Source organism: Helianthus annuus, chromosome 17, assembly GCF_002127325.2.
Source record: "Helianthus annuus cultivar XRQ/B chromosome 17, HanXRQr2.0-SUNRISE, whole genome shotgun sequence".
Classification (NCBI taxonomy): domain Eukaryota; kingdom Viridiplantae; phylum Streptophyta; class Magnoliopsida; order Asterales; family Asteraceae; genus Helianthus; species Helianthus annuus.
This window is the reverse complement of record NC_035449.2, coordinates 36,853,489-36,925,577: the sequence shown is the minus strand read 5'-3', so window position 1 is coordinate 36,925,577 and position 72,089 is coordinate 36,853,489. Positions and strand designations below refer to the sequence as shown.

General features: G+C 37.9%; 3 protein-coding genes and 2 long non-coding RNA genes across 6 annotated transcripts in view; all 5 read right to left on the bottom strand.

The window, feature by feature from the left end:
* LOC110923498 (probable flavin-containing monooxygenase 1) overlaps positions 1 to 764 on the bottom strand; it is a 4,635-nt gene extending 3,871 nt beyond the window's left edge. The window contains exon 1 of the mRNA XM_022167580.2: positions 237 to 764. Within this exon, the coding sequence (XP_022023272.1) occupies positions 237 to 668 (432 nt within the window). The 5' untranslated portion in view covers positions 669 to 764. The remainder of the gene's footprint in view (positions 1 to 236) is intronic.
* Positions 765 to 4,890: 4,126 nt separating this feature from the next.
* Positions 4,891 to 6,585, bottom strand: LOC110921718. 2 transcript variants are annotated; one of them, XR_004886883.1, is made up of 5 exons: positions 6,412 to 6,585; positions 5,996 to 6,014; positions 5,436 to 5,558; positions 5,260 to 5,358; positions 4,891 to 5,127 (listed from the first exon to the last, which is right to left on the bottom strand). It is a non-coding gene; the product is annotated as an uncharacterized LOC110921718 (long non-coding RNA). The 2 variants fall into 2 exon arrangements; XR_002582565.2 differs by lacking the exon at positions 5,996 to 6,014.
* A 25,818-nt stretch (positions 6,586 to 32,403) lies between these two features.
* LOC110922621 lies at positions 32,404 to 33,008 on the bottom strand. The gene is made up of 3 exons (XR_004886882.1): positions 32,865 to 33,008; positions 32,696 to 32,791; positions 32,404 to 32,502 (listed from the first exon to the last, which is right to left on the bottom strand). It is a non-coding gene; the product is annotated as an uncharacterized LOC110922621 (long non-coding RNA).
* A 13,094-nt stretch (positions 33,009 to 46,102) lies between these two features.
* LOC110921857 (vinorine synthase-like) lies at positions 46,103 to 47,572 on the bottom strand. Its single transcript, XM_022166177.2, has one exon. The coding sequence runs from the start codon at positions 47,532 to 47,534 to the stop codon at positions 46,257 to 46,259; it is 1,278 nt and encodes a 425-aa protein (XP_022021869.1). The 5' UTR covers positions 47,535 to 47,572; the 3' UTR covers positions 46,103 to 46,256.
* A 3,803-nt stretch (positions 47,573 to 51,375) lies between these two features.
* On the bottom strand, positions 51,376 to 52,650 carry LOC110922005 (vinorine synthase-like). The gene has a single exon (XM_022166337.2). The coding sequence runs from the start codon at positions 52,648 to 52,650 to the stop codon at positions 51,376 to 51,378; it is 1,275 nt and encodes a 424-aa protein (XP_022022029.1).
* Between the last annotated feature and the right edge of the window lie 19,439 nt (positions 52,651 to 72,089).

Sequence of the window (72,089 nt, the reverse complement as noted above, 5' to 3'; positions counted from 1 at the left end):
AAACATTACCGGTTACCAAGACAATTTATGTTACATTAGATTGTCCATCAAACTGTTCATATATTTTCTGTGCTTATATCGATCGAATATATACATAAGATTCCGCTGCAAATATTTATGATATGCAAGAGTCTAATGGTACCAAGGCGTATGAAAAAAAGTATCCCTCTTATTGAGGCTGAAAGTGTGTGAGAGTTAGCCGGTAAAAAAGTAACATAAAATCCATGCATGCATACCTGGGTAGTGGCAGTTTGAGCGTTTTCAACCGTCACGTTCCACTTGCCTTCCGGTGGAAATGCTTCTCCGGTTCCATTCCAAAGAGACCATGTATTCGATGATGGTCCATCGTAGTCTATTCCCTTAACTCGGGACTGGAGCTTAATGTGGGGTATGAGATTGAAATGGGTAGCGTATGAGCGGATATAATCTATCATCTCTTGTTGGGTGGGGAAGTCGTCGGTAACAGAAGCCGGCCACGGGTAATCAGAAAACTGATACATGGTTTTGGGTATCTGGAGCCTAGTGGTTTTGATGGTTTTAGCCCATACGCCACCAATGTCGGATTCAAACTCGAAGACAATGGGGTTGAATCCTTTGGAGAGACAGTATTTACATGCAAGGAGACCGGCAATTCCGGCTCCCACGATGGCTATCTGCTTCTTATCCATTATATCCTTTGATAGATGTATGGAATATCAGATTTCTGCTTGTGGGGCTGTAGGTGCACTCTCTTCATGGTTCTTAGGGTTTATATAATATTTTTACACGAAGCTTACTTTCTATTCTGTTTGGAAAAATCTTTGATATTATTCTAGAATTGAGAAAAGTCTCAATTTTGTAGTCTTTTATATTTTCCAAAGTATACATTACAGTTCTACGACCATGTGTAGTGGAAGACACAAATAATGCCTCCATCTTTGGGCGTTTTGCGTAATTGGTAGTCCAGTCAGCAATGGAAAATTATGAGGCGTTTTTCTAAAATGAGTGTAGTGGGGATGTGAGCATCGTGGGACATTATGTTAAAAGGGCTGTAATAGAATTAAATAAAAAAACCATAAAAAATGATATTGACCAAAGAATTAGAATAAAGGCGTGGAAAAAAGAACGGCAAAAGCATTTTTTTTTTTGAAAAAAACACCCAGAGAACGGTCTAGAGACTTTTTAAAAAAACCCATTACGGGTGGCTGGCGTAATATGTCTTCCATTTTGGATTTAAAAGCAATAAATTTGGAAAGACATTTTAGTAAATAGACCCCGGCCCTTTCAAGTTTCAATGATCATTTATTATGATCTCATTTTTTCTCATTACACTTATACTATTTCTGATAAAATCAAAACATTTTAGCTACACCATATATTATTTTCTAGAAGTTTTATCATTTTTGTCAAATTGTTTTTTTCTAATTTTCTGAAACAGTTTGGTTTTAATAATATTACATTTTTAGTTTGTCTCTCTTATCTTTTCTTTTTGTGTTTTCTCTTAATTAGCTAACTCTTTTTTTATGTTCTTTTTTAATTAAGTACAACTGGCGAGTCCTCAAGTCCCGAGTGACGGTCAATGGGCCTTGTCAACGTTGTAAAGATCTTGCTTTGCTGTTCTACAAGAAAGAAAACCGTTAGCCTCGCCACGGAGGACCCCGTGGGGGGGGGGGAATCCGTGATCAAGCTCTGGCGTGAGAATAAGTAAACTTGCCGGAGATAATGAAAAGCTTATTCCGACGAGGATAATAGCCGGAATATTCTCCTTGGTGTGAATTCGGGATAATGTGGGGAGTAAATGAGGTCCGAGGTTGTCGGAATTAATGTGGTGCTTGTGTATTGAATGAGAGAGATTCTTCTGTGTGTTTAATGAGAAAGGGCTTTAATGCTTACCTTCGCCGGACATATCACCTTTCTTATATAACAGGGGTTGCTTATCCTCCTAGGGCATGCCACCATGATCATCTAACGGTTTCTTGGAAGCTTTGGGAGACTCAAACACGTGTCTGAGTCTCAACGGATAGATCCTGGACTTCATTAATGAAGCCAACTGCGAGTACCAGTTTCCGGCGAGGCCCTTTCTCTCTCTCTGTCATGCATTAATTGCATTGCAGAGCTTTGGATCCTCTTTTGTTTCCCGTCTTTTCTATAGTTGCATTTTTAAAAGAAAGAGTCTAATGTGGGCTTGTGCAATGGCCTAAATGATGGAAGCCCAAGATGGGTTCATCGGGCTACCGGTGGGCCCCATCGTCAACAACTCTTTGTAGTTTCATAAATATCAAACTCATTTAACTTGATGATTATTATGGTATTTAACTTTTATCAAACTCACTTAACTTGATGTTTATTATGGTATTTAACTTTTATAAGAATAAATAAAAACAATTAAAAGTAGATTGATTTCATTCTCATCGTAAAGTTGTGCTACTTCACGTTTTCTTCAGTTAAAATGTTAAATTGAGAACCATATTTATAAGATACTGTTGGTCTGTAGATGATTAGTGAAACTCGGCACCCACGGAAGAACAAAACCCTTTTAAGTGATTTTTAAGAACTTCCCACGTTGAAAGATGATTGAATCCGTTCTTTGAATGTTGGTTCCTAAATTTAATTCTTTAGTTGTAGCCTTCAATCCATCTATGTCTGAGTGACCACTTCGCCGATTCATGAACTTGTCGATCTTCGTGTTCATATCCTTCCATTTTAAGTTATGTCTAAGAGATAATTCGGATTTGAAGGATTATCCAGAAAGTTAATATGGTTAAAGATAATTCAAGTTAGTTAGAGATAAAATTAGTTTGAATTATGTTTGTTAGATAAGTTTATATTAAATAGAGTTTGAGTAGGTTTAGGATAAGTTCATGTTTAGTATAAACTAGAATTACGACCCGCCACATTTGCGGCGATGATTCTTTAGTTATAACTAAGTTGATTTAAGACGCGCACATTATGTTGAACATGTCAAACGGGAAAAAAATAGACGATGTAAAATTTAGAACGAAACGTAAAAACGTTAAACCAAAGACGCACCTTCCATTGTGTTAAGTCACAAAATTTAGAACGAAGTATAAATCGAAAAATTTACGGAAAACAAAAACTATAAAGGACCAAAGCTGAAAATAAAAAAAAAAGTTGTGAGGATAGATTGCAAAAGATAAAAAGTTTTGTGTTAAAAGTAAAAAAACAAATAGTTTTGGTTTAAAAGTAATTTATGAAATACTTTTGGGTGAAAAGTAAAAAAATTAATTTTTAAAAAAAAAACCCCAAAAGCCAAGGTTTTAACAACCATATGCATAACCATTTTTTGTTTTAAAAACCCCAAAAGCCAAGATTACCACACATAAGTAAAAAAAATCAAAGTGGTTAAAAAAACCCCCAAAAGCCAAGGTTTTAACAACCATATGCATAACCATTTTTTGTTTTAAAAACCCCCAAAAGCCAAGATTACCACACATAAGTATAAAAAATCAAAGTGGTTAAATTACAAAAGATGGAAACTTTTGAATTAGAAGTGAAAAATCAGATTAATCAAAGTGATTAAATCGTATAAGATACAAACTTTTGAATTAGAAGTGAAAAATCAAATTAATCAAAAGGGTTAAATTACTAAAGATTAAAACTTTAAACTTAAATTGTCAAATATTAAAACTTTAGTGTTAAGGAAACAAAGATTAAACTTTAAACTTAAATTGTTAAAGATAAAAACTTTAGGGTTAAAAAGAAAAATTATAGTTTTTTTTGAAAAACTCACTAAGCACATGTTACAACACATGTATGCATATTAAAGTTGCTTATTTATATGTTAATAATACATGGTTTTGTAGTCAGGATTTCTTTGTCGACTTAAGTTTAATAATAAAAGAGTATGAGACGTGTTAGTCTCCAAATCGTTTGTGTTTGGTTTTGTATGTTCATGATTGGAAGCCTGGGCCTACAATGTTTATGGACATTATGGTTGGTGGTGGGAATCGTTGATTCAACCTTCTTATCACTTATGAACCTTTCTCTCAGATGAAGCAGATCATTTCTAAATCCCATATATGAGGCCTTCAGAACTGTAGACTCAAGCCTTGGCCAATTCCTCTTCTTCTTTTCCAGTCCGGTTTGTTTTCATCTTTGGAGAAGTCTCGCCACGTTGTGTTGCGGAGGGCCACTAGTACAAAATAACCTTTTTAGTGTTGTATTCAGGGCCGACCCGTACAGGGTGCGGGGTGGGCGATGGCACAAGGCTCAAACCCTCTGAAGGCCCAAATCTTTTTAATTTTCTATAGAATTTATGTTGTAAAAGATAGAATATATATGTATTGAATCGAGAAATAACATAAATGGGTTCTTGTACTAGTGGTTATTATATTGCTTTAACAATAAGGAGACCCGGGTTCTAATCTTGACGTCTCCAAATTCTTTATTGTTTTTCTTTTTTTTGTTAGTGACATTTAATGTTTAATTTTGTTCACTGTATCTTTCTCTTTAATTAATAAATTACTTCCTAAACTTAGCTAAAAATAACTATTTAAATTACATCCAAATAAATTTTAGTGATTGATGAGTTTATATTAAATGGAGATTTTCGAATAGGGCCCACATTTTTTATCTTGCACATGGCCAAAATTCTTTTTGTGATTTTCAGAGACAGCCCTAGCTCTATTTTATGCTTAATAATAGAGCACCAACAAATATGGCACCAAATAATGGGATTTGTTGGTGCTGTTCAATAACAGCACCATTAAATCTCCAAACACACCACAAAAAAATCAATGATGAAAATCTCCATTAAATATTTAAATACACCATCAAAAAATCAGTGTCAAATAATAACAAATTTACATAGCACGAAAAAAAAAAACAAATCTCCATAGCACCAGAAAGTAAGACAAGAAAAAAATTATAAATTTTTAATTTTTTACAAAATTCCAGAATTTTCATTAATATTTCCCAATAAAATTCCAATTATACATAAATACCTATGCTCACGACAAAATTTGACTAGTATTAAACAACCCGCTCAAGTATATCGAGTTACAAAAGTATGAAACACAAACTAATGCTTACAACATCAAAACATCTTTTTAATAAATCCCGACACTAAATCTATACCACTAAATTCTCAATTTGAGATTCTTCAAAATGCTCTTCTTCGTTCCAAAGCTAAAAACAAATAAATACAAAAGTTAGATTGCAAATATACAAAGCTAAAAACAAATAAATACAAAAGTTAGATTGCAAATATATATAATTGAATGTAATAGACAAAGTTTATGAATATTTACAAAAACTCACTCGGTTAACCAAATCATGTTGTATAGAGTCGATAAACTCTTTCATATGTTTAATTACCATATACCCGCTTGATTTGCTTGGTGCATCTCCGTTCAAAAGCTACAATTTAACCATAAATATTAAAAGTAAATATTTATATGCTAAAATACAATGTAAAATATGAAACGAAAGTATACCTTTACATATTGTCTAGGCCACTTAACATAACTATGAAGCATATCTCCCATAATTAAAAAAACTTCAGTTTGTGTTTCATCCGGGACACACAATCCCGAATGTTCATCAACAACAGAATGAACCTGAACATATAAGGATACATCCTCCAACGTTAGCATCACTTTTGAAATATAGGTAACTTGTAATGGCATCATGACATGGTTGTTACAAAATCTATTCTATAGATGTTGTGACATGGGCTTTGTGTCATAAATTCTTTTACAAAATTACCCGTTAACTTAAACCATATAACTTGTACATTATCTTCAGATTTATAACTTAACATGCCATTTTCATTTACAATATAATTATCTACCTTCTCAATCTCATTAATGCTCACTAAAACTAACCCGACTGTAGCAGCCTAAAGATTGGCTGATGCAAAAAAATTAGTAGTTGCAAACCAAAATAATGTCATATCAACAACCAAACCTGAATTAAGAACAAATTAAGGTTTTGGACAAAAAGAACCAGTAAAATGGTAAAATGATGAAGAAGTACAAGGAATTTGATGTTTTACCAATCTTTGGATTGATCATCTGCAGCAACAAAAAAACTAAATATGAATTTTACTTAAAAAACATCATTAATAACGGAAAAAAGGAACAACTAATATCGTATCAACGTCGCTAATTTAAACACACCTGTTCTTGATCCTACTCGTTAATCTGAGGGCTATTTCGTCTCAAAATCAATGATTTCCAGCAAAATTGGTACTGTGATTGTATTTTTATATGATATGACTCAAAATCAATGATTATATTTATACAAAGCTTTTCTTTTAACATTCCAATCCTTTCGTCAAACCGAATTCCCTTGTGCAACTATGATAAATCAAAATTTTTATATAGAAAAAGAGAGAGAGACTTTTGTACGTGTGGTTCTATCAATTAAATGTATGGTTATCAACAAGAAACTATAAAAAAGAGAGGTCACCTCTACGGATGTCTAGAAGTTGTTCGTGGATTTGGCAGTGGCGGTTGATGCGTTCTGTCTGGCCAACGATCATAAACAGCGGGTGAGCAAAGAGATCGTGATTTGAGAGAAACACGCTTAGGAAGACGATTGGACTGAGGTGGGGCGAAATGAAGGGTATGTTTAGGGTTAGAGTGTCTTTGGGGCTGTTTGGCTAATAAGCTTATTGGAATGACTTATTTACTTATTTGCTTATTTGAAAAGCAAATAAGTCATAACGGAATGACTTATTTACTTATTTTTCTCACATAATAACCTAACCCAAACACCTTTTAACTTTTCAAAAAGTAAATAAGTAAATAAGTCACTAAAATAAGCTTAGCCAAACAACCCCTAAGACACTCTAGAGGGAATGATGAAATATCTAGAGTGCGCGGGGATAAATTTTTCAAAAGGAGCGGGAGTAAAAATTTGATGGGAAAGACAACTTTTGGAGTGGAGTGAAATAAACATAATAAAGAGGGTCATAAAAGTATGAAAAATGTATCCAAATAATAACTTTTATACATTTAACTTTTTTAAATGATAAATACTTAGTTCTAAACATAAAATATATTATAACTGAATTAGAATATAAGCATGTTTTTTATTTTGTTCCAATATCATGTTTCATATTTGATCGAACAATGACTATATTGGACCATAGTAAGACATTGAAGGGGTATGGTATCTAATCATGCGCCGACCACACGAGACAACCTCAAGTCACGCGGCCATACCCATAATTAATTAAAGCCAACACTTCGTTTATTTTGCAATTAGAATCGCTGCAAGCCCAGAAGCGTAGATACCCCTGCGCCGCCAAGATAGTGGTTGATAGTACAAACAGTACAACTGTCAGAACAGTTGGCCAATAGGAGCATGACATTTCTAAATGGGGAATACATTGTTTTGGAAACAAATTACAACAACTTGCAACAAAGAAACAAAGTACAATACATAACAAAATTAAAGTGTTTTTCTAGCCTTCCTACTAGATTTCTTTCATCGTAACATCATTAAGTTCCTGCAATACATATTAAAGTACATGTCAACACATAAAGTATTGGCGAGCATACAAGTTTGATTTACTATCATAAGTATAAAATGGTAGTGAATCTCGCAATGATAGTCGTTGAGCAACTTTATCCATCGGCGTTGACGCATGTTGAGCTCTTTTTGGTTAAAGATGTGTTGAAGGCTCTTATAGTAGGTGAAGACCACACACTTGGTGTCGTAAAGGTAATATCGCCAAATCTTTAATGCAAAAACAACTGCACCAAGTTCAAGGTCATGGGTAGTATAGTTCTTTTCGTGTATTTTGAGTTGTCTCGAAGCGTAAGCGATAACCTTGTCTCGTTGCATAAGAACACAACCGAGACCTTGGTTAGACGCATAACAATACACAACGAAATCGTCGTAACCATCGGGAATAGCGAGAATAGGAGCATTTCAAAGCATGTCCTTGAGCGTTTGAAAACTCCACTTGTTCGGAACCCCAAACAAAAGGTTTATCTTTTTGAGTCAACGAAGTGAGCGGTACGACGATTTCCGAAAAGTTGGAGATGAATCAGCAATAGTAACCAGCCAATCAAAGGAATGAACGAATTTCATACGTAGATTTCGGTGTGATCCAATTCTAGTATCTAATACGAAACGCGGTTTTTGGAATGTCTTCTTCAAAGACTCGAAGTTGATGGTAGCCAGAACAAAGGTCGATTTTGGAAAAGTACGTTGCGCCTTGGAGTTGATCGAAGAGATAGTCAATGCGTGGAAGTGGATGGCGGTTCTTGACGGTAAGTTTGTTAAGCTCATGATAATCGATACAAATTCGAAATGATCCATCTTTTTTTTTTTGACGAAGAGATCCGGAACACCCCAAGGAGAAGTGCTAGGGGCGTATGAAGCCTTTATTAAGTAATTCTTGAAGTTGGCTCGATAGCTCTTGCATCTCCGAAGGTGCGAGACGATAAGGAGATTTAGCAACGGGTGTAGAGTCGGGTATGCGGCCAATGCGAAAGTCAACAGAACGAGGAGGACCAAGTAGGTCTTCTTGAAGTTGGCTCGATAGCTCTTGCATCTTCGAAGGTGCGAGACGATAAGGAGATTTAGCAACGGGTGTAGCGTCGGGTATGAGGTCAATTCGAAAGTCAACAGTATGCCGGATTTTCCCTTTCTTTTCGCACATTCTTTACCAAGTGCGTCCGATTTCCACTTTTCAAAGAGTCAAGGAAAGCGCCCGATCAACTGAAACATACACCCAACCATACCCACATTCCATTCCAGAAAGCAAGAGAGAGAATCACAGAGGGAAATAGATCAAAGAGAGATTAGAGATGGCTTCGGTTGATCATTTGATTCTAACAGTGGTGACAACCATTTTAAAGCACGCCGGTGACCACCACACACGCCGACGACCACCATTTTAAGACATAAATCCTTTACTACGACCACCACACCTTCAATTAGAAGCCATAAACTTTAATCGAATGCACAAAGTCGTTTTTTGAAGAATCAAATCTAGACCGGATGCTTCAAAGGTTTTTGGATTGGATGCTTCAAAGGTCGTCTTTTGAAGAATCAGATTCTCAGTTGTTCCTTGACGGTCGGCGGCGGAAAGGAGGTGAAAGACGAGATAAAAGAGTATTTGTCGTGTACTCGTTTTTCTTTTCTTCCGTTTGTTTGATCCTTACTGAATAAATATAGCCCAAAACTTGTTATATTCAAACTTTTCATGGATAAAGGCAGTTTACTTTTCTTAATGGATAAAGGTTGTTGACTTTTGTATGGTATATATGCCGACGTTGGTGGCCAGAGCTGGTGTTGGCCAGTGGTTGGTGGTGGACTGGTGGTCGTTGCTTGAAGGTGGTGGTGGTGTTTGGAAACCACATGGACTATTTTTGCAATTTTCTCAAATTTTAGTCGTTAAAATAAGATAAGTATTTTGGTGTTATTTTCAACTTTCACTCTCAAAAAATTAATTCTATGGTGTATTTTGGTGCAATTAACAACTTTCATCATCAAAAAATCAATTTTCATTTAGTGGTGCTTTATAATATATTTTTTTGGTGATGTGTTTATTTATTAGTGTGGTAACTTTGTTATTTTATGCGTTTTATTATAAGATACCATAAAAAAATGAAATTGAAACAACCAAAAAAATTGGTTTTGTACTATTCTTCATCGTATTCTTCGTTGTGCTGTGTGTCTGGTACGATTTTAACAATATATTTGTCGGATGCTTGGATTTGGGTTGATGCTAGGCTTGGTGATACAATGAATTCAAGTAAGGGTAAGGGGAGTGGGGGTGGTTACTAGTGATAGAATTCTATCACTCTCAATATTTAATCAACTCATGCCATGTCACCCACTATTCTATCACTAATGATAGAATTGTAGTGGCGGTGGTCACTAGTGATATAATTCTATCACTCCCAAATTTTTTTTAATTTTTATTTTAAAATTAGAAAATAACAATAAAACACTAAATTATAAATTTCATTAAAATTAAAAAATAAATTACATAGCAAAATAAAAAAACAACTAAACATTGGAAAAAAAACTTAAATTAAACGGGTGGCATCTCCCACCCCACTTTGCGCAAATCTCGCGCTTTTGTTGAATTACAATTGGCTTAAACGGTTCGTCGAGATGGGCGTGCTTTTCACACAAGATTTTTAAAACATTTTGCCTTCCAACCGTTTTCAAGTGTCCCATGTACGCCTGCTCGCGTTCAACTTTTACGGACATAATTTTATCTTTTTTTTGTTCGGCCTTCTTGTATTGCGTCATTTTCTCCTCTTCGATTCTGAAGATCGACTCCGCCACCGCTTCCTTTCCTTTGCTTGACGATTCACCACTTCTCTTGCGGTGTGGCCTTGTAGGTGTATCTTCTTCAACGGTGTCGTCAACGGGCTCGTCGTTTAAGTTCATTTGGGGCAAGTTATCCGACGCGGAAGTCATGTAGTTCCCCGAATAGGATGTCTTTGATCTTTTCGAACCTCCTCGTTTTTTTTGGAGCCGTAGGACCACACATGTCAACCAACTCAACCGGGACCCACTTCGGGTGATTTCTCGCAACTTCCCATGCCGCCACGTGTGGAAAACTCCTCTTTTTGTAGAGATCGCAATACTCTTCGGTGGCTTGTCGCATGATTGTCGCCTCGCTCGCTCCACTTTGTGGATTTTGGTTCTACAAAAAATATAAAAGTTTATGTATTTTAAAAAAAAAAATTCTGTTTTCTGTTTAAAAAAAAATAAACTGTTTTCTGTTTTTTTTAAATAAACTGTTTTCTGTTTTTTATAAAAAAAGTTGTTTTCTGTTTTTTTAATAAACTGTTTTCTGTTTTTTATAAAAGAAACTGTTTTCTGTTTTTTAAAAAATAAACTGTTTTTTGTTTTTTATATAAACAAACTGTTTTCTGTTTTTTTTTTTAAAATAAACTGAGAAACTGTTTCTGTTTTTTTAAATAAAAACTGTTTTTTTAACTGTTTCTGTTTTTTTTAAATAAAAACTGTTTCTGTTTTTTTTAAATAGTTTTCTGTATTTTAAAAAAAACTGTATTTTTTTTAAATAAGAGTTTATAAAAAAAGATTTAAACTTTATAAAAAAACATACCTTTTGAATGAAACATGCGTTGAACTTACTAATTTTCCCGTTCAAATCCGTCCATTTCGATGTCATTTGGTCCATGTTTCGTTGCTTTGCACCGGGAAATCGGCTAAAATGATTAATGACCCGTCTCCAAAACGTATCCTTTCTTTGCTCGTTGGTATGTTTCTTGTTCTCGGAGATGTGCAACTACGCCTTCACCAAGGCCACCTCCTCCTCGCTCATCCAATGTTGTCGGACGGTTGAGACAATTTCTTGAACGTTATCATTTTCTTCTTCTTCCTCTTCCTCTTCTTCTTGTTGTTCTTGAACGTAATCATTATCTTCATCGTCGTCAAGATTTTGTTGTGGTTCACGAAACGCGTTTGTAAAATGATGGATGAGGGTGTTGTCTTCTAGTTGTGGGTCGAGTTGGTGGGGTTGGGTTTGAAAGTTTGAAAACGATTGGGGTTGAAATTGGTGAGGTAGAAACGGTGGGACGAACGGTTGGTTTTGATACGTTTGCGATTGAAAGGGTGGATATTGTTTGGTTTGAAAGGGTGGATATTGTTGGGTTTGAAAGGGTGTGATTTGCTCGGGTTCGTCTTGCAACCTAAAGCGCGCCGGCTCGCCAAGATTCGCTCGAACCTTGGGTCTTACGGGATTTTTCTTCGTACCCGAACCTCTTTTTTTCGAACCCTCACCTCTCTTGCTTGAACCTTCCATGTTACTTGTAAAATTTTTGAGTTGAAATTTTTGAGTTGAATTGGAGAGTTTTTGAGTTAAATTGGAGAGTTTTTTTTATTAAGTGGGTGAATTATTTGGATTTTATATAAAAAACCCTCAAACCATTAAATTCCAAACGGTCAAATTTTGTTCCAATAGTCAAAAATCAAACGGATAATATTCGAAATCAACGCGTGATATTCTCCACTCGTTGAAAATTTCACGCGTGATCAAGTGGGCAGCGGCGGTGTTCGTGAAAAATTCACGCGTGATGGGAAGGCCATAACTGACTGCCCCCACTCCCCTAATCTTGAAGGAGACACTATTAGTAATTTAGTATACAATGAATCCAAGTTTAAGGTAAATTATGAAGAAATTTTCTTTAAAATAAAACTTGATAGCTTAAGCCGAACTTTTTCTTTCAAACATTTAAAGAGCCATTAGATAAAAACAAAACATCAAATTACAAGACCAGCATTCAACGATCAACAAAAACCCACCTCGATCCACTCTTCGGTTCCTCTCTCTCGTTCACATTTCACCTCTCTCTCTCTCTCTCTCTCTCTCTCTATATATATATATATATATATATATATATATATATATATATTACACTAGGTTATCACCCGAGACTGTTTACCGGATAGTTTAATTTCATTAGTTAATTAACATGTATTTTTATTAAAATGTCATTATGAGGTAAAATGAACTAAAGATAAGTTTACACAGTAATTCAAGTCTTTCAAGAGTGTAGCAATTTCAAACCTACTGACCCATTTGAAAAAAAAAAAAACTCAAAGTTAACTTGACCTGTTCGAGAAAAAGCACAACTCAAAGTTTATTTGACCCGTCATAGATTTTGTAAAGGTATCAGTACATTCAGCAAACCATAAAACTTTTTTATACACCCATCTCCGTGATTATAAACCTTCAAAAGGTTTATAAGTGGTCCTCATGTAACTTATAATGAACCTATTCTTCAAGCTAAAAGAAAAAGAGTTAATTGCCAAAATCGTCCCTGAGGTTTGGGTACATTTGCCATTTTCGTCCAAAATGACACTTTTGTACCATTTTGCCCCTCACATTTGTAACTTTTTGCCATTTTCATCCAAACCACTAACTTAGTTTATTTTTTCTGTTAACTTGGATATTTGGATGTAAATGGCAAATGTAAACCACGGGGACGATTTTGGCAATTTACTAAAACTCTTTTTAATTTCTTTTATTTAGTTAATTTTCACATATATAATAAAAAAGAATATACATGCAATTTTTATATGAAAAAAATAATAGTTTTGTCACACATTTTTTTATAAATTTTCAAATTATATTATTTAAATATTGAAGAAACATGGGTTATAATAAAATCACAAAACATCATGAATAATGAAAATCACATAACCATGAGTTAAATGCGAAAGAAAGTGCAGTGCTTGAAATGTTATAATCCATTCACAGTACCTAATCATGTGAACAAATATAATTTGGATCAAACAAACAACACTCATATAAATTCCACCAAGTTAACCGGTTATGAATCGAGTATCAAAATTCAAGATCCCAACTAAAACTTGATGGCCCGCACGCAAAGTTTGTAGCAGAGCTCCTTCACAACTAAACACTACACCTAAATAACTGACATTAAATAAAAATGGTACTTCGAGAGTCAAAAAACGAATCGAGGGTGAATAGGAAAATTGATTAAAAGAAAGAAAAAGGAAAAGAAAACTTGTTCTATTTTGGTTTTCGGGTTCTTTTGAGTGAAGGCTGATTTAAAGGGGGAAAAAGGAAAGGGAATTTGGCAAGCAAAAATTTGTTTAGTTTCATGCATAATACATGTACAAGCTGTTTGCAGCAGCACAAGCAATTGAGTTTTCAGTAGGATGCCATGCGAGATGGAGTAATTTTGTTGTGAAATCAAATGAATTCCCATTGGCGTCAACCTCTCCACCTGTAGACAAAACAGATACAAAATTGTATGAGTGGGTCATGATGAGTTTTGGTCAAATCGGGTCATAATAGTGCAGGTCGATATAAGGTATGAGTTAACCCGCTAAACACATTTTTGTTCCTTTTTCTTAATTTGTTTAAGGTGTTAATTATGGATACAAACACGATATTACAATTACAATAATAATCTAAAATGTAACATGCTCTAAGCAGTTTATGTGGTAAAAAATCGCATCTTTTGTTAATAATCCTTTAAGTTTTTATTTTTAATATTATTATTTATTCAATGAATTATATAATACATGATATTATTTATTTGTTATTCAGTGAATTATGATTTTATTAACTAAATAAAAGAAATTAAAAAGAGTTTTAGTAAATTGCCAAAATCGTCCCTGTGGTTTATATTTGCCATTTTCATCCAAATATCCTTCAACTTAATAGAAAAAATAAACTAAGTTAGTGGTTTGAATGAAAATGACAAAAAGTTACAAACGTGGGGGCAAAATGGTACAAAAGTGTCATTTTGGACGAAAATGACAAATGTGCCCAAAACTCAGAGACGATTTTGGCAATTAACTCAAGAAAATAAATAGTTATGAACCACTTCAATATTTTAGAGCTCACAAGCCCATTACGGCCGATAAAAAGTTATACCAATTTTTAAGTTTTTTCTTCAACCACCATAGTAAATGCCCAGACAATTAAGTCTTATAAAAAGAGACAATTAAGTCTTATAAAATGATTTAAGAGCATTCACATTCTATCCATCAAAATATGTGAGGGGGAGTTTTTATATTATAAAGGATATAAAAAGTGGTTGTGAGTGGAGAAGAGAGACAATGTTACTGTTCATCTGTATATTTGAGGGGACACTGTTCACGCACTATATTTTTTTAATATATATTGAAAGTGGTTGTGAGTGAAGGAGAGAGAAAAATGTAATGATAATATTATTTAATTGAAAAGGAGAGAGAAAAAGTATTTGTTTTTAGTGAAAATATATTGATATAGGAGTTGTTTTTTAGTGGAATGTATGTATAATTTGATGGATTGGATGTGAATGCTCTAAAAGACTGTATACTTTAAAAATAGACTGAATGAGCAACTTGTTCAACCCATATGAAAAGACTGTATACTTTAAAAATAGACTGAATGAGCAACTTGTTCAACCCATATGAATCCTTTTCATTTAATTTTTAAATTTGACCAATAAAGGACAACCCAAATTGGCCCTTTCATTAAGCAAAAAAAAAAAAGAAAAGAAAAAGAAAAAAAAACCCTGAATCGTAGTGCGCCAAACTGACACGTGTGGGTACTTTATAAACGAATTTGCTCCTATCTTTGTTTGAATTTCAGAAGAGAGAAATAACCGGTGCATTTCAACAATTTAAACAACGCATTTGAACAATTTTCTTACATTTTAAACATTTTGAAGTTTGAAAACTTAAGATAAGTTATTTTGTTATGCGTGTTCTAAAAAACCTGCTATGCCTAGAATCCTACCTTTGTTTGTGTATGTATATATATTTATTTATTATTTATTATATACAACTAACAGAGTAACAACTAATATGGTTAAATACCTGGATTCTGCCCGAGTGTTCGTGTTAAGAATACTATCCAGTGAAATCTTTATCGGGTCATTTTTTTAAAACTCAAGAAACCCTGTCATATAATGATCATCAGTTGCTCTACCAGCGTGTGCCAATTTTTATGGATAAGAAATATTGCCACCTGAAAAAATAATTAACGATAACCAGGAGAAGATATATGACTAACCAAAAGTGCCCATGGCATTTCTATATAGATCAGAATCAATGACATGGTAGCAATTACCGATGTACCATCTCAGTTACCAATATCATCACCATAATCGCATAAAATATGTACAAGTATTAGAAACACCCGTATTCCTAACAGTATTAAATTCAATGGTAAAGTCATAAATACAAATTGTCACACCCTGGCTTTGCGGAAGCGTGGTTAATTTGGTGTGACTTCTTAATACCATAGCTTAATCATAACAAGCTATATGAATTTAAAATCATGCAAAGTCATCCATTGAAAATAAAATTGTCAAACATTGTCTAAATGGGTAAACACCCAACAGCCATTACTTGTCTTAAACAGTACAACCACTACCAAATGCAAACATAAATAAACATGGTTCAGGGGCTATGGCTTGTCCAGGAAAGAGCCATAAGCCTTGAACCCGGATGACTCTGAATCTAAATGCAGCGGGAAATCCTGCTAAACCGTGCCAGATCCTTAATTCCCTGAAATACATGTAAGTTGAAAAATCAACAATAATGTTGAGCGAGTTCATGCGAAAATGAGTAAATAAACCTTTATCTTTATCAAAAACCCTGGTATGTAGCAAATAAGGAAATAAAAGAGATCACCAATGGGTTGCAAGTCCACTGATATGTGTGAAGTGCAAGTAGGGATGACTCAAACCTAGCGGATTTATGCGTCGGGCACTAAGTCACCCCGAGGTCCGTTCAGCTGGACCTGGGGCTGGGCTCGCTACACCCAGATAGATCTACCGCTCCTGTCCCTCGGTCCTCAACGAGGATTAATGGCCTCAAGTTTCTGCCTACCCACTCACATGATCTAAGAATAACCCTCCTTATGCTAACCATACCATGTATAACATATCCATAATCATTGTAACATGTATTTCACCCCCGCAGTTTATAAAACTGAAAACAGTTAAGAGAAAAAGGGGGACATGAACTCACAGTGAACGCGTCACAAAATCAAGCAATCCAATATCCAAGTGCGGTGCAACGACCTACATGTGCTAATTCTATTAGACGGATGGCCGTGCTTTAGCTTCATAGTTTACATTTTTGGGAAACAGTTAGTCAACCGTTTCGTATATATATTTGATACGCATTCTCCTTCCCAAGGATGGGGGAAATTAAATACATGTATACTTATATTATTTTATTAAGTCCCACTTAATATATTTTATTTCTTATTTCAAAATATATTTATTTTTCTCAAAAAAAAATAATATATTTCCTTTTTCTCATAATATTTTCCCAAAATAATATTTTGACAACACATGCGCTTATGAATATTTCCGAATAAAGCGTAAGTTACGTTTTGGTGATTAAGTGGTAATGATAATTACCGTTGTAATTTATATTCTTGACGTACATGCGTTTGTATTATTTCGGGCTTGACAAGGTTAGTAAATATTTTTTTTTTTACTCTAAAAATAATATTTATATATCTTCCCAAAATAATCATAAACAGTGAGGTGACAAAATATATTTACCGAATAAATATTTATCACTTTTAGTTTTGTGAAAATCTCACCTCCGATTATTTTATAAATAAAGTTGTGGCGAAATATATTTTGAAAACATGTCAAAGTAGTCTAACACTTGTAAATAATTCTAAGTGTTAGATTTTTAGAAAATTTCGCCAGAGTTTCCCCTGTAACTGGAGGTGGCCACGCATTCAAGCGTATCATTTTCTTTTACAAAATCATCTCAACAATTTATCAAATCAACCGAATCAATTTTCAACACTTCAAATAGAAGACTAGTATGTAAAACCGCGTTGTTTCATGAACTTGTAGTTTTTACAAAAACTACGGTGTAGATCTCGTTATTTTTTAGTGGATCTATACATAACATAACTTAGTCTTGCAAAAACCTCGTTTTTGGAACAATTCACTTCTTACAACTTCCCGACAATTTTTGTAAACATTGTTATTTTGTCGGATCTTTTATTCTACAAGTGTTTCTATACTTGTAGTTTATAAAAATCACATTTGTTAACACTTTATCCATTTTTATAAAAAACATGATTTTCTCGACACCCGGTCCTACGAATATACCACTTGTACATACGTAGATCGGCTCGTTTTAAATACTATTTTTCACGTTAAAACATTTTTACACAAGTTCATGTTTCCCGTGTGGTGGAGTTTCACCTTTTAACCCTTGTACCAAAGAAACAAGTGTATGTCAAGATACGTGATCCTAACAAAGTCGGGTTAAACGATGATGAGAGCCACCACATCATAGATCGGGCCATAAAAATCAACATATTCAAATACTACGACATTTACACGCGTTTTGAGCTTTTATCCAACGATATACACGTTTTAGCAAACTTTAAAGTTCCATTAAGCGGGTTACCGACATTCAACCGACAAATATCCTTTTAACCACTTTAGACATGACCAAAAATGAGTTTTAAACGTTATACCTCTAGCTCGGGGCTAGGGAAGAAACTAGTCGAAAACTGCGTGGATAATAGCAAACGGTAGAGGTCCTCCGCGTTCCGTTTGTTCCGAGCTCCGTTGAACGTAACCACCAACACTTGAGTATGCTTGGAATGTCAAGACTTGAACCGAAAAACGGATGGGTGGTGGGGCTAGTGTTCGGCCGAGAGGGAGAGCAAGGGAGGGAGAGAGAGTGAAGGTGAGGTGTGTGTGTTCAAGTGTGTGAGAGATGTGGATATTTATAGAAAAAGTCGTCTCGATCTTCGCGTAATCTAATATAAAATAATAAAGGTGTACTCTCCCGGGGCCCACTAGTTGGCCGATCCCATTGGGATGTAATGGTGCTCGGTTTGTTTCCAATCGTTCAGTTACGGTTCAGTTTGGTTAAGTGTGTTAACTCTAAGGTCTAACCCCGTTAGTTGTTTTAGTGCATTAAAAGCGGGTGTTAGGGTAATCAGGGACCCTAACTGGCTCAGAAAAGTACCAATATTAATTTTGGCAATATTTTTATGTTCCGGGTATTGTCCGGTTGTTCGGTTGGATAGTAATCCGTTAAAGTGCTTAAGATATCCGTTAAGCGTCATAAATAATATTTTTAGTGACACAATTTATTCTGCAAAGTGTCGGGAATAATTCCTCATATTTTGGCACTTTATTAATTAGCTTGAAGCTAGTGTGTTGATAAAAGTGCTGTGTTTCGTGCTTAAAGTATGTTTTAGGCACATCCAAATCTCTATATCTTATTCCTAGAGACGTAATCATACAACCCTTGTATCCCTACACACACTATGGGTGTAGTAACATAATTCTGGCTCATTCAGGCCTTTAGAGGCAGTGTTTGCCTGATGCTGGCTATACCAGCATGTTTAATAGGTTATCCGTTCAATGCTACTGTGCTTTTGTGCATCATGTTTGTCACTAAGGTTCAACAAATAAGTAGTGTAGTGACAGGAATATCAAAGTATGATGCAGATATGTACAAGTATCAACAATCAAGTAGCAGTTTATCAGCAAACTCAGTAAAGCACAGTGATTAGGCAATAATTAATAATTAATTAAGTCGTACGGATACCTGGTTTTGAGAGGGTTGTCACATTCTCCCCCCGTTAAATAAATTTCGTCCCGAAATTTAGGTTCTGCTTGAAGAAGCAGGGTTCTTAGGAAACAGGTGGGGGTATTTCTCTTTCATCCGGTCTTCACGCTCCCAGGTGAATTCAGGACCATGTCTAGCATTCCAGCGAACTTTGACGAGCTTGACACTGCTCCGGCGGGTCTTGTTAACTTTCCAATCCGTGACCTCAACAGGTTCTTCAACGAAGTGGAGCGTGTCATCAATATGAATTTCGTCGGTAGGAATGGCAACGTTAACTTGAGTTGGACTCCTCTTAAGATTGGATACATGAAATGTATCGTGAACGTTATTCAGCTCGGCAGGTAGATCCAACTTGTATGCTACTGTTCCAATTTTCTCCAAAACCTTAAAAGGACCAATGTAGCGTGGATTCAACTTCCCACGCTTCCCAAAGCGTGCTACACCCTTCCAGGGTGATACCTTCAACAAAACCATATCCCCAACCTCAAACTCTTGAGGTTTCCTTTTCAGATCTGCATAGGTCTTCTGGCGATCACGGGCCGCGCTAATGCGATCTCGGATTTGCGCGATCTTATCTGTAGTTTCCTGAACTACATCGGGACCTACCAATTGTCTATCACCTGCGTCAGACCAACAGAGCGGCGACCTGCACTTGCGCCCATATAAAGCTTCGAATGGCGCGGCACCAATACTGGTGTGGTAGCTGTTGTTGTATGAAAACTCAACCAGGGGTAAATGCTTATCCCAGCTACCGCCTAAATCCATCACGCATGCTCTCAGCATGTCTTCCAATGTCTGAATCGTCCGCTCACTTTGGCCGTCGGTCTGCGGGTGAAACGCGGTGCTCATATTCAGCTTCGAGCCAAAAGCTTCCTGGAAGGATTGCCATATCCTCGATACGAACCTTCCATCTCTATCGGATATAATCGAGAGAGGTACTCCATGGCGAGTGACAATTTCTCTCATGTAAATTTCAGCCAATTTGCTTGTATGATCCTTTTCGCGGATCGGCAAGAAGTGTGCTGATTTCGTCAAGCGATCCACTATCACCCAGATAGTGTCATGGCCCTTAGGCGTTCTTGGCAACTTTGTAACAAAATCCATGGATATTTCTTCCCACTTCCATTGGGGAATTTTTGGTTGCTGCAGAAGTCCCGAAGGCTTCTGGTATTCTGCCTTAACCTTAGCGCAAGTCAAACATTGGCTCACGTAGATAGCAACATCGCCTTTCATCCTAGGCCACCAATAATAATCCTTAAGATCTTGGTACATCTTATCCGCTCCCGGGTGGATAGAGTACCGTGACTTGTGAGCTTCATCAAAAATAACCTCTCTTAAATTACCAAACAAAGGAACCCAAATCCTTTTCTCAAAACATAACGTTCCTTCCTTGTTTGGAACCAATATCTTCTCCATCCCACGGAGATATTCTTTCTCAAGGTTTCCCTCCTTGAGAGCTTATTTTTGCGCTGCTCGAATGCGTGAGGAAAGATCGGTTTGGATAATCATTTCCATAGCCCTAACCCTTATGGGCTTGATTCTCTCCTTGCGACTTAGGGCATCGGCGACCACATTCGCCTTCCCTGGATGATACTTGATCTCGCAGTCGTAATCGTTCAACAACTCAACCCATCGCCTTTGCCTCATATTCAACTCCTTCTGGTTGAATATATGCTGGAGGCTTTTGTGATCTGTAAAGATCGTACACTTTGTACCGTAAAGGTAGTGTCTCCAAATCTTCAAAGCAAAAACCACTGCGCCTAGCTCCAAATCATGCGTGGTATAGTTCTTTTCATGCACTTTCAGTTGGCGTGATGCGTAAGCGATAACCTTTTGACGTTGCATCAACACACAACCCAATCCTTGACGCGAAGCGTCGCAGTATACCATAAAATCGTCGGTACCTTCCGGTAGAGCTAAGATTGGCGCGTTGCAAAGCTTATCCTTTAACAACTGAAATGCTTCATCCTGTTTGATTCCCCAATCAAACTTTTTATCCTTTTGCGTGAGGAGCGTCAATGGCTGAGCGATCTTTGAAAAATCCTCAATAAATCTTCGATAATAGCCAGCCAAACCCAAGAATTGCCGGATCTCGGTTGGCGTCTTTGGCGCTTCCCAATTCTTGATCGCCTCGATCTTGGTTGGATCCACATGAATTCCACTTTCATTTACCACGTGCCCAAGGAATTGCACGTCCCTCAGCCAAAACTCACACTTAGAAAATTTGGCATACAACTGCTCCTTCTTCAGTAGCTCTAAAATAGCTCTGAGGTGTTGCTCATGTTCTGCCTTCGTCTTTGAGTAGATCAAGATGTCGTCAATGAACACAATCACAAACTTATCCAGGTACGGCTTACAAACTCGGTTCATCAAATCCATGAACACTGCAGGTGCGTTTGTTAAACCAAACGGCATGACAAGGAACTCGTAGTGCCCATATCGAGTTCTGAAGGCTGTCTTCGGAATACTTTCTTCCTGTATCCGGAGCTGATGATATCCAGATCGAAGATCGATCTTTGAGTAGAAACTTGAACCTTGAAGTTGGTCGAACAGATCATCAATCCTTGGCAAAGGATACCTATTCTTGATCGTCAGCTTGTTCAATTCTCTGTAGTCAATGCACATACGGAAACTACCATCCTTCTTCTTGACAAACAAAACTGGAGCTCCCCAAGGCGAGAAGCTTGGTCGAATAAATCCCTTATCCAACAATTCTTGAAGTTGTGTTGATAGCTCTTGCATCTCAGACGGGGCAAGTCTATAAGGTGCCTTAGCCACAGGCGCGGCGCCTGGAACTAAGTCGACGCGAAACTCCACTTGCCTCTGAGGCGGCAAGCCAGGCAAGTCTTCTGGAAAGACTTCCGGATACTCCCTTACGACAGGGATGTCTTCGATCTTCGGCTCAGCAGCCTTTTTATCCACAATGTGTGCTAGAAAAGCAACACACCCTTTCTTTAAACTCTTCCTTGCTTTCAGACAGCTAATAATCCGCAACGGCGTCTCACGCTTTTCTCCATGAACAACAATGGTCTCGCCATCGTCGGTCGGAATACGGATAATCTTCTCGCGACAAACAATCTCTGCCTTGTTACTTGCTAACCAATCCATCCCTACTACCACGTCGAAGCTTCCCAACTGGACTGGTAGTAGATCGAGAGCAAACTCACGCTCTCCTAACTCGATTACGCAACCTCTAATCACTTCATTGGCTTCTACTAACTTCCCATTAGCTAGCTCGATCGAATAAGGAATATCTAACTTACTAGCGGCTAAACCAAGCATGTTCTTAAATTCTAGCGATACGAAGCTATAATCGGCACCAGTATCAAACAAAACAGACGCATAGCGTTGGTTTACAGGGAACGTACCAGTAACAACATTGGGATCCTGGCGCGCTTCCCTGGCCTCCATGTTGAAAACTCTTCCACGAGCTTGGTTTAATTCCGGGCAGTTCCTCTTGAAGTGCCCTTGATCTCCACAATTAAAACATCCGGGCCTCTGCCCGTTTCCACCATTGTTCCCAGCTTGGTGGTTTCCCTGGTTTCGGTTCACGGTGCCTGCTTGGTTAGCACGGTTTCCATTTCCACCCTGATTTCCTTGTGGGCGGTTCCCAGCACCACTACGGTTGTTTCTATTCCCATTTCCTCCTTGGCCTCCCCGGCCAGCATTAGCCCAACAGAAATCTTTCGTATGACCAGTCTTCCCACAAGACTCACAAACCCTTAGACTGCAGCGACCAGAGTGATGTTTTTGACATGAGTTGCACTTGGGCTGTGCACCCATGTATCCCCTGCTCTTCTTTCTATCACCAACTGAATCTTGAGCTGGTGCATTCGATTCTCCCTTCTTGACCACCGTCCCGGTGCTTTGCTTGAAACTTGAAAACTTCCGCTTATTACCACTAGATGACTCCACATGAGTCTCCTTTTTCTTGGGTTCAATCTCATCGAACTTGTTTAACCGAATCGCTTCTTCAGTTAAAGCCACACTCAGATCAATGGCTTCTGTGATGGTTGCGGGTTTGGAAGAAGTCACCATACTGATTATCTGAGGAGCCAGTCCCCAGATGAAGCGCTCAACCCTCTTAAACTCGGGTGTTACCATATAAGGTACCACGTGAGACAGATCGTGGAATCTCTGAACATATTCCGCTATCTTCGACCCTTCCATCTTTAGGTGCCAAAACTCGGTTTCAAGCTTTTGAATCTCCGCGCGAGAGCAGTACTTCTTCCGCATAAGCTCTTTCAATTCGGTCCAAGACAGGGCGTAGGCGGCAGCTTCGCCTAGAGTTTGCACTTGAAGGTTCCACCAAGATAGGGCTCCATCTAGAAACAGCCCTGAAATGTAAGTGACCTGCTGGTCGATCGCACATTTGCTCATACGGATGGTGGAATCAGTCTTCTCTGCCCAACGAACGAAGGCAACAGCACCGCCCGTGCCGTCGAAGTTTGTGGGCTTACAGTCCAGAAACTGCTTGAAGGTGCACCCTGCACATTCGTTTTAATATAGGAACTGTATTAGCAATTGCTACAGGAATCCAATTAGACCATGGTACGTCGTAAAGACTTAGGGTTACCATGAGTGGGATTCTGGTTGCCATTGCCGTTGGAGCTACTCCAGCTGGGTCCTCCCTGCGATGCAGCATACTGAGCAATCGCGGCAGCAATGATTCCTTGCAGTTCTTCTTGAGTCGTGGGCATCGGCTGCGGTTGACGTCTTGGTGCCATATTCTAAAGATGCGTACGTCGATTAGGCCATAGAAATCATACGTATATAGTAATAGTAATAGCATATAACATCTCATGTTATCAATATATCACACACAACATCCCATGTCCAACATCCCATGTCCAAATGCAAAAATAATCAATCAAGTAGATCAGATATGATGAGAATGCGGCGATTGCATATATATCAAGACCATAAGCATAGTAAGTGTGTTAGTACATCCACCAATCACATAGGGGTTACATCACCCCTGTACAAAATACATCATATCAGTGTTACATACAATCAATACATCACATGTATCAACAAAAATCTGTGTAGTCAAATGGTCTTCAAAAGCTGTGCATAACAATCGCGGCTGTCTCACCGGTGTCTACCCTGGTAACGTCGATGTGCTCTAGAATGGTGGTGGTGGTGGAGGATAATGTAAGCGGCGAAAGAGAAGCCAATCCTCCTCCAAGGCCTGCTGGGTGCGGATCACGGATGCAATCTGCTGCTCTAGGATCGAAAGTCGAGCGGCAATGTCAGGGGGAAATGACCGAAATGGCTGAGCAGATGAGGATGACGGACCATGATATGAACAAGGAGGCATCTGAGCTCTCTCGAGCTCCTGCAAACGCTGAGAATGGGAATCATGCTGAAGAACAAATGACATCAACAGGTCCTCTAGGGTATGCCCCATATGAGGTGGATCAACGGGTGGCATAACGGGTAGCGAAGACCAGAGAGAAGGCTCGCTGACAGTGCCAAAAGGCATAACAGGAAAAGATGAAGTGGATGCTGAAACAGGAGATATCTGAGGCATGACAGGTAATGGCATCGGTACATGGCCAAATGGATGGGCGGAAGAGCCCTCTCCAGGCCCCGCTGGAGGTATGACTGAAGGAATCTGAAACGAGAACTCAGGATGGTGAGCATCGGTGCGGTGAGGAGGAAGCGGCGGAACATCCTCGTCAGCCGGTATCCAACCGTGCTGAGCCTCCTCGTCAGGGGGATCCATGTGCTCTGCAAACAGAGCATGCTCGGGCTCAATAGGTAAGGGATCAACAGGAGCTAAAACAGGATCAACGTGAGCAACAACTGGATCAATATGATCGACATGAGGGTCAACTGGAACGTCAGCGATCGGAGGGTCAACAAGAGGATCAACAACATGGTCAGCATCTAACAAAGGTATATCATCAACAGGAACGTCGCCAAGTGGCTGACCCGCCAAAATAGGATCAACAGGAACATCAGCATGCGCCAAACCATGCTCATGTGCGGGATCGAAAGCAGCGGCCTGCTCTGGAGCTACTGCAGGCTCGGGATCGTCAAACGCCATATCGAAGTCAAAGTCCGGATCGATAGGATCGAAAGGGTCGGCAGGGTCAACGGGGTCCTCTACAGGCTGGTCCATATGAACGAACTCAATATCACGGTCTGGATCGAATCCAGGGGGAAATACAGGGTCAGAATCCTCGATATCGTCATGCTCAAAAACAAAGCTCGGCATAGGGGCGGCAGATGACGCCTGGTCAGGATCCGAGTCATGAACGAAAAGCTGCGTGCTCGCCACATGTGATGGAGCAGATGCCACAGACTCAAAGGAGTCTGGGGCTGGAGAATGAACAGGCGAGTCTCCGACAGGAGCACCGGCGATCATCAAAAGACCGCCAGCGGGCAAAAGAGCTGGGTCAGGAACCTCGTCCTCGTATAGCTCGTCATCGAAAAGATCAATATCGTCACCAGCCTCGGCATCAAGCATAAGCTCATAAGCTGGGTAGGATGCAAGAGGAATCGGGGCGGGAATCACAGCGAGAGGAAGATCCGCAGCAGGACCACCAACGATGGGCTCATCGACGCCGTCAGGTAGTGCGAACGGCTGAAAGTCGTCGTCGTCTGTACTGGTATAATCCGAGGTGTGCACCTCGTGCTCTGATGACATCATCTCGTCTGACTCCATGGGTCGGGGTCCAGTAGTGTCCGAATCTCCTGTATCTGAGGTATCCATGAGTCTGTAATACAATCACAAGTATGTACAAATATCAGTAAATCAGGTAATCACACAAGTTACCACATAATAATCACATATTCCTCCTAGTCCCACTAGCCTCCCAGCCTCCCAGACTGTTCTTCCTAGTCCCACTAGCCTACTTTTCCCAGCCTCCCAGACTGACTCCCTAGTCCCACTAGCAAACATCTCCCAGCCTCCCAGACTGACTCCCTAGTCCCACTAGACAACTACCTCGATCCGTTAGATCGAGCCTCGGCCTCCCAGACCGAGCCTCAGCCTCCCAGACTGAGCCTAAAAATAATAAAATATGCTCAACATTTGTTTATAAAAAGTTTTGGATCTGGACTTAAGTGGTATGCAGAAAAACATTTTCGTGAGAGCCCTAGTGATCATAGTCTAGACTCAAAATGAACCCTAGTTCGCTATGATCAGAGCTCTGATACCAAGCTGTCACACCCTGGCTTTGCGGAAGCGTGGTTAATTTGGTGTGACTTCTTAATACCATAGCTTAATCATAACAAGCTATATGAATTTAAAATCATGCAAAGTCATCCATTGAAAATAAAATTGTCAAACATTGTCTAAATGGGTAAACACCCAACAGCCATTACTTGTCTTAAACAGTACAACCACTACCAAATGCAAACATAAATAAACATGGTTCAGGGGCTATGGCTTGTCCAGGAAAGAGCCATAAGCCTTGAACCCGGATGACTCTGAATCTAAATGCAGCGGGAAATCCTGCTAAACCGTGCCAGATCCTTAATTCCCTGAAATACATGTAAGTTGAAAAATCAACAATAATGTTGAGCGAGTTCATGCGAAAATGAGTAAATAAACCTTTATCTTTATCAAAAACCCTGGTATGTAGCAAATAAGGAAATAAAAGAGATCACCAATGGGTTGCAAGTCCACTGATATGTGTGAAGTGCAAGTAGGGATGACTCAAACCTAGCGGATTTATGCGTCGGGCACTAAGTCACCCCGAGGTCCGTTCAGCTGGACCTGGGGCTGGGCTCGCTACACCCAGATAGATCTACCGCTCCTGTCCCTCGGTCCTCAACGAGGATTAATGGCCTCAAGTTTCTGCCTACCCACTCACATGATCTAAGAATAACCCTCCTTATGCTAACCATACCATGTATAACATATCCATAATCATTGTAACATGTATTTCACCCCCGCAGTTTATAAAACTGAAAACAGTTAAGAGAAAAAGGGGGACATGAACTCACAGTGAACGCGTCACAAAATCAAGCAATCCAATATCCAAGTGCGGTGCAACGACCTACATGTGCTAATTCTATTAGACGGATGGCCGTGCTTTAGCTTCATAGTTTACATTTTTGGGAAACAGTTAGTCAACCGTTTCGTATATATATTTGATACGCATTCTCCTTCCCAAGGATGGGGGAAATTAAATACATGTATACTTATATTATTTTATTAAGTCCCACTTAATATATTTTATTTCTTATTTCAAAATATATTTATTTTTCTCAAAAAAAAAAAATAATATATTTCCTTTTTCTCATAATATTTTCCCAAAATAATATTTTGACAACACATGCGCTTATGAATATTTCCGAATAAAGCGTAAGTTACGTTTTGGTGATTAAGTGGTAATGATAATTACCGTTGTAATTTATATTCTTGACGTACATGCGTTTGTATTATTTCGGGCTTGACAAGGTTAGTAAATATTATTTTTTTTTTACTCTAAAAATAATATTTATATATCTTCCCAAAATAATCATAAACAGTGAGGTGACAAAATATATTTACCGAATAAATATTTATCACTTTTAGTTTTGTGAAAATCTCACCTCCGATTATTTTATAAATAAAGTTGTGGCGAAATATATTTTGAAAACATGTCAAAGTAGTCTAACACTTGTAAATAATTCTAAGTGTTAGATTTTTAGAAAATTTCGCCAGAGTTTCCCCTGTAACTGGAGGTGGCCACGCATTCAAGCGTATCATTTTCTTTTACAAAATCATCTCAACAATTTATCAAATCAACCGAATCAATTTTCAACACTTCAAATAGAAGACTAGTATGTAAAACCGCGTTGTTTCATGAACTTGTAGTTTTTACAAAAACTACGGTGTAGATCTCGTTATTTTTTAGTGGATCTATACATAACATAACTTAGTCTTGCAAAAACCTCGTTTTTGGAACAATTCACTTCTTACAACTTCCCGACAATTTTTGTAAACATTGTTATTTTGTCGGATCTTTTATTCTACAAGTGTTTCTATACTTGTAGTTTATAAAAATCACATTTGTTAACACTTTATCCATTTTTATAAAAAACATGATTTTCTCGACACCCGGTCCTACGAATATACCACTTGTACATACGTAGATCGGCTCGTTTTAAATACTATTTTTCACGTTAAAACATTTTTACACAAGTTCATGTTTCCCGTGTGGTGGAGTTTCACCTTTTAACCCTTGTACCAAAGAAACAAGTGTATGTCAAGATACGTGATCCTAACAAAGTCGGGTTAAACGATGATGAGAGCCACCACATCATAGATCGGGCCATAAAAATCAACATATTCAAATACTACGACATTTACACGCGTTTTGAGCTTTTATCCAACGATATACACGTTTTAGCAAACTTTAAAGTTCCATTAAGCGGGTTACCGACATTCAACCGACAAATATCCTTTTAACCACTTTAGACATGACCAAAAATGAGTTTTAAACGTTATACCTCTAGCTCGGGGCTAGGGAAGAAACTAGTCGAAAACTGCGTGGATAATAGCAAACGGTAGAGGTCCTCCGCGTTCCGTTTGTTCCGAGCTCCGTTGAACGTAACCACCAACACTTGAGTATGCTTGGAATGTCAAGACTTGAACCGAAAAACGGATGGGTGGTGGGGCTAGTGTTCGGCCGAGAGGGAGAGCAAGGGAGGGAGAGAGAGTGAAGGTGAGGTGTGTGTGTTCAAGTGTGTGAGAGATGTGGATATTTATAGAAAAAGTCGTCTCGATCTTCGCGTAATCTAATATAAAATAATAAAGGTGTACTCTCCCGGGGCCCACTAGTTGGCCGATCCCATTGGGATGTAATGGTGCTCGGTTTGTTTCCAATCGTTCAGTTACGGTTCAGTTTGGTTAAGTGTGTTAACTCTAAGGTCTAACCCCGTTAGTTGTTTTAGTGCATTAAAAGCGGGTGTTAGGGTAATCAGGGACCCTAACTGGCTCAGAAAAGTACCAATATTAATTTTGGCAATATTTTTATGTTCCGGGTATTGTCCGGTTGTTCGGTTGGATAGTAATCCGTTAAAGTGCTTAAGATATCCGTTAAGCGTCATAAATAATATTTTTAGCGACACAATTTATTCTGCAAAGTGTCGGGAATAATTCCTCATATTTTGGCACTTTATTAATTAGCTTGAAGCTAGTGTGTTGATAAAAGTGCTGTGTTTCGTGCTTAAAGTATGTTTTAGGCACATCCAAATCTCTATATCTTATTCCTAGAGACGTAATCATACAACCCTTGTATCCCTACACACACTATGGGTGTAGTAACATAATTCTGGCTCATTCAGGCCTTTAGAGGCAGTGTTTGCCTGATGCTGGCTATACCAGCATGTTTAATAGGTTATCCGTTCAATGCTACTGTGCTTTTGTGCATCATGTTTGTCACTAAGGTTCAGCAAATAAGTAGTGTAGTGACAGGAATATCAAAGTATGATGCAGATATGTACAAGTATCAACAATCAAGTAGCAGTTTATCAGCAAACTCAGTAAAGCACAGTGATTAGGCAATAATTAATAATTAATTAAGTCGTACGGATACCTGGTTTTGAGAGGGTTGTCACACAAATGAGGCTGGTTTACCACACAGTTGCTAACTTTCTTTCGGGATTCAAGGAATGGCAATCTTCCAACAAAATCCGGTGAAGAATAATACCTCAATACAAGCATCCTAGCAATGAAGGATATAAACATCATAAATACATGTAAAAACGAAGAAGATGGAAGCATAATTCAACCATTTTTATAAGCAATCAGCATAAACAATTTTAAATCTATTCAAATTGATATCATCAACATCATATATACACGTAACAATCAATAAGCCAAAATCAATTAATCGATAAATCAAAAGAGCAACAAAATAACCGCCTCACCTCAACAGCACGATCACAAACTATGCGATAAAAATCTTTCCGACACCGATCGAAAAGCTCGTTAAGATAATTTCTCAAATCAAAAGCCCTGCAATCCAGAAATCAAAAGGATAAAAGTGATCTAACAGATTTCAAAGTAGGCTTCTTGGATTCGGACCTAAATCTGTTATCTTCGTAAGTTCCATGTAATGTCCCTAACACCATCATATAACACAACACTCATAATTTCAAAAGCATCTATTCGCAAGATAACATTCAAGGTCCACTGAGTAATATCATTATTAGCATCCCTGATTAACTTGCTAAGCTCCTCAGAAGTTAGCATATGCAACTCTTTGACAGCTGGAACCAAATCGATAGGCTCTTAGTGGTGCAATGAATTCTGGAAACTCGATCTCTTTAAGCGCCTTGAATACGTCTTCAACGTTAATTGTTTGCCTCTTCGATTCCTTGCATATGTCATTTGCCCTAAAAAGTCACAACAAAACTGGGTTAAAAATATCATACCAACATCAAACTATACATTAATATATCATTTGCCCTATAAATTTTACAACAAAACTGGATTAAAAGATCACACTCCCTGATTAACTTGCTAAGCTCCTCAGAAGTTAGCACATGCAACTCTTTGACAGCTGGAACCAAATCGCCAGGCTCTGCTCTTAATGGTGCAATGAATTCTAGAAACTCGATATCTTCAAGCGCTTTGAATACGTCTTCAGCGTTAATTGTTTGCCTCTTCGAACAAAAGTTAAAAGTTAATGGAAAGAAAAACAAATACAGATCTGGTTAATAAAACCCTAGAATGGATTGATGTGGTTGAAGATATGGAGTTCCATGCGCGAGTAAGATAAAAATTAAAGGGTTTCTCTAGATATGATACGATTCAATTACCCCTTCAGACATCAAAGATTTAGAGAATTACCTGTATTAAATAGGATCTTCAGTTGTATATCAACGATGATAAAATCATTGAACACAGAGAAGGCGTAGGAGTCGTCAACAACAGAATATAAGAAACCCTAATTTCAAAAAACCCAAAAATCTTAAGAATCAAATGAAAACAGAGGATAAATAAGAAAGATTAGAAATGGAATATTTAAAGTTTACCCTGCTGTATTACATCGGATTTTGACTTGTATATCGTCGTTGATAAGAAGGAGGCGGAGAAGGACAACATAATAACACAGAGAAGATAGGGTTAACAATGGTTGTTGGCGAGGACACAAATGAAGATTGGAAATATTAAATTTTTTATAAAATATATATATATATATATATACACACACGGATCCGAATTAGCGGATCCGGATACAAAACGGGGCTTCATTATATGTGAAAAGAATACCCATTCAGTTTCCCGCTAAAACCACATCTAGGAAGCCCTAATATTGTGCCAAGTGTCTCAATTTTTTTTTGTTTATAATAGATAATAGATAATAGATACGAGTGTTACAAGTAAGACCTAAAGGAACACGACCGACACTGTTGTACAACTTTTAAAGCTTGTCAAAGCAGGTTATTAGTATTTAGTGGTCTACGGTGGAGCTTGTTGGAAAAAAAAGAAAAAAAAACCAAGAACAAATTTATTCAATAAAACATAAAAAATACATTAACCTTTAATCATAATCAGAAAATGATGTACAAACAAACATCATGGGATTGAAAATCAATAAATTTTGACAACCCATCGCCAAAAAGTTCTGATTGATAATTATGGTTAAGTTATTCTAAAAAAGCTCCAAAAAATTAAAAGTGTATAAAGACACAATGTATCGCACAAGATGACACAATGTCGCGCAAAATATAATACAATATTGAGGAAAAAAGACACAATGAGTCACAAAAAAGACACAATGAGGCAAATATAAAAAATATACAATGATAATAAAAGACACAATGATAATAAACAAAAATTATAAAATCTACAATCTATAAATCCAAAAGTGAAAACTTAAAATCTCACACTACTACAAAATAGAGCTTTAGACAGGGTGAAATGGGTTTTAAGACGGTGTTTTCAACACCGTCTTAAACTGCACTGGTTTAAAATCAAGTATTATTAGACGGTGTTCTATTTGAACACCAGCTTAAACTCAAGTCTTATTAGACGGTGTTCAGTTTGAACACCGGCTTAAACTTTGTGAACCCCATCTTTTAATATCAAAACATTTATTAAATCAAATACTTTTAACCCCGTCTTATAAACTTAGCGAACCCCGTCTTTTAATACCATTAGTACCAACACCGTCTTATAAACTGCTGGAAAAAAAATTCATTTACTGAATACAAATTTTCCAAAAATACATTTGCTGGAAATAAAAAATACACCAAAAATACATTTGCTGGAAAAAAAATACATCAACCAATGTAACATTTTCAAATCAAACCAAAACAATGCACATTCAAATCCAAAATAAACCCCACATCCAATTCGGAAATAAACCTGTCAAATTACAATCATTTGTGAATACATAACAAACTACACGTAAGCTAAACTAGCGGAATACCTAACTCGCTAAAAAACTTCGGCATCAACGTCATCAACAAAACATCTATTTCATTATCCGTAGCCACTCTCGTGTCGTGCCACATCTAAAATAAAAGTAGATAGAAAGAGTTATTACAAATATTATAGAATAAATCTAAAGGCAAAGAGAAAAATCGATAACAACATCGGAAATAAAGCTATGTATATATTTACATGTTATATACATCTAAACCTTCTAAGTTTGAAAAAAAATAAACAGTTAAGTAATAAATTGATAAACAAGTATATTTTACTTACTTCATCGGGAAATTAGTTTTGATACAAATTGACAAAGTCAAACATATGTTGGAGAACCATGTAGCCGCATTCCCATCCACCCTTTTGTTGCTTACACTATAATAAATTAACAAATTATTATTTAAAAGTAACGATAATCAAACAATTTAGAAATAGCAAACACACATACATCAACCATTGTGTAGTTGAACTCGGATCCTAAGGCGGTAGGAATTAGGCTTGAAAGACGATAGTTAGAAGCATTCTTTTCGCCTTTTATCTTTGTTGAATCCAAAATATAAACATGTCCCATGTGTTGGGCAATGATGAACAAAGACCAATGGTCGCTACAAAATTAGAGTTATAGAATAGTTAGGTGAATCATAGTAATAAAATAAAAGCAAGTTAACTAAAAAAAACTTACTCAGCCAAATGCGGTGCAAGAATGAAATCTTTATCGACATGATGAGTCGTTAAACTGAAAATGTGATCTTCAACCTCTCTAGGATTTCTTTTGCACATATCACATGTGATTGCGTTCACATTTAAAAAGGCGCATCGGTTGCGTTTTTTAGCCTCTGACTCCTTATAAAAGTACCTTAAAACAAGAATAAAATATATGATAAAACTTAATAAATTAAGTTATATCTATACAATATTATAGTGATAACAACTTACAATGTAAACCAAAACACAATGGTGAGATCAACCCAGTCTTTGACAAATAATGCTAACATTGATTCAACCTCAATATAGGTACCACTTTTGCTAGGAAACATATTCTTAGGAGTTGAATATGGAAGTGTAGTAGCCTAGTCGTTCCCGATGTATCCACCTAGTCGACCAACCATCTTCTTACGCTTATACCTTGACGCGCCATAGTTAAAACACGTATGATCATTTTTGAACTCATTTCTATACAACATACAATCATTTGGACATGCATGTATTCTTTCAACTTCTAATCCCATCGGGCACATCATTTTTTTTGCTTGGTATAACGAAAGTGGTAACTCATTGCCTTCTGGAAGCATGTCATTTAATACCACCAATAGATCTGTGAAACTCTTATCACTCCATCCGTGTGTTGACTTTAAGGTAGACAATCTCAAAACAGCACGAAGTTTTGAATATTTCTTACAACCAACATATAATGGTTTTTCCTCATCTTCAAGTAATTTTCTTAATTTTTCATGCTAATCATCACCAATATTAGTCTCTAAATCATTGTACATGTCATTAAAATTGTCATTGTCATCATTTAAAGTGGCATTTTCATGATCAATATATTCTTCATTATTATCCTCTTTCTCATTGTCTATATTGAAAGATGATGTACTACGGTTAGCAAGCGATTCCCCATGCTTTGACCAACAAGTATATCCAGGCATAAAACCATATCTGAATAAATGAAAGTTTATTTCTTTAATGTCATTTTTTTTTGAAAATTTGTACACGATGCACATGGACAAAATATCAATCGATCTCCTATGTTCACCCGATGAGCTTCGGCGGCCTTAAGAAAACTTTGAACACCCATAATATATATTGCATGTAGGTCCCCTTGATGTATGGATCTTCACAGAATTGTCAATCCGATCAAGAGTGCGGAATCCTCTTGATCTTAATAAGCAGAAACGAGTAGAAACAGAAATCACTTTCAATCCGGATCTTTGTTGATTATCTATCAAACAAGAATTACAATCAATCAAGATCCCTAACCCTAATTTCGTCCAAGACTTGCTCTCACGAAATTTCTCTCTCACAAATACTGTTTTGGCTGATTAACCTAAACCTTAAAGCCTAACCTTGTTTATATTACACAAGGTTTACAACTTGGACTAGGGTTTCCTACATGGACAAGCCCAATTCGTCCCCCTAGACCCAATGTGGGTTTAGTTTAGCCCAAACATTACAACTAACTATTACAAAGCTAAACCCGCTAACTGTTTATCATTAAACTAATTACAAGATATCCAAAGACCAAATCTAAGCTGTTGTCACAGAATATGCACCAACAAACTCCCCCTTGACAATAGCTTCATAAAAACTTTGTCTTCAGTCAAAACTTTGTCTTCAGTCTTCTTGCAATCTTAAAGTAGTCTTGCACTGTCTTTGGTCTTTGGATAGCTTCGGCTTCAATAGCTTCTGTCAGCAACAGACTCCCCCTAAGCTGATGCATCCAATCACCAAATCTTCAACACGTTAGCACTTGAGTAAACTCCAGTTTAGCATTTGCACAACAAACTTCAAGCTCTTCAATCTTGTCTGCAATGTAGAAAGGAGGTTCTACCATGCATCCAATCAAACTCTCATCTTCACACTTCACAGCAAAATACTGCTTCAATCTGTATCCTATAAAACAAACATCTCAAGAAACCATAAGAATTTTTCAACAAGGTTAAATAAATTATTACTTTTCAAGAGATAGTTAAACTGTATAACAGATTAAGCATTTTCAACTTATCATCAACACGCAAAACTTTTTTGTTCAACACACAAGAACCAGCATGATTTATAATTTTTAACTCACTTTCTAACACCGTCTCCCCCTATCAGTAACAATTCCTCCAAGAATAACAGTTTTCCGTACATTAAGAATTTTAAACAGAAAATGACACTATTTTTGGATTTTTATATTTTTCTTAAAGCAAGTAAATACAAAAGCAATAAACACTCTATTTTTGTGAGAATCACTGGTAAGAAGATCATATCAGCACAATCAAACTGTTTCACACAATTAGGTAATTCTTTATTTATTTTTTAGTGAAAAGCAGTTCAAGACGATTACCAGTATGTTTGTCCACTTAAACAAAATGCATGAACATTTCAAGTACCATTACCATATGATACGTTAAGGTAATTTTATTATACTGAAATACAAGCGTGTCCCACTTCAGGATATACCCCCGCGATCAAGGTATGCACAAAGATTCATCGTAGTAGGTGAGTATATTGAAGTCATCCTTTAAGATATCCTGACTGTGTCTAGGTCTGCATATAAACTGTTTTATCATGTTTTGATTGCTTAACAATGAACACCCAAATGAATACTAATCAAATCCTGGAAATATAAAAAACACACTCTATCATGCAAGTATCTTCCCTACCACATATTTCACATGTCCAATCCAGAGTTCTGAAATCTTAACTGGGAATAGGTTGAGAAGAGAAAAGAATAGATCTTTAGCAGAGATGGTATAATATACAGATCAAATGAGGTTTTCTCAGTTTGATATAGGTTTTTGGGTTTCGTTTGGGCACTTGAGGGCCTCTTTCGGGTGTATTAGATCTATAGCGCGATGTACAGCTAGGTCAGCATGTATCTGGATGCAGCAGAAGCTGTCGTTGCCTAGCACCTCCAGGTCAGCATATATCTGGATGCAGCAGAGGAGGTACACGACTTTTTTCAGAGAAGATTTCAGAATCAGATCAAAATTGTGTGTATCGGGACAACATACAGACATTTAAATAGAAATGAGCTAATTCCAAGTGACTTTCTTTCCTGGGGTCATGTACAATTTTAGTTCTGAACAGAAGAACAACCAAGATATCCCCAGATGAAATAACAGTATAAAGACCCAAAACTTCAGATTTTTGCAATCTATCAATGCAAGAATTAAGGTCCTTAAACCATACACCACTGATGTGTTCCCCACTCATATTCAGTTCATTTAGGTTTATATCACATTGGTAAGTTGATTATTTCATGCTTTTTGCCTACTGGTACATCATATGATGAAGCTGCTATCACACTTAAGCAATATAAGTTCAATTTCAGTGTGACAGTCTAACTTGCTGATGTACTATCATTTCTCCTTTTTCACACAGTGATAACTCATTTTTGATTTTCTATTTTTTATGTTTTTGATTTTTCAATTTTTTTTTTATTTTTGATTTTTAAGAAAAACAGTAAACTATTTACAAAGTTCTTATGAAAAACCAGTTATTCAGGATTCCTCATCCCGTTGAGTTCAACTAAATGTTCAAAGCGAGCCCTGTCAAAAGCTTTAGTATAAAGATCTGCCAGGTTATCTTCTGTGTCGACTCGATGTAATTCAATTAGTCTCTTTTCAGCACAATCCCGTATAAAATGATGACAAATGTCAATATGTTTTGTGCGACTGTGTTTCACGGGATTATTAGTTATTGAAATTGTGGCATTATTGTCTATCATAATAGGAGTACGAGTGAAATCCAAACCGTAATCGCGCATTTGCTGTTGGATCCAGAGAACCTGAGAGCAGCAGCTTCCAGCAGCAATATATTCAGCTTCACATGTAGAGGTAGACACACAAGATTGCTTCTTGCATTGCCAAGACACAATCCTGCCTCCTAAGAACTGACAACCACCTGTTGTAGACTTTCTGTTCGACTTGCATCCTCCAAAGTCTGAGTCAGTGTAAGCAACAAACGTCAAATCACTATCAGCTGGATACCACAACCCAAGTTTAGGTTTCCCCTTCAAGTAACGAAGAATCCGCTTCACTGCTTTCATGTGTGACTCTTTTGGATTAGCCTGATATCTGGCACACAAGCATACGGCAAACATGATGTCGGGTCTTGAAGCAGTCAAGTACATTAGAGAACCAATCATTGCCCTGTATTGAGTAGGATCAACGTCTTCAGTACTTTCATGATCTGGGCCAAGATTGTGATTTTCACATATGGGTGTGTTGAAAGTAGAGCAATCATTCATTTTGAACCGACTCAAAATGTCATACACATACTTTGTTTGATGAATAAACATCCATCCTCCTTCTGTTCAACTTGTAATCCCAGAAAGTAAGACAGCTCACCCATAGCACTCATTTCAAACTTGCTCTTCATCACCTGCTTGAACTCTTTAGACATGCTTTTATCAGATGACCCAAAGATGATGTCATCCACGTACACCTGTACCAGCAGAAAATCTTCCTTCTTCCTCTTGATGAACAGTGTACTGTCAATCTGACCTCTTTCAAAACCATTCTTGATCAGATGTGTAGACAGTGTCTCGTACCACGCCCTGGGAGCTTGATGTAACCCATACAAAGCCTTATCAAGTTTGAACACCCTATCTGGATAATCTGGATCAACGAACCCATCTGGTTGTGAGACATACACCACTTCCTGGACTTTCCCGTAAAGAAACGCACTCTTCACGTCTAGTTGGTAAACTTTGAAGCCCTTGAAAGTTGCGAAAGCCAGAAACAAACGAATTGCCTCCAACCTTGCCACTGGTGCAAACACTTCATTGTAATCTATCCCTTCTTGCTGATTAAAACCTTTGACCACCAATCGAGCCTTGTTTCGCGTCACGATTCCTCTTTCATCCTTCTTGCACCTAAATACCCATTTAGTGCCAATCTCTCTTTCACCTTTAGGAAGGTCAACTAACTCCCAAACCTTCAATTTCGCAAACTGGGCCAATTCCTCTTGCATAGCTTCAACCCATGAATTGTCTTTAAGAGCCATATGAATGTTCTTCGGCTCCTCTTGGGAAATAAAGCAACTATACAAGCACTCGTTCACAATCCCAGTCTTTTCAATCGAAACAAATAACCCTGTATTCGCTGCTATGCTTCTTCTCGTCTGAACACCTGCGGTAGGATCTCCAAGTATCATGTCAACTGGATGATCTCTATTTGCTCGTGTAGTAGCAACCGCATCAACTTCAAGATTGTCACCGGGTTTGATCCAACCTCCCCCTGAATGAATAGATTTGCAAACGGATTAATGAAATCCTCTCCCTGATTGGGTTCAGGTTCACTATCGTTTGAATCAGTATCAGCATCACTTTGGGAAATTTCCGGAGCATCTGTCATATCAACATTTGATCTAGGCATGAACTCGCCTTCATCATCTCCATTTATCACTGTTTGAATCAGCTGAGACTCATCTGCATTGGAAAACACAGGAATATTAAATGATTTAAAAGTGCTTTCATAATCATATAATATAGCAGGTTCACTCGTTGATTGTTGAGGTTTGTAAGAAGTAATTTCCACATTAAACACAACCTCAATTTTACCAGTTTTTAGATTAAAAACCCTTTTATTCGGTGCGCCAGGTACGTAACCTAGAAAGTAGCCCTCGTCAGCCACCTCACCGAATTTTTGTTTATCTTTATTACGCACAATGGTGCAGGGTAATCCAAATGGTTCAAAGCCTTCTAAGTTTGGCTTTTTGTTAAACATAAACTCATGGCAAGTTTTGTTAAAACGTTTAACAGTCAAAACTTTGTTTAGGACGTAGCAAGCTGTATTCACAGCTTCTCCCCAGAAAAGAACTGGAAGCTTAGAATCCGAAAGCATTGTCCTAGCGGCTTCAATCAACGTCCTGTTTTTCCTCTCAGCGACTCCATTCTGTTGAGGCGTATAAGGAGCAGAATATTGATGTTCAATTCCTTTGCGAAGACAATAGAGATCCAGAATATGATTCTTGAACTCCGTGCCATTATCACTCCTTATCCTCTTGATCTTTGCATCATGGACATTTTCCAATTTTGTAAAAGGATCTATCAACATCTCTGCTGTCTCATCTTTTGTACCTAAAAAGAAAACCCATGAATAACGTGAGTAATCATCAGTGACAACTAAATAATAGTACTTTCCACCTATGCTCCTTACGTTCACTGGACCGAATAAATCCATGTGAAGTAATTCATAAGGGGCATCTATGGAATTTACTGTTTTAGACTTATGAGGTTTCTTGTGTTGTCTTCCCTTTTGACAAGGAAGACATTTGTCTTCCACTTGAAACCTCTGCATTGGAACCCCTTTCACTAGCTCATGTTTAACAAGGTAATTCATTTTTCGATAGTGAATATGGGCCATGCGTCTGTGCCACAACATCGATTCAGCTTCAGATGCTTTTGATAGTAAACACGCCACCATAGCAGTCGGATCCTTAGCACCCATGTCCATGACATAAGTGTCATTTCTCCTTGGCGCTCGCATCACTATCCAATCGTCCGGTATCTCCAAACCTGGTTTCAACACTAATGCTTCATTCTTGGTAAAATGGACCGAGTGACCCTTGTCGCAGACTTGTGACACGCTCATCAGATTGTGTTTAAGCTGCTCAACATAATTCACTTTCTCCAGTGTGATCTTCCCATTGGTCACTTTCCCTCGTCCTTTAATTCTACCACCTTTAGCACCCGCAAAATTCACATGTCCTCCATCATAAACTTCAAATTCAGTCAACAACCTCGCATCCCCCGTCATATGCCTGGAGCAGCCACTATCAACATACCACAAATTGATAATCCTCCTTAGCAGCTCCTGCACACACCAACCAAAAAATTAGTTAGATTGAGGGACCCAAGCCTTAATGGTCTTGGGTCGTCCAAATTCACCAACTACTGGAACATCCATCCAATATCCATTACTCCTAACTGGAGTCTTGGATCTCAGGCCTGTTGATGGAAATGGGTTTTGATTTCCACTAGGTCTTTGGTCCTGAGGGTTCCTATATACATTTGGACTATTTGACCTTTGGAAATTTTGATTTTGAAACCTTGAATTTTGATTCCAAGAAGCATTATTGTTGTAATTTCTAAAGCCATTGTTATAAAAGGTTCGACCACCATTATTTTGGTATCGATTTTGATATTGACCTTGACTTCTGAAATTATTTGAATTATTATTGTTCATTCTTGGTGAACAGCTTCTAGGTCTCTCATTTATGCCTAGTGGAGATCGAGGCTGAAATCTTGGTTGATTTCTTTGAAAACGAGGAACTTGTGGAGTTCCTTTTTCAGCCTTATCTTCACCAGCAGCAACATTCTCTGGTTTCTTTGGAGAGTTTGACTCTCTCTCCTTTTTATCACCACTCTTCTCTGGTGACTTCTCTCTCTTCCTTTCACTCACTTGTGCTTCACTCTTTTTGTTAGGACAGCAGCTAGCTACATGTCCTTTGGTGTGACATTTGAAGCACGACATCTTTTTCGAAGACTTCTTATCTGAAGCCTTTGAACTAGATTCAGGCTTTGATGATGATGCTTTAGAAGAATCTGGTTCAGTTTGCTTAGTTTCAGAATTTTCTTTGTTCTTGTTTTTAGCAAACTCTACATTAGATTCGTTTTCAATAACAACTGTTTCGTTTTTCATGTCACTTCCTTAAACAAAATTAATCTGTTTAACAATAGTTGGAGTCTTATTCTTAGGATGTGAAGTTTTCTTTTCAAAGCTGGTTTGCTGTTATCATTCTTCTTAGCATCATCACACGCAGACTCATCACCTCGACTTGCTGTGGAACTACTTGGTGCTATTGACATAAACTTTGTTAGCTCATCTTCATTAGGTAGGAATGAATAATCATGACTAAGAGGAGGTGGAACTTCATTAAAGCCCTGGAATCCCAAACTACTCTTGTCATTACTTTTCTTTAACCCACCCATCATATGTTTCATAACAAAAGTAAAGTCCCTGAATTGACCTAGTTTCTTTTCAAGTTCAACAATTTTGAGTTGTACATCTGACAACTCTTTGCATTTTTCAGAAATCTCTTTTGTTTTCTCAGCCATCATTTCATGAGCTAAGTCTATGACTTGAAGTTTTTCATTTAATTTGCAGGTTACGGCTTCAATTTCACTTTCATAACCTTTTATTTTCTTCAAGTATGACGTTTCATTTCTTTTAGCAAAAAAGTTTGATTCTTTAATGTTAGACATCTCACTTACCAAACTTTTGTTTTGTGTGGACAACCTGTCAACTTCACCCTGTAGTTCACGGCATTTCAAACACACAGAATTAGACTTTACCTCTCCTGTTTGTTTATCAAGGTTGGCCATTAGCGCCGCAAGCTGAGCTTCCATTCTCTTGTATTTTTCATCCTTTTCTTCAGCTTCCCTTTCATGGTCAGACTTTTGCTTTTCTTCTTCAGCATCTGTTGTCTGATCAACCTTCTTTTCTTCAGCTTTATTCTCCGGCTTCACCTCAGCATCCATTTTCACTTCAGCATCTCCCACAGCAGCTTTATCATCATCAATAGGCACGATCTCTGCCATGAATGCCTGAGTGGCATTATCATTATCTTCAAGATGAATACTCCAATCATAAGAACCTTCTCTTGCTGTAGAGATCAAAGCCTTTGAGCTAGAGTTGTTTGATGCATTCCTATTGTTTGAACTCTGACTCGAATTCTCTTGCTTTTGTTTTTGACATTCCCTAGCAAAATGCCCATAACTTTGACAGTTGAAGCACCTCACTTTGGTCTTGTCAAAACCAACAGACCTTCCCACAAACTTCCTGCCTGTTCTGTTCATGAATCTCTTCACTCGCCTAGAAATCATGGCCATTTGCCATTGCAAATCCATTTCTTCAAGATCATCAGGGTCAATCTGATCATAGTCTTCATCTAAAGTAGCAGGATCAGATATCTTCCCCTGAATATAGTTCTCATAAGAAGCAACGAATGAGGCAAGTAGAGCAAGATGTTCTTCAGCAGACTTCACACTCATAGGCATCGACTTAGCACTACTGCTATGCTTAGAAGTTGGGGTTCTCTTGGTTCCTGTTGATCCTCCTGAAGCAGCTACAAAACAAACATCACCATCCTCATTCACTTTGACCTGCTCATTCTCACATGATAGAAACACAATAGCAGAGTCGCTAGAAGCGTTGTGAGATGAAGAAGATGTAAGCCCATTGTAAACCCCTGGATCTTGAACCTGATCGTATCCAGTGTCTTTCTTCTTCTTCATGCTAAGCTCATAAGCTCTCAGCTTGCCAATGACTTCTTCAAGCTCTTTTGTCTCATAATCAGCTTCACCCTTGATCATGAGAGTGTAGATATCCCACTTGGTAGGTAAGGCATCGAGCAGCTTGTCATTCTTCTCTATGTCAGTATAGCAATCAATCTCATAATTTTCCATTTCTGACATCAGATGATAGTAACGAGTGATGATGTCCTCAAGTTACTCATGTTTCATGTACTTGAAAACTGCAAACTGCTTCTTCAGTAGATCAATCTTGTTCTTCTTGACATCAGTATTTCCCACGTATCTTTTCTCTAATGCATCCCACATATCCTTCGAATTTGTGTACTTCTTGAAGGTATGCTTGATGCTATCAGGTAGCGACATTTTGATTGCAGCCAAGGCTCTCTTTTCAGCCTCATACATCTTTTTATCATTATCTTGCATGTTGACATAGGCTGTTCTACGTGGTCTGCCCTCAAAGTCGTGTGTAGGGTTCGTGTACCCATCTTCAATACATATCCACATGCACGTATCCTGATATTCAATGAAGGACTGAAAACGATCCTTCCATGTCAGATAATTTTCCACCTTCATCATCTTAGGCGGTTTGTTGGTAGTGCCAACCTCATGCTCCATTCTCAACAACTCATTCAAACTAGACATGTTCGACATTTTTAACGTAACAGACTGATAAAACCGTACAAAATTTTTCCGAAAACAGTGGTTACCAAATTACACCCTTAGAATCGTCTCGAAAAGACGAATCCAATGATATATAATGTCAAAAACCGAATTCGGGATTTTCCAGAGTTTTTTTTTTGTCCTATAAATCACACGAATTCAACGGTGCAGACGGTTTCTTCAAATGAGTTACGGTTCACTTTCTATTTGCAAAACACTGAAATTTTATCGACGCTTGCCAACTGAAATTCCACCACTTAATTCCTCTCTTAATTTCGCTGGTTCTGACTTAATTTCGCTGGCTCTGACTTAATTTTGCTGGTAAATCAGTTAAATTTGCTGGTTAATTTCGCTGATATGTTAAATTTGCTGACAAGTTCGCTGATCAATTTCGCGATTACGACGACTTGTAAATTCGCCGAAAACCGTAGTAATTTCGCTGTGGATAATTACACGGTTACCAAAGTCGCCTTTGGATTTAAGTTCGCCGGTCACCGAGATATTGAGTCTCAAATTCGCTGATCTGTCTGCGAATTTGTTAAATTTGCTGATGCTGCAAATTCGCTGGTCCAGAAAATATGGAAACTTAATCTGTTTCAAATTTCAGAGATTTGCCAAGATTTCGTAACAATTTCCTGTAGAATCGAGCCACCAAAATCAGTCCAATTTTTTTTTGAAAATTATGAAGATCACGAAGAACAGTCTTCGAATCTTCAAATCTGTTCAGCCGAATTTCTCAACCAAACAACCCGAACAATCCTGAAAACCTGCAAAACACCAAACAAACAAACCGGAAGATCAAAACAGCCAACAAAATTCGAAAATTTTATCAAAACCAACAAGAAAATTTCGAAAATTTCAAAACCCTAATTTTAAACAATTCGAAAAACTCCTTGTTTCTACAGCAAACAATTCTGAACCGAGCCTTGATGTATGGATCTTCACAGAATTGTCAATCCGATCAAGAGTGCGGAATCCTCTTGATCAGAATAAGCAGAAACGAGTAGAAACAGAAATCACTTTCAATCCGGATCTTTATTGATTATCTATCAAACAAGAATTACAATCAATCAAGATCCCTAACCCTAATTTCATCCAAGACTTGCTCTCACGAAATTTCTCTCTCACAAATACTGTTTTGGCTGATTAACCTAAACCCTAAAGCCTAACCTTGTTTATATAACACAAGGTTTACAACTTGGACTAGGGTTTCCTACATGGACAAGCCCAATTCGTCCCCCTAGACCCAATGTGGGTTTAGTTTAGCCCAAACATTACAACTAACTATTACAAAGCTAAACCCGCTAACTGTTTATCGTTAAACTAATTACAAGATATCCAAAGACCAAATCTAAGCTGTTGCCACAGAATATGCACCAACATTGCATCCGTACGACTTCTATGGTACATCCAATCTTCACGATGCTCCATCTGAAAATTAAAATAAATAAATAAATAATGATGTGAACGTATGCGTATAATGTAAATCAATGCTCTAAGGATGTGAATCCTAACCCACTTTTTGAATATTCCATCTCATAAGTATACATTTTAACGAGACGACATTTAAGAAAAAATCGGCAGCATTTCCCCTTAACTCCCCAAGTATGCATAAAACCGCCAACCCGTAGGAGTAGAGGAAATACCAACCGATCTTTTTTTAAATGACGTTTCGTTAAAATGTATACATATCCTAAATGAGATAGAATATCAAAAAGCAGTCCCAAAACGGGACAATCCAAAATTTATCTCTATTAGATAAATTTTAGACGAGTAATTCTAAAGGGTTATCTAAATCTATATTTATACACCTATGTGTAAATGTAAATATAAATAACATCTATATGTTAATAAAATATAAATAACATCTAATTTATAAAATCACTTAAACTTTCACAACTAAGGTCATGTAAAACACACATCAGCTTATAGACCCTTCAATTACTTGAGGTCCTCTTTAAACTTGTTGCCTTCCTAAAGTCAAAATACGTGTATCAGTTTATGCAAGTTTTCACGTACAACTCAAACTTGTAACATATGGGTCAATTTAATTCATTACAACATACGAGTATATATAATTAGGATTAGTTATTAACATTACAACACCCGCGTTTGGTTTTATTCCACAGTTCTCCCCTTTTTACCTGTTGACCCGTCGGGTCGGTTCACCAAGAATTCACTAACCATGGTTTTCAATCCTATATTACAACAAGGTTAAAACTTAAACATACTTTATTACTATATATAAACTAATTTTTATATACAATGTACTAGTGATTAATCAAAACAAAGCAAGAAAAAATCAAATTTGAATTTTTAACAATATATAATTAAACATGATATAACTACTATTTATAAAACTAAAAAACATTAAATAACATATATAAAGAGAAAAAAAAAAACTAACCTTGAAACTTTGTAAGGTTGTTAATGGTGAAATTCTTGAATGAAGATGAAGAAGTTGTTATGAGGAAGATGGAGAAGATGAAGAAGTTGTTACGAGGAAGATGAAAGGAAAGAGATAAGGTTTTGGTGGTTGATATTTATCCGATCTGTTTTCAGTTTATAAGACGGTGTTCATAGACAACACCGTCTAAAGGATGCAGAAATTAGTTTATAAGACGGTGTTTAAGCATTAGACGGGGTTCATTGAATATTTATAAGACGGTGTTCAGAGACAACACCGTCTAAAGGTTGGAGAAATTAGTATAAGACGGTGTTTAAGCATTAGACGGTGTTCTTATGAATTTTATTGAATATTTTATTAAAAAGAGCTATTTTAAGACGGTGTTATTACTTTAACACCGTCTAAAAAAAATCCTTGACACCGTCTAATGCTACCTTTTGTAGTAGTGTCACATCGTAGAGTTCGATAAAACGGTTCCAATGCCGCTTAAATGAGGTCAATTGGAGTCCGTTTAATACCTTTTGTACGACTTCTTATTTTAAGGAACCTTTGTATTTGATCCTAATAAACCTGGTAATTATATCCCTTTTTATGTGATGAGAAATTGCAAAACGATATCTTTGAGATATTAACTAACTCGAACCGACGAAGGTATACAAATAGATACATCAAACTAAACTCATAGCGTATAACCGAATAGTAAGCCATACATATTAAGCAGCATTAAAGTATTTTTACTTTCTTACAAGAAATGCAAAAGCTTGAGCAATACAAAACCGATCATCAAACAAATGAAAAACATAGATTTAAGCAGCAAAAGAACCAACTTGCAGTCGTAGAGCTTCTTCAAAATATGGGACGTCTTTAACTTCTATAAAGACATGTGCATCAACTCCATTGCCCCGCGCTTCGTCCATCAAACACGTGGTATTAACCATAGGCATACTCCAGGGGGCTATCCAAGTTGGCGTCCCTAAACCGAAGTCAATTCCATAAAAAGGAAACTTACACCAACTAGATATCGTGATCAGATTAGTTGATTCCCTAATGTTGGGTAGTGAGAGAGAATTCAAAACACGCAATTGTCCTTCTTCAGAATTGTGGTCTACCTTTGAGAAGTTATGTATCATTTCCTTGACGTTATTAGTTAAACGATTTGCCAATTCTTCAGTTGTTTCAATGACCCCGGCTTCAGTGGCACAAAAGACGCACAAATTCCCACAAGAATGTTTAGGGATTAACGAAGCTGTTTTTCCCCTAAGGTTTACTGGTTGGACGAGTACAGACTCTCTTGGATTATTATTGGCACGATCAACACCAATGAGAGCGTTCCAAATCACGGCTGAGACCAACTGTACCTTTGACCAATGGTGATGGCACGTGCTAGTATTGGCCTTTACTTTCATGTTTGATATTGCACTCTCACTGAATGAATATAACTTTCTGATATACTTGGTTGACATGTCATCATCACTTATAGGTTGTAGTGGACCGGGCGAAAAACAACGACCCGGAAATAATGAGGATGTGTTGAAACCCGGCCCGGTAATTTCAATATGTTCTTCTCGGTTCATAGCGGCCCATTCGCTTAGGAATGTACATAGAGTGGAGGCATCAACAATCCTGTGTGCGGCACGTACACCAAGTGCTACACCTCCGCTCTCGAACATGGTTGCTTGAATTGCAAGTAACAAGTTAGCTTCCCCGGTCTTGGGTGGAATAAATTTATCCACAAGCTTACTATTCTTTTCGTTCGCAATAATATCTTGCAGTTTGATGTTAACTTTGGCATGTATGAACTCAACACCGTCATCTTTGCAATCGATGGTGTACGTTTCATTGACATACCTACCGGCTAGAGGGTAAAATCGTGATAGAGTTTTTTCAAGTGATTGTTCTAGCTGTGTAACAAACTTTATGTTGAGGTCATTGTTATTTTTGGAGAAGAAAAGAACAACGCCTATATCCATGGAAGGGGCTAACTCATCAAAGAAGGAAATTTTGTAATAACGTAGGGTTGGAGGAGTTGGAACTAAGGGTTTTATGAATTTGCTTGAGTGTTTTTCAATGTTTATCTTCATCATTGCCTTCAGAGTTGGTGACTGGCTGGTTGAATGTGAAATAATAGTTTGCAATGGTTTCACATATACTTAGTTCTCTTTATATAACTTAATTAGAGTTTAGCTACTTTATTTATTTTAACTTAACTAGAGTTTAGCTACTTTATTTATTATAACTTAACTAGAGTTTAGCTACTTTATTTATTTTATAACATTAATGTTTTACAAATATCAATAATTCATTAACAAAACCGGCCATGTGTTTTTGCCGACTTCAGATGCACTTTTTTTGACAGGTGAAATTCACAACAGACGGCTAATTCACACCTGCAAGACGCAGGTCCGCCACCACTCATTACCAAGACTATGTTGTCTTAACCGGGCTCACGCCTGGTCGAGAGGAGCGTTACGCTGTCTCCGAGAAAATTTCCAGTCTCCTGTCACATGACAGGAGTTGCACCCTCCACAAGAGCCGACTCTCTGGAGTAAATGCACTGTAGTAGAAAACTCGGGTGGGATCAAGGGTTGAACCTGAGTCCTTCCCCATCATTTCCAATACATCAACCAGCTGGGCTGGAATCATTTGCTTAACTTCAGATGCATTTGCCGACTTAATTAATTAACTAACATGTCTTTTAAACTTAGGATTAAACTATTACTACAAGAAACAAGAAACAAGAGTTTTGCGATAAAAAAGTTGTCGCTGTAGAGATGAAATTTGGTGTCCATAGGGATGTCACCAATAGCATGTCGCCCATTTATTTATTTATTTAATATATAATGGTTGTCCATAGGGATGTCACTAATAGCATGTCATCTATTTATTTATTTAATTTAATTACTTGTATATTAAAATTAGAATGGAATAAATAGTAACATTAATAAGCAAATGGTATCGGTTACTGTTATCAAATTTACTAAACCGGTGTATTTTTGGTACCGATTCGGCACCGGTATTCATCGGTTTTTACCCTCAAATACCGGTATAATCTAATCGGTGTATTTTCGGTACCGGTTCGGCACCGGTATTCATCGGTTTTTACCCTCAAATACCGGTGCCGTACCAGTACCGACCGACACCAAACCGTACCGTACTAGGTATATTCGGTACCGGTACCCACTTTTGGGGATTTCGGTAACGGTATTTTCGGTACCGGTTGGTACCGAGCTCATGAAATCCTTTAGCAACGCAGCAATGCAAGTAATTGCACCGTTTAGATAACTTTTCACACACACAGAATGGTTGCAAAAGTCACTAGGCGCTCCTAGTCGGATTCGGGAGTACTCGGGAAGTACTCGGCTTAGGCGGAGATTACTCGGGGAGTAATTCGCCTGGGAGAACAGTACTCGTGCCTCAGCAACTTACCTTGTAGAGAGTACTCGGAGCCTAAGCGGGACTTTTACAACCATGCACACAGTAAGTAAACTGTATTTCGTTTGAATAAGGTTTTATATACAAAACAACTTATTTTGCTTTTTTTTTTGTCTTTTTCTGTAATGAATGATTTGTAACATGTAAATTTAACTTGGATATTTAGAATATTGATGAGTAAATCGTATCAAATCCTGTAATCAAACCAGTATCGTGTCGGAACCAAATTTACTATACCAAATCATTTTTGGTAGCAATTTGGTACCCACCTTTTGACGTTTTCAGAATCGTTACTTTCGGTTCGACACCAGTCTAGCACCATACCTGTATTTATTGATTTTTACCTTCAAATACCATACTGTATTGTACCGAGCATTTTCTGTGCCGGTACCTAATTTCGATGATTTTCCGGATCGGTACTTTCGGTGCCGTTACCGGTACCGAGCTAATCCATTTTAACGTGTTAGCACCGATAACTGAACTGAAAATAACCGAATTTCCAACGTGTAGGACGTATGGGTCCTATTATTATATATTAGGTTATTTAAATTCGCTTTTTTTTAGGACGGAGTGACTATCCTTACCACGTCATTTTTATTTATGTTTTGATATTCGGTATATGCTTGCCATTGCTGACACGCCTTTTACAGTCATTGGGTCCCCGCTGCAACGCGCGGACGGAAAACCAACTAGTTTATTTAATATATGTAATTTATTTATTTATTTAATATATATAATTTGAAAGTGAGTATGAATAGTGGTTTAATTTTTATAAATAAATATATAGTGTTTCTTTTTTCATTTATGGTAATGGTAATTTTATTTTTATAATAATATATCTATAGTTTTCTTTTCATACTTTTATTTCAGTATTACAATAAGTTATTGTTATATTTACTTTTAACGTTAAACATGTTTCTTTAATTTAATTTTTTTTATTATTACTGATATCGTCTGAACAACAACAATACCGGTATCGTATAACATCAGTATAGTTTTTTATTATTAACATCATCATCTGCCTATTATTATGTACGATTCGATAAAAGTTCTACTCAAATGGGTCATATATAGTTGATTTTTTTTTTTATCATCACAACTAAATATATACCGACCAAACAAAATCGGTATTCAAACGAGTCAACACCGTCATCATTGCAATCGACAGTGTAAGTTTCATCGACATATCTACTGGCTAGAGGGTAAAATCGTGTTCAAGTTTTCTCGAGTGATTGTTCTAGATAGGTAACAAACTTTGGGTAGTGATCATTGTTATTTTCGGATAAGAAAAGAACAACGCCTACATTCATGGAAGGAGCTAACTCCAACAATGAAGCCAATCTTGTAATAACGAAGGGTTGGAGGAGTTGGGACTAAAGGTTTTATGAATTTGCTTGATTGTTTTTCAATGTTCATCTTCATGACTGCCCATACCAGTGGTGACAAGCTAGTTGAATAATAGATTGCGATGGTTTCATTCAAAACTTAGCATAACTTTTTAGGTTTATCATCAAATACAAAGGCTCTTAAAAATAAGAAGTCGTACAAAGGGTATCAAACGGATTTCCGATTGACCTCATTTATCGGCATTGGAACCGTCTCATCAAGCTCTACGATGTGAGATTTTAGATTTTCACTTTTGGAATTATAGGGTTGTAGATTTCAGATTTTTTTTTAATTATCATTGTGTCTTTATATATCATTGTGTTTTTTTTATATATTTGCGTATTGTGTTTTTTTTGTGCGACTCATTGTGTCTATTTTTCTCGACATTGTGTTATATTTTTTGGCATTTTGTTATATTTTACTCAACATGTGTCATCTTGTGTGATCCCCGTTTTTATAGCCTAATTAACTAGAGTTTAGTTACTTTATTTATTTAAAACCTACCATGTGTTTTCTACAAATATAAAAGATTTAGAGCACGCGGCCTCTTGACATAAGTTATATACATTTTTTTTGAACGGCAATATAAGTTATATACATGTGCATACGATAATCTAGATGCATTCACCAACTTAATTAACTAACACATCTCCGAAATTTAGGAGTAAAATATTCGTCAAATATTATTGTTTGATCAGTATGTGCCTCCATATAATTAAACTTAGTTAATATTAAATACAACAAATTGAAATGGGACAAAAATGAACCTAGCACTAAGATAATGAATAAGTAGGTTCAATAAGAACAGACCAAGGGTGAGCTACGGCGGTATATTAAAATCAAATTAGTGTTTGGACTAATAATTAGGTAATATTCAGTACCTTTTTTTTGAACAGCAAATTGCATATCATTACACTACACCAAAAATATACTGAACAAAACAAAACCCCCCAGTACAGCAGACACCAATTTAGAAAGCACACCCACACCAATATTTCTTCAAAGTAAAAAAATTATAAATCAAATTTTACCCAACCTTCCAAACTCCAGAAATGCAAAAGCTTGAGCAATACCGAACCAATCATCAAACAAATGAAAAACATAGATTTAAGCAGCAAAAGAACCAACTTGCAGTCGTAGAGCTTCTTCGAAATATGGGACGTCTTTAACTTCTAAAAAGACATGTGCATCAACTCCATTGCCCCGCGCTTCGTCCATCAAACATGTGCTATTAACCACAGGCATACTCCAGGGGGCTATCCAAGTTGGCGTCCCTAAACCGAAGTCAATTTCATAAAAAGGAAACTTACACCAACTAGATATCGTGATAAAGTTAGTTGATTCCCGAATGTTGGGTAGTGAGATAGAATTCAAAACACTCAACTGCCCTTCTTCAGAATTGTGGTCTACCTTTGAGAAGTTATGTATTATTTCCTTGACGTTATTAGTTAAACGATTCGCCAATTCTTCAGTTGTTTCAACGACCCCAGCTTCAGTGGCACAAAACACACACAAATTCCCACAAGAATGTTTAGGGATTAACGAAGCTGTTTTTTCCCTAAGGTTTACTGGTTGGACGAGTATAGACTCTCTTGGATAACTATTCGCGCGATCAACACCAATGCGAGCGTTCCAAATCACGGCTGAGACCAACTGTACCTTTGACCAATGACGGTGGCACATGCTAGCATTGGCCTTTGCTTTCATTTTTGATATTGCACTCTCACTGAATGAATATAACTTTCTGATATACTTGGTTGACATGTCATCATCACTTATAGGTTGTAGTGGACCGGGCGGAAAACAACGACCCGGAAATAATGAGGATGTGTTGAAACCCGGCCCGGTAATTTCAATATGTTCTTCTCGGTTCATAGCGGCCCATTCGCTTAGGAATGTACATAGAGTGGAGGCATCAACAATCCTGTGTGCGGTACGTACACCAAGTGCTACACCTCCACATTCGAACATGGTTGCTTGAATTGCAAGTAACAAGTTAGCTTCCCCGGTCTTGGGTGGAATAAACTTATCCACAAGCTTACTATTCTTTTCGTTAGCGATAATATCTTGCAATTTGATGTTAACTTTGGCATGTATGAACTCAACACCGTCATCATTGCAATCGATGGTGTACGTTTCATCGACATACCTACCGGCTAGAGGGTAAAATCGTGGTAGAGTTTTTTCAAGTGATTGTTCTAGCTGTGTAACAAACTTTGTGTTGTGGTCATTGTTATTTTCGGAGAAGAAAAGAACAATGCCTATATCCATGGAAGGGGCTAACTCATCAATGAAGGAAATCTTGTAATAACGTAGGCTTGGAGGAGTTGGAACTAAGGGTTTTATGAATTTGCTTGAATGTTTTTCGATGTTCATCTTCATGACTGCTTATATATGTGGTGATAAGCTAGTTGAATGAGAAATAATAGATTGCAATGGTTTTATCCAAGCTTAGCATAACTATTTATAGCCTGATTAGAGAAGGTGGCATCTTGACATCAATTATAGGCATGTGCTTAGGATATATAATATTGGTTTTTACCTAATCCAACGCATTCAACCATTTTACTAACCAACATATCTCTTAATTTTACGATGAGTAAATTACGTTTTCGGCCCCTGTGGTTATATCACTTTTACTATATTAGCCCAAAATAAGAATTTTTAACATATCTGCCCCCATGATCTCTATAACTAACCATTTTGGCCCCTAAGTCTGACCATTTTAGCCCCCATGGTCTCTATAACTAACTATTTTGGCCCCCATGATCTCTAGACATAGGGGCCAAAATGGTTAGTTATAGAAACCATGGGGGCAGATATGTTAAAAATTCTTATTTTGGGCTAATATAGTAAAAGTGATATAACCACAGGGGCTAAAAACGTAATTTACTCTTTTAGGATTAAAATATTTCTCACAATCTGTTATGGACTGAAAGTGTTGTAAGGTATAGAACCTTTCTCACATCGATTGTATGAATAACCGATATGGGGTTATATACCAAATGCGCTCTCCTACCCATCAGACTAGTTTTTTGGGTTGAGTTCTATTGTTTGGTATGTAACACAATTGTTTCAGTATGTTGTTAAACAAAACAGCTAGATGATAATTAAGTAGGTTGTTCAATAAGAATAAATCAATTAAACTAACTTGTTGTTCAATAAGAATAAACCAATAATTAAACTAAGTTGTATTATATATAAAACAAATTGAAGCATGACAAAAATTGAAAGAAACAGATAGATGATAATTAGACTATGAGGTGTGGTTTGGGTAGTTCTTTTAGGGACTATCCGCCACGTAGGTGTCACGTCAGCATGGATGGAGGACCAGCCACTTGGGGACTACCCAAGGGTGTGGAGGATAGTCCTTCGCCCCTTTTTTTATTATTATTATTTTTATTTAGTTAAATAATTAAAACAAAATAAATAAAAATGAAAAGTTACATTTAAATAAAAACTTAAAGTTACATTTAAAAAAAATAAACCTTAAAAAATTACATCACGCTTAAAAAAAACCTAAAGATACATTAAAAAAAAACTACACTTCCTCACATATAAAACAAATTGAAGCATGACAAAAATTGAAAGAAACAGATAGATGATAATTAGACTATGAGGTGTGGTTTGGGTAGTTCTTTTAGGGACTATCCGTCACGTAGGTGTCACGTCAGCATGGATGGAGGACCAGTCACTTGGGGACTACCCAAGGGTGTGGAGGATAGTCCTCCGCCCCTTTTATTATTATTATTATTATTATTATTATTATTATTATTATTATTATTATTATTTTTATTTAGTTAAATAATTAAAACAAAATAAATAAAAATGAAAAGTTACATTTAAATAAAAACTTAAAGTTACATTTAAAAAAATAAACATTAAAAAATTACATCACGCTTAAAAAAAACCTAAAGTTACATTAAAAAAAAACTACACTTCCTCACTTCATTTTTTTTAATTTTTTCCTTCATTTTTTCTAAGACGTGACGGTCTTTCTCAGGATATGCGCTAACGTCAGTGGTCATTATTCTCCATTCCTCCAATTGTTGCGCTTCTTCTTGCCTCCTTTGCTTCTCCTCAATTTTTGACCATTTTAGTTGTTTGTCGGTTGCGTCTTCTTTTTTACCCTTTCCCTTTGTATTTTTCCTTTTTGATGTTTGAGGTTGCGTTTCTGACACAACCTCTACTTATCATCTTCTTCCTCGATTTGTGTTGGATGTGCTTGTGGCGGTGGTTGATATGGCATGTTAATCGGGTTTTGCATTAGTTGCTACATTTGCATTTGTTGATATGGCATGTTGAATGTTTGTTGGTTTGGTTGCATTTGCATGTGTGGGTTTGGTTGTTGCATTTGCATTTGGTTGAAAGGAATGTTGGTTTGTTGCATATGGTATTGGTTTCGTTGGTTGAAAGCGTTGGGCATTTGTTGGTAACCCGAAAAAGAGTTTTCCATGACGGGTGTGTAGCCAGGTGACGAGAACGGGAGTGAACTTACTTTCACTCGTCGCCAACGTCTTTATTCCGCTGTTTGAGCCGCGACGAGCCCGGGGGGGGGGGGGGACCGACCCCCACACCCCTTGGTCTTAAGTAGGTTGTTCAATAAAAATAAACCAATAATTAAACTAAGTTGTATTATATAAAACAAATTGAAGCATGATAAAAATTGAAAGAAATTAGTAGGTTGTTCAATAAGAATAAACCAATAATTAAACTAAGCTGTATTATATAAAGCAAATCGAAGCATGACAAAAATTGAAAGAAAACGTAACGCTAGATAATCATTAAGTAGGTTGTTCAATAAGAATAAACCAAGGCTGAGCTACGTCATATCAAATTATTTACAGAAGTGATGTTGGAAATCAATAATCCATATGCAATTTCTACTACTCCTAACTAGTCAGAATGCCCGCGCGTTGTCGCGGATACTTATATTTTTTGGTGCGCGCTGCGTGACAGCTTCACGTAATTTATTCTTATAGAAGTACCACTGTAAGTAGTAATGATATTACTAAAGTCAAATGAGATAATCAGAAGGGTGGTTAGGGATTGCCAAAAGTGATGTTTATACTAAAAAATAATTAATCATGAAACTGCTTTTAATCATGACAATCAATTCTTTGCCATACCTTTTCTACTAAAGTCAAATGAGATAATCAGAAGGGTGGTTAGGGATTGCCAAAAGTGATGTTTATGCTAAAAAATAATTAATCATGAAACTGCTTTTAATCACGACAATCAATTCTTTGCCATACCTTTTCTCCTGTTTTGATAATTAACTTATGTGGAAAGTAAATTGACTATTAATTTATGTCAAACTCCAATCAAAACCTAGATATTACCATATTATAAATTAACAAAATGTTTAAGCTTCTTGAGATGTACTCTATGCATTGGGAGTCTTTCAAAAAAAATTCTATTTTTCACTTCTAACCCAATGGTTTACATTGTTTACATTTTAAGCTTTTTGTTTTTTTTACTTTTAACTCAAAACTTTTCATCTTTTGCAATTTAACCCCAACACATTTTTATTTTTAACTTTGATCCACGTATGTTTTATCTTTTGCAAATTTTTTGTTTTACGTTTCGTTCTAATTTTGCGAGTCAACACGTCGTAACGTACGTGTGGGTTTCAAAGTTTTTTTGTACTATTTTTTCCCATTTGACAAGACCGTCACAACGCGTTTATTTTCCCTATTTGTCAGGTTCGTCGTAACACGCGTGGTATTAGATCGACTTAGTTACTCTTTTATATTTTTACATTTCAGTCAAATTTTTTCGCATTAACATGTCGCAACTGGCATACGTGGTTCAACGATTTTACGTATGTTTTCCGTTCGGTGTTATTTTTTCCTTTTTATTTATTTTGTTTTTACGAGCTGTTCTGGTGTTGTTGGTCGCTTGTAGTTGTGTAGCATTAGTGCTACTTGGCACGGTCTATGCCTCCGCCGCAATGCGGGGGCTCTTAATACTAGTTCACTATAAAAAGAAACTGAATAGTAGAAAAGTGGGTGGGTGTGTGTCAATGACAAGTGATCAAAATGTAAACATCAAGTACAAATCATTATGCATGGCGTATTACTATCTTTAAGAAAATACACCTTTAAAGGTGTATATAAGTTTAGGCTGAACGGTATGGTGACGGAGGGATGGACGGCGACGGGGGTGGCGGGATAGGGTGACGGAGCGGCGCCGAGAAGAAAGAGGGGGGCCCACATGTTTTGGTTCGTCCTGGACGTCGAGAAACAGACGGAGAGGACGGTGACGGGATGAAGACGGGGTGGGGGGATGGGGTGACGGCCGGCGCCGGGGCTGAGGACGGCCATACCGTCCAGCCTTACAACTAACATCTGCAGTATAGTTATAACCCGCAAAATTGCAGACTTGCAGTGTACCTCTTCATTATTCTATTCTCTATATACTCAGAGCAACAAAACAGTCTCTTTAAAAATATCATGGGCAATCCTTTTATCTATAGTTCCTGTTGTGATAAAACAATGGTTAACCGGGCAGGGTTAACACACTGGTCTCATCAAGAAGGGTTAATCCCTTCCTCCCGAGGATCGCTGGCTGGATCGTCCGCTGGTTGATCTCTTGCACAAGGAAGCAAACCGTGACTCGTAACAAGGAGGATGGGGTGGTGGGTGCTCCTTGTTACCACTCTCCGGCGTGAGAATCAGTAATTTGCTTGGGAAGCAAAGTGTGATAGTAGTAGTAGTGAGAGAGTTGTGAAGAGATACCTCAAACCTGGTTTGGGGTTGGTATTTATAGCCGAGGAGTGAAGGAGGAGGTGGACGGATAGACTGACGACATGCTGCACCTTTGCAGGTGTGTCAGGCCTGTCGGTTGTGGAGGTGAAGCCACGTCAGCCTGTCGCTTACGTAGACCTGACAGGCGGCTGTCATTGGTGCTACTTGCTCTGTGGTGTCAGTCCCACTTGCTGAGTGCACAGGATGCGGTGCGGGCCGCATCGCTGCTTGCGGTAACTCTAGATGTTCCCGCGTCTCATTCTTTGATCAAGAAATACGCAAGATGCGGTGCCAAGCCGCATCGTCGTCTGTGGTGACTGTTGCTGTTATCCAGCTCCCTTGTATTGATAGAAGTGTTCACTGGATGCGTGCTAGGCCGCATCGCTGTGAGTACTTCCGTTTTCATACACCAGATGCGGTGCCATGCCGCATTACTATACCGTTCTCATATTCCAGGTAAGTCCTCCATCATTGGGCAGATTGGATTCGACCACTGTGTTCGCGCGTTCCCGCACGGACACAGGTAAGTTGTTAGCTAGTGGGGGTTTTGATAAGGGTAATGGTCACTCGCGGTCGTGCTGACGCGAGATCTGGGACCGTACCCCTTCATGTTGTGTATTAATGTTCTTTTTTCAAATTTATGTCTTGTATTTGTATTACAAGGTTAAGGTACAGCAGGGAAATGGCATGAATACTGGATGCTCGGGTGAGATGCAAGAGCTTGTTGTGTATTAATGTTCTTTTATCTATAGTTCCTATCCCTCCAAGCACCAACCTACAAAATTTCCAGCAATAAAACAAACAAATATAAGTAAATTAAGCCAAATCAGACCCAAACTTTATTTTAAAAAAATCAAGTATGATTATTTAAAAACATACCATCCAACGCACGTCTTCAGGAGTTAAGTGCATAGAAGGAACTGTCCTACGGAACATGTAGGCCCCGATTTCTTGGACGTCTTCCATCACCTGCATATTTAACTGACACAAAAAAGTTACTGAATCATATTAACATTAAATTATTAAAACAGATAAATATAAAAGTGGTTATGAATTGTATTTTCTGAATGAATAATAAGATTACAAAGGATCCTTTATATAGGGATTGAACCCTAGCACTAAATATGAAAACAATAATCATAACCTAAATATAATACAATCATGAATATATGAAAACACAATCACATGCATAATTCTCGGCTAATACTCCCCCGCAGTTTGAGCGGTCATGGGATAGACGGTCAAACTGGATCTGAATGACTGGAAAAGTTGCCGAGACAAACCCTTTGTAAATATATCAGCGTATTGATACGGAGCAGGAACATGTATGACCCGAACATGTCCTCGGCGCACCTTTTCTCTGACAAAATGTACATCGATTTCGATATGTTTTGTACGATGATGCTGCACGGGGTTATCAGACAAATATACCGCGGAAAAATTATCACATAATACGACCGAAGCCTGGAGAAGAGGGACATGCAGTTCGAGTAGAAGATTGCGAATCCAAGTGACCTCAGCCACTGCACTGGTAACCCCGCAGTACTCAGCCTCCGCACTAGAATGAGAAACAGTAGGCTAACGCTTAAACGACCAAGATAGTAAATTAATTCCAAGAAAAACACAATATCCACTTGTAGATCGACGAAAATCGGGACACCCGCCCCAGTCAGCATCCGAGTATGCAACCAAAGAATGTGTATCGGATTTGACCATTCGAATACCATAGTCCAAAGTCCCCTGAATGTATCTAATAATGCGTTTCATGAAAGCATCATGGGGATCATGAGGCTCATGCATAAACAAGCAGACCTGCTGCACCGCATAAGATATGTCTGGCCGGGTGAAAGTGAGGTACTGTAAGGCTCCCGCAAGGCTTCGGTATAGAGTTGGATCATGAAACGAAGGACCATTCGTGGCACTTGATTTGGAAGATAGATCAACAGGAGTGGCACAAGGCTTACAAGATGTCATATTGGCCCGAGTAATAATGTATTTGGCATATTGTGTTTGGTCTAAAAACAACCCATTAGGCGTGTGTGTGACCTTGATCCCTAAGAAATGATGTAATTTACCAAGATCAGACATGGCGAACTCTCGTGAGAGTGTTTGAATGATGTCATGCAACAATTTGTCAGAGGATGCTGTGAGGACAATATCATCTATGTTATGGCCGGTACTGTAGATGAAAAAAGAATTGTCACATGCGCTACCCTTAAACCCATGGGATAAGATATAATTTGCAAAGCGTGTGTACCAAGCGCGTGGTGCCTGTTTAAGTCCGTATAAAGATTTCTTTAACCTGCACACAAAACCTGAAAAGCGTTTATCAATGAACCCTGGCGGTTGGTGCATAAAGACTGTCTCGTTAAGGTGGCCATGTAAGAAAGCGTTCTTGACATCCAGCTGATGAATAGGCCATGATTTGGAAACTGCAAGAGATAATACTATTCTAATCGTAGCAGGTTTCACAACATGGCTAAAAGTATCCTCACAGTCAATGCCCACAGTTTGCGACTTCCCATTAACAACCAATCGTGCCTTATACCTCTCTAACATACCATCTGATTTAAACTTGTGGTGAAAGAGCCACATGCATCTGATTACCGGTCGATCAACCGGTCGAGGGACCAAATCCCACGTCTCATTTTCCTACAAAGCAGTAAATCCAGCCTGGATGGCGCGCAACCAGTTCGGGTCAGTAAAGGCCTGGTTATAGGTTTTAGGGATGGGATAGAGGGTAGTAGTGTTAAGGGAATATAGGGGAGGCTTCAGGCTTCCGGTTTTGAATCGGGTGGCCATTTGGTGAGAAGATTGTTGTTGGCGTGGCTGGGGCAGTGGCTGTTGTACAGCCGTAGGCTGTTGGACAGCCGTAGACTGTTGGACAGCCGGATATGGCTGGCGTGGCGGTTGTTGTACCGCCGTAGGCTGTTGGATAGCCGGATATGGCTATGTGGGTGGCTGCGGGGCAACTGTATGCGGTTGGGTAGTGGGCTGTGTTTGGGCTGGTTGGTTTGTGATGTTCGTTGATACCGGGAATAGGTGTAGGGGAAAGGGGAAGTAGTAGTTGGCCGAGGGGTAGTCATGGGTGGTGGTGGCGGGTTGTTGGAGGTCATGGGTGGAGAAAAGGTAAATCCGGGAGGGGTTATGTCGTCTAGAAACCAATATGATGGTGGTGGGTGTAGGTATGGTGCAAGGGAAGACGGTTTCATGAAACGAAACGTGCCGAGAAATAGAGACTTTCCCGGTCGTGGGGTCAAAGCACCGGTACCCCTGAAAGTCAGATGGGTAACCAAGAAATATGCACCTGGTGGATCTCGTGTGAAGTTTGTGGGGTTGAGTGGCGGAGATGTTCGGATAGCAGGCGCATCCGAACACCCGAAGATGGTCGTATGTGGAGTGTCGAAGGTAGAGGGCAAAGGTAGGAGTAAAAAAGTTAAGTCTTTTTGTAGGAAGAATATTGTGAAGGTAAGCGGCGGTGTGAAGTGCTTCGACCCAGAAAGTAGGTGGAAGTTGTGAGTAGATAAGGAGAGCGCGAATGATGTCGTTTAGACGAGGATCATGCGCTCGGCATGGCCGTTTTGGGAAGAAGTTTGGGGACAGGAAAAACGAAATAATAAGCCGTGCTGGGTGGTAAAGGTTTTAAAGGCATTATTGTTAAACTCACCACCGAGGTCACATTGGAAGTTTTAATTTGTTTGTTGAATTGGGTGGTAATCATGCGGTGAAACTTAACAAAAGTTGGAAAAGTTTTAGATTTATATTTTAAAGGGTATACCCGAATGAAGTGTGAAAAGTTGTTAATTAAAACCATATAATATTTATACCCAGATTTACTTAGTACGGGGGAAGTCCAAAGGTTACAATGAATGATATCAAATGGCGCAAAATTAAAAGAATTAGATGCATAAAAAGGTAAATGTTTGCTATTGGAAAGTTGACAAGAGTGACAAATACTAGATGATTTGTTCTTATTACAAGATAAACTAAAATTAAGATGACGACTAAGAACAAGCAATACTTAAGCGCCGGGGTGCCCCAAACGATCATGCCATGGAAGAGATGTTGAGGTGATAAAGGCTGCTTGAGGTGGTAGTTCTAGTGGTGTGACTGGATAGATATCCCCGGTGCTATTGTGGCTAGAAAGAAGAAGCCCAGTTTGAAGGTCCTTCAAAGAAAAACCAAAGGGGTCAAACTCAATGGAAACACTGTTGTCACAAGTAAATCGTCTAACAGAAATTAAATTTTTAATGATTTGTGGGCAGTAAAGGATTCTAGGTAGTATGTAAGTTCGGTTGGGTAAGGTTAAATAGCCCGTTCCAGACCCGTGAACAGGCAGGATACGCCATTGCCGACTAATATGTTACTGTTAATCGGATAGAGTCAGGAGTTTTGATCATACCTTGTTCATATGTGGCGTGTGATGTTGCTCCTGTGTCCATAACTAAGTTCGGGTCATAACCGAGTTGCATCAAGGAGAGGGCTGCATTAAGGTCTGATGGACACATAGGATTGTAACCCGTAGGTTTGTTGGAAGTGAAGTGGGCTTGCGGTGTGTAAGGTGGCGGGCCGTAGGCGGGTGTGGGTGGGTTCAAGGTCGGCGAATGGGTTACAGTATAGTGGGCCGACTGGTTTTGGGCCGTGGGTTGGGAATACGGAGCAGTGGGCTGAAAGGCGGGTTGGGTTGAATAGGGGCAAGGTGGAGTGTTCCACCAAGCCCATTGGGGGTAGGAGAGGTTGATTGGGGCCTAAGTTTGTGGTGAAGGGTTGTTGTCGCGTCCATAACCGCGGCTGCGGTTGCTATGCCCCCGACCACGTCCTCGGCCACGTCCATATCGGTTATAATAGGGTTGCTGGGATGGGTGGTTGTTGTAGTTATTGGAACCGGTAGGAGGGTGTGGTTGTTGTTGGTTATGGGAGTGTCACACCCCAAATTTCCACGTGTCACCGGTGGGCCCGGTGGGGGAGTATCGTGACGTAGTTGATATCATCATAGTCAAACAACACAAAATTATAATGCACAGCGGAAGCAAAAGATAGATTTATTCAAACCAAATGATTATTCTAATATTTAAGTATCACAATGTAGTTGAAATAGATCCACAGGCGGATCAAAATAAAAAGGAGAATTGTTCAACAGATTCATTGCATCAAAGCTTGCGAGACTCTAACGATGCTAAGGAGAGGCCAGCCTATTACGTGTAGAACCTGCACTTAATCTTTTTGGGGAAAATACGTTAGTTTACACTGGTAAATACAATTTAACTGACTCATTTTGAAAACATTTTAAAAATTGATTTAAATGCACATGGCACAAAACTTTTTATAACTTGGGATAAAAGAATTACATGTTTATTATGCGTTTAGTCGTCCGGTTCGTGCCGGGTTTAAGATTAACAGACACACCACATAGTACAAATCCGCAGCGGGAAACCAACAGGTATACCTTAATAAATATGGACACATTGTCGGGTGTACGCCTACACCCGCGTGTCAAGGTCGTGGCCATTTCATGAATGATGCCAAGGATATCCGGGACATGGTCATTAAACTCCAAAAGGCGTAAAACAAACAAAACCAGTTTTCAAACGGGTCATCTTGATAATACTTAACCACTAATCGAATAAGGTCAAATGCCCGACCAAGTGGTATTTTATATACCGTACCCCAAGCCCGTATAAGGGAAAATAAGTTAAAAGTATTTACCTGAGCAAGTACAAACCACAACAAGCAAGTGCAAGTTTCTTTTACTGGATCTCCTATTATGGAACAAAGGTTTATAATAACCTATTAGAATCCTAACGGGTATTTAATTTAGCTTAAGCTTAGACCGGTTAATCTTTCAAGGATGAATACGGTTCAATCGCATGGGAGGCGAGAACTGTCTTAGAATGTGGTTTTGACCCGACAAGCTGGCATGCTTGTTTAATATGGGTAACATAATCACATTCTGGATTTTGAGACAAACATGATATGGTTTGACCCGTTTCGGCTAATATGTGTAAACTAGTTACTTAAGCCGATCCGAACGTGAAAGTGCGTAACGGGTAACCATATAAATCATATACAAGTTTCCAGAGATTATATGCACTAAATATGTTGTGATATCAGTAAGATATGTCCTATCATGCCCAAAATAATTTTAAACTCAAATTATGCCTCATAAGGGCATTTTGGTCATTTTAAAGGGTATAAAAGAGTTAAACTAGTAACCTGAGCTACATATCTGAATAAATCAGTAAATATACTTAGTTTACTATGTTATAACAGTATAGTATCAAATATATGTGAATTTTATTAATTATAACCATCTTATGCACCGAAAGGGCATTTTGGTAATTTCACATAAGCCTAAAAGGTTAAAACTGGAAACCTGAGTTTGAAACCTTAGTTTACTGTTATAATATAAAATTTTACTAACTATATCAATAGGTATCAACTCTTATATATATAACTAGTTTTGATATATACTATGTCGTAAAAATGCCTAAAAAGGCGATTTGGAGCCATTTCCGGGTTTTGAAAGGAAAGCTGATATTTTTATAATTCCAGAAGGCTCAAAATAATATATTTAACATAATAAATCAGTAAAAAAAGGTTTGAGGTCAAATGGATTTATAAAACTCATTTTATAGCCAAAAAGGGTAAAACCGGCAATAACCGAAATAAGCTTAAAATCTTAAGATATGCTCAGCTTAAAAATATATAAAAATCTCTAAAAATCCCCAAAATATTACTATATATCAGCGGGTATAAAGTTTGATATAAAAATTTGGGTTTAGATAGGCTATATGCTAATTATGCCAATTAATTACTAAGAAAGCTTCTAATTACGCTAATGAGCATAACTCTTAATCTAGACCTCAAACTGATGTCAAATTTTGGGTACAAGTCTATAATTCAGTAACTAAGATGTCTACTCCTTTATATTTTCAAAAATCCTATTTTAAGGTCATTGTGGCATAATGGTCAACATATGAGCATTTAACGGAAACTTGCATAATAATTAGACAACTAGTGAACCAGGTCGTGTAAACACAGAGGGTGATACTAACATGTAACTAGGTCCAAAAGAAGCTCTAAGGAAATCCTAAACTTGGCTTAAACGGGTCAGAACTGAAAGTCAAAGCGAAAGTCAAACTATGCGACTTTCGTTTCCAAACCGGGTCTAAACTGAAAATTGTCGAGTTGAACATGTTGGAACACGTTCTTACATTAATTACCAAGTTATATTAGTGATCAAACAGGTTGCACGTATCCTACATTGCTAATTATGTATTAATTTGGATTTAAGCATTCTGTTGACTTTTTAAAGTAAGCTTTGACTCGACAATTTGCATGGTTAGAGTGGGAATCTGGAAATACCCTTTTAAGGGTTTGTTACCCACATAATTACCTACTTATAGGTATTTTTAATTCGAGATTTGACTGAGTAATTATTGTTTAATCTCGAAGTCAAACCTTAATTACGACGGTTTGACTTTTAGCTAATTAACTAAGCTAAATTGGATTAAGGGAGGTTAAGGACACTTACAAGAGTCCTAAGGATGCTTATTGAGCCTAAGAAGGTTTTGATGCTGTCCAGGAGCTCCAGAGAAAAGTCTTGAGTGCAAATGAGAATGAGCAAGTCCTTTTGTCACAACTCAAGTTCTTATATAGTGAACAAGGGAGCTCAAGATCAACACATGGAAGTCTAGGATGGTTACAAGATCATCCCAGGTGTCCCTAATAAGCTAAATACTGCCTAGCAAGTCCCTAGTTTCGAAAACCATATAACTAAGGCGGTGCAACAGGCTGAACTGGCAGCTGTCCATTTTCTGCTGCCAGCGACAGGCTTACGGACCGTAAGCCTAAGTCCTTGCGGTCTGTATGCTCCTCTTGTGGACCGTATGCTTGAACTGTTGCGGTCCGTAACCGACCCTTGCTGAAATCGCCAAGGTATGCACCTTACGGACCGTAAGCTTAAAGCCATACGGTCCGTAACCGATGGCCAGAAGCCAAAAATTTGCAAACATCCAAGTTTGACCATGCAACACTTTCAAGTCCGAATCCCATGCACTCCCTTTCAGTTGTGGGGCCATGTGGTCAGTCTTTGCATGCCTAGCCGTCCACTTACACCTTTGGCACTTTGTGGAAGGCTTTAATGTGACGGAAATGACAAGAACTTACCATGAATTTGAGTAGTTCAAGTTTAATTCCTTTAAACTCAAGAATCTAGTTTCCTGGATGTTGTAGTAACACTCAATAGAACTCAATTTCCATATAAGGATGGAATTTATTTATTTAGGACAACCGGTTAACATATTAGATGTTTATCATCATGATTTAAGGATCTTGGGATTTATAATTTGGGTCGTTCAGAGGTGTTTTAATAACATGTCGCCCTTGGGTCGTTCAGAGGTATTTTAATAACATGACGCCCTTTTTAGAATCCTACCATACATCTTTTATTTGATCCGGGTTCCTGACACGTGTGTCTCACATGACACGTGTCTTTATTTTATTGGACAGGAATTTCTGAGGTGTTACATCCTCACCCCCTTAAAAGAAATCTCGACCTCGAGATTTACTGAAATAAATGTAAGTCCCGTTTAACCGGATCTTTCAATGATATCAAACAACACCAAGTTTGTGCGGAATCCAAAGTTGATGTGATTCAAGAACAAATCAAAAAATATGAAAATACGAACCGAAAATATGGAAACGAAGAACAAACCGAATCACTTTCAACCCTTGCACACGATTCTATTACTATCAAGCAAAACCGTCTGGTACAAGTGTTCTTCACCACAATCGAATCGCCTCTCTCTAACTCTAGAACTTTTTCGTAACAAGAGGCTCCAAGAGGTTCAAACCCTAAAACAAGTAGAAAACTTGTTTTTATACCAAGTCAAGCCCACTTCCCTACATGGGCTCCCCTTGGACCTGCTTGGCCCACATGGCCTAAAGCTTGGCCCAAATGACCTATAAAGGTCCACAACCTAATATAAACTAACCCGGTAAAGCCCAGTTCGTAACCATAACCCGTTGTGTTAATTTGATGCGTCAGTCTCACACTTCAGGGCCTAACAATCTCCCCCTAGACTGATGCCATCAAATTGTCTTCATACTTGAAATCAGCAATGTCTTCAACGAAGTATATGGTTGTCGCTATGCTGCAGATGTTGTGGAAGTTCTTGACTTCTGAACTCTCAGCACTGGGTCTCTTTCTTCAGATTTTGGTTAGCTTCATATCAGGATCTTGATCAGCATTTGCTTGAAAATCTTGTCAAAAAGAATGTGAGAGGAGGATTCTCAGCAGCTCTTTTCTTCTTCAGTCTTTGTCTTTCAAGCAGGTTCATGGTACTTCTTCAAATGTACTTTCACTGTCAGACGGCATCTCGTATCCGATTCTTCTGACTCAGGTACATATTGTTGTTGTGACGCTTTGGGCTTCTTCAGCAACTAACAGCATCTCAATCTTCATCAACCCCTGTTCTTGATTGAAATCAAGTTCTGCACATGCTCACAAACTCATAAGCAAACATTTCTTATGCAACAGGGAGAGTACCACATGAACACTAGGTACATGAAATTTCACGATTTAAATTTTTTTAACTTTTGATGATCAGTCAAATCTTCAAGAACGGTTATATATTTTTTTTATTTTTAAGAAAACAAATAAACACTCTATTTTTGGATTTTTGGTTTTATAGAAAAGCAAGACACTATTTTTGTATTTTTGAATTTTTCATTTTTTTTTAAAAAACTAGAAACAAATAAAAACTCAAAATATAAACAACTACCATAATATACAATTACAATTGCAATGGGATCAAAATTCGTTCTCAGACAGACTAAGGAACACTTTTCAGTACGAGCCTAATCAAACTGGTCTATGCGATTGCCAATATGTTTGTCCACTTTAAACTTTAACGCTCAACTTTAAATTTTTCAACTTCGTGATATGATTAAGGTAATATTATACTATTATACCTGTGTGTCCCATTCCAAGGCATACCCCCGCGATCAAGGTAAGCACAAGGATTCATCGTAACAGGTGAGTATACTGATGTCATCCTTTAAGATATCCTGACTGTGCAGTCTGCATATAATCTGTTTTATCATGTTTTGATTTCTTAACAATGAACACCCAAATAAATACTAATCAAATCCCGGAAATATAAACAACACACTCTATCGTGCAAGTATCTTCCCTACCACATATTTCACAAGTCCAATCCAGATTTCTGAAATCTTAACTGGGAATAGGTTGAGAAAAGAACAGAATAGATCTTTTGCAGAGATGGTATAATATACAGATCAAACGAGTTTTTCTCAATTTGATATAGGTTTCTTGGGGTTTCTTTTGGGCACTAGAGGGCCTCTTTCGGGTGTATTAGATCTACAGCGCGACAACGTACAGCTAGGTCAGCATGTATCTGGATGCAGCAGAAGCTGACGTTGCCTAGCACCTCCAGGTCAGCATGTATCTGGATGCAGCAGAGGAGGTACACGACTTTTTCAGAGAAGATTTCAGAATCAGATCAAAATTGTGTGTATCGGGACAACATACAGACATTCAAATAGAAATGAGCTAATTCCAAGTGACTTTCTTTCCTGGGGTCATGTACAATTTTAGTTCTAAACAGAAGGACAGCCAAGATATCCCCGGATGATTCAACCATATAAAGACCCGAAACCTCAGATGTTGGCTATCTATCAACGCAAGATTTAAGACAATAAAATCATACGCCGTTGGTATGTTACCCACATGGTACATAGTTCGTTATGTTTATATCACTTAGTATCTTTTATCATTTTGAGCGTCAAGCCTATCGACATATCGCAGTAGATCCTAGTCTTTTCAGCTATGGCACCTTACATGTGTTAGTCAAACCCTTTAACACGAACATTTATTTCACTTCCCATATCATGCAATTTTTCTTTTTAGCTTTTTCATTTTTCTAATGTTTTTGTATTTTTCTCATTTTCTCCCCCTAAACACTATATATGTCTCTCTCTCCCCCTAAATTTGTGCATAAATCTTGGATTTTTGCGCAAATTTACCCTTTACAAGAGAAAGGACACTTTATATACAAGGTTATAAACTAAGAAAAAGAGAGAAAAATCTTTTTGCTTAACCGTTCTGTCATCAGATTGAAGACTAATCAAATTCAAATTAAAGTACTGAATTTAAACGGTACCTTTTGCTGATCATTTCTTACTTCTTTTATCTCCTCCAAAGGAAACACATCATCTGTAAAAAAAAATTTGAACTTTTTGCAACAGTGAAATGTTACCCGTTTTTATCTCTGGAACAACCGCTATCAACATTCCAGAGATTGTCAACAGCTCCTCCTTAGTTGTTCCTGAAAAGTAAGGAGATTAGTAAGACATGGGTACCCAGGCCATCGTGGTCCTGGGATTACCTGAAGCATCAAAATAAGACACTTCTTTCAAACACAAGTCCCCTTTAATTTCAAGGATTGGAGACGTTGCTGCTTTGGATTTGGGTTTCCAAAACTGTTTCGGTCTAGCAAACGCGTTTGTTGCCTTCGGTTGAGCAACTTTAGCTGTTTCAGGTTTGTTAGTTTTAGAAACACGTTTTTGTTCCTGAACAGCCTTGCGTTTGTTTTTAGCAGCATTCCAATCCCCATCAGAAGGTTTAACCTTGGGATTCACATTCTTCATTGCCTTAGGTGAAGATACCTTCATTGGCTTGGAATGATTGTTATCCTTTGATGTAACCCTCTGATTTTGCATATAGTAGGGTACGTAGGGACGCCTTGGGCAGTTTCTAGCAATATGACCCGCAATGCCACAGTTGTAGCAAGTTTGTCTTTTCATCGGAAAGACATTTTGAGTAGCTTGATTTGCTCTAGCAGGTCCTGAAGGACAAACCGGTCCTTTTTGCTTTGGATGTGACTGCACATTACTCTTAGACGAAGATGAATTTGGGTGCTTGTATTTGCTGTTTGCAAAAGTCTTGTTGCTCTGAGCACCATTCTTCGTCTTTTCTCCCTGATTGGAGCTTTTCTTCACCTTGTCACGAGCCTTACGAGATTGTGATTGTCCTTGATGAGCAGACTTCTTATATCCCTGATTTTGATCTACTCGTTTTGGCTCCTTCTGTGTGTTGTGAACCGGCTCACAAACATCAGCACAAGAGTGAATATTCGCATTTTGTTGCACGTTTGGGCGATGAACACAATTTCTAGCAATGTGCCCAGGAATTCCACAGTTGAAACATGTCTGTCGCTTCAATGTATGGAGATTCGGAGAGCCAGCAGCAGTAGCTGATCTGATGGGCCTAGATGACCGAGCTTGCTTAGCATGCTTAGGTTGCTTTGCTTGTGTTCCATGTGCCTTTTCTGATTTCTTCTGTACCTGTTGATCAGAACTAGCACAAGCATGAGATTCAGTCAACTGATGTTTTTCGTCTTTTATAATTTTATCAGGATCATTTTGAAAAGACGATTCAGTTTCTGTTTTAATTTCCTTTTCAGAAACATTTTCTTCTGACTTTTCATTTAATGTGACCACCTCTTCCCTTTCAAAATTTGGTTCAGTTTTAATTTCAGAAGATGTAGAAGTTTCATCAAAACGTGTTTCTGCATCACATGCATCAACGGTTTCCAATGGGATCCCACTAGATTCAACATTAGGGACACCTACTGAAACCGATTTAGAAGAAGAATCAGGATATTCTTGATTTTCTTGAGAAGTAATTTTAGTGGTTTCACTGAATGTATCCTGAGGGACCTCACTTGTACCACTATCATCAACTGAAGAGTTAGAAACATCACATTCACAATCATTAGCTGAAGAAAATTCATCGCCAGAATTAATGTTCACAGATTCAACACACCCATCATCAGTCTTGCCCAAAACATCAGGCCCATTGGACGCTAACGAAAGAAACATGCTAAAAATACTTTGTCCTAAAAGAAGATCAGGATTATTTTCATCAAAACAAGGTTTTTGTAAATCAGAATTTAAAACTTGTTCTCCCCCAAGAGTATCTTCACATTTCAAGTCAACCTTTTCTGCACATGCAAACGACTGGTTAGGATCAACATTGCCTTTAGAAACAAAGTTCATTGATGGGGCTGACTTTTTATTGCTAACAGATTCATTCTTGACAGATGACTTATCAACTTTTGGTCCATAAGTCATTTTACCCTCATTAATTAGCTCCTCTTCCGTGAAAGGCAAATATGTATAATTGTGATTGTAAGGAGGAGGAGCTTTTGTGTATCCCAAACCAGCCCCTTTCTTTTCTTTGTACTCTAGTTGTATATCACAAATGTTCTTGACCAAATTACTAGAAGTGTCAAATTTTTTAATATGGATTTCATTTACCTGATATTTGACTTTCAAATCTTCTAATTCTTTGGTCAAGTCACTAATTGTTGCTAGAGCATCTAAAAAATTACAATTTTTAGCACTGAGGTCTTCTTTTAACTGAACTATATCTTTTCTTTGGGCCTCAATTTTTTCTTTGTAAAGCTTTTCATTTTTGGCCAAAGTAAAGTTTTTATTTTTAAGATCTTGGTAATCTTGAATAAGTTCAGCGTTGTGTAACCGATATGCCTCAACTCTTTCTCTACACTCAGGAGTGCAAAAGACAGAAAGCATCTCTTCACGTAATGTCATAATTTCAATGGTTGGTTGATACAAAACACAAACCAAACGAACACCCGTGTACTCACTAACTCAAACTCTTTCAATCGAATGATCCCGCTTTCTGAACCGCACCTCAAAACCTGTCAAAAACCGAATTCACCACCAAACAAACACCTTTTTTTTATTTTATTTTTTATTTTTTTTATTTGTATTTTATTTTTTTTATTTTTTTTAAATTTTTTAATTTATAAATAAACCCCCTTTTTTTTAATTTTAATTAATTAAAATGTATAACATAAACTATTATTATTAAACAAAGATTATTATTATTTAAAAAAAAAAACAAAACCCTAATAACTAAAAGAACTGAATATCGTCTTCTTCGTTTATCGCCAACCGAAACCCTAATTTCAAATAAATCAGCCAACAAACTCCTGCAGATGAAGACAGCTAAGAAAGGTAAGATGGAATGGTGACCTGAGGAGGTTGAAAAGAAAGGTAATCGGAAGATGACGGAGGGTGGGTGGTTGTCGGAACGGTGATGAGTCGGAACGGTGGTCGATGACGGAGAGAAACAGGGAGATGGTGAGATGTGGTGTTCGATGACCGGATTTGCAGGTAGAGTTTGGCGAAGACTAATAGTGTCGGAGATGATGTACGGGTTCGGAGACGGACTCGGTTGTGCGAGGTGATGAACGAAGAGAAATTGCAGGTTCAATCGGAGAAGGTGACCGGAGAATAAGGTTGCTCGTGATGAGTCGAGACCACTCGGGAAGAAGATGACTCGAGACTGTGACTCGAAACCGTGATTGCGACTGGTCGAAACAATGGATTCGAAACCGTAGGAGATGTGAGTCGAGACAATGGTTTCTACTCGAGACTGTGAAAGAAAATGATGAAGGACGGAGGTTGCGACTCGGAACCGAGATGAGTCGAGACCGCTGTGAAGTTATGAAGATGACCTGACTGTGTTATGAAGATTACCGAGATGAGTCGAGAACGGAGGTTGCAGATTTCCGCTATGAAGTTATGAAGATGACCGAGATGAGTCGAGATGGACGGAGGATTGATGATGTTGCAGGTTTCCGGTGACTGTTATGAAGATGATACCAGGATGACCGGATGACGATTGATATAACAACGGAGAAGATGACCGGAATGGTGAAGAAGGTGATCGGAGTATGATGATGATGACGAAGGACGTTTGACGATAATGGTCGATGAAAATGGTGAATGTACGTGATCGGAGGTGACGAACCGGTGGTCGGAATTCGAAAGTGATGAACGAGGTTGCGACTCAGATGATGTTTGCGAGTCTGAACATAACTCGAGACAAGCAAATATGAATATGACTCGAGACCTGAGATTGCGACTCGAGAACGCGAACACGGAACCGTGGTTGCGACTGAGAAGGTTGCGAGTCGGAACAAAACCGTGAAGAGCCGAAACCTTGATTGCGACTTG

Bases quoted from the DNA above. Each gene is read 5' to 3' on its own strand.
- LOC110922005 (XM_022166337.2), bottom strand. From the start codon at position 52,650: ATGAAGATGAACATCGAAAAACATTCAAGCAAATTCATAAAACCCTTA.
- LOC110921857 (XM_022166177.2), bottom strand. From the start codon at position 47,534: ATGATGAAGATAAACATTGAAAAACACTCAAGCAAATTCATAAAACCC.